The sequence below is a fragment of the Nelumbo nucifera genome, chromosome 2, assembly GCF_055504915.1.
Source record: "Nelumbo nucifera cultivar China Antique chromosome 2, China Antique-T2T, whole genome shotgun sequence".
Taxonomy (NCBI): Eukaryota; Viridiplantae; Streptophyta; class Magnoliopsida; order Proteales; family Nelumbonaceae; genus Nelumbo; species Nelumbo nucifera.
In genome coordinates, this window is record NC_142650.1 from 3125464 (window position 1) to 3197552 (window position 72089).

A 72089-nucleotide genomic window follows, 5' to 3' on the forward strand; every position below is an offset into this window, starting at 1 on the left:
AGAATAATTACAGGCAACTCCAGACGTTATATCCTCATCAAAACTGAGGGTTTGTTTGGTTTGTAGTCGAAATTGAAATTGAAATTGGAATGATTCATTTCCCTAGTTTATTTAGTTCAGACAAAAATGAAAAAAAAAATTAAAATTAGTAGAAATGGGATTTCATTCTCAAGGGAGGGGCAGGGAATGATCATTCCCTTAATGGGAGAATGTCATTCTAGCATGAATAAGAATGAGATTCTGATTTCGTCCAATCAAACAGTCCATTCCAATTCTAATTCCAGACCCCTATTTCTGCAAACCAAATAAACCCTGAAAACTGAATGTAAATCTTCCCCTGAGGAGGTTCACTTCGGGGAACATATATTTTGCGACAGGTCATAATGTTGGCACACATATCCCTGCACCTTTATAATCACATCTACCAAGGAGTTAATCTCACAACCCCTGAAATAATACAATCAAATGGAATCTGATTCACACCTCCTCCAGAATAGCACCATTGAGATGGTTTCATGGTTGAAAGTGTTGCAAGCAAATCCATAAATCTGTTCCTTGGGATGCGGAGGAAGCCTCTATTATAGAACCGCATCTGAATCTCCTAAGTGCTTCAATTCCATGGCTAGCTCCAAAGGATTTATAGCCTTGTGATTGTGAGCCAGACCACTATGGAAAAGCTTACCTGTTGTTATGGGTGCCAATTGAATTGGATTTGGTCCAATCTGATTTAGTTCAATGTGAATTCATTACAAATGGACCTAATCCAGTTTAATCCAATGAATATTTTGGATTATTTTGGACCAGTTCAAAGACTATCTAGTCTGTTGAAATTCCTATTAATTTAAATTGGTTTCAATTCAAACCTGATCCATTAATATCTATGTTCTTATCTTCTATCAATGGACCAGATATTGGCCCAATCCAATATAAATTCATTATGAACGGACCATATCCAATCCAATATGTCATATCGGTCCATTCAATCCATCTAAATATGTCCAATCCATCCAAATTGATTTTGATTTGGAGGAAGTCCAATCCAAAACCGATCCATAAACACCCCTACCTTTAGCTTTAAGTTTTCAGGATACCATACCACGAACACCAATGCAAGGTTCATTATCTGCGGTATCGATCAAAAACAGAGGACCTTACTTAAGCTTAATTATTAAGCGCAACCCATCTTCTACAAGAGCATCAACTGAACTCCCACAGTCCCACCCCCAAAATTGATGATGAGTTCTCTTCATTTTCCATAAAGACAGCCACCACAGTTGACTTCATTACTTCCAATTCAGGTTTTGTCTTGCCCAGCATTATCATGAGTTCAGTTACTAGTGCTGCATGCATGCCCCAAACTATCGGTTGTTCCACGACCTCGGAGTTCAACTCCGTCGATGCTCAGAGAAAAAGAGGATCAAAATCCCATTCATTCGGATTGGCCGTGACAACGTCCATGTGACAACCCACAAACGAGAGGATCTTTCCGAGAGCAGTCCCCACTCCCCGGGTACTCGACCATAACGTTACCTCTGCCCTAAAGACCTTAGCATCAAAGGACAAAGGTCCTCCACCAGTGGTGGTACTGGTACCATTAAGGAGTCCATCCAAGACGTGTCTGACTACTCTATCCTCTTCTGGGCTCAGTTCTGAATTTCTGATAGTTTGCTCTGAACGTATTTGGCGTCTCGGATGAGCTTAGAGAAAAGAGAAATAAACGCATCCTTGTCGAGTTGACCCAGTACATCCTTCACAATGGAAGACCCCACTACATTCTGGGCTTTTATTGATAGTAAGCAACTAAGCACCTTTCCTATATACCATCCAGAAACCTCCCAGTTCCCAGTACATTCTGGGCTTTTTTGATAGTAAGCAACTAAACAGCAGAAGTGGTTCCTCAAAATGCTTAGCAGCGGGAAGAATTATAAGAACATAGAAAATCCTACTCAAGAAAAAAGAAAATGACTGAACACCAAGGAACTAGGATTTTATTCCAATCCGATTCAAATTAAATCCAATTAATTCTAATCAAATTAGTTATTTTTCTTCGCTCTAACCCAATGGTAGTCTGGTCTGGTCTATTCCATCAAGCATCAGTCACTTTCACTATCTTTAGATTAATAGGAGATAAGGGCAACTTTTGGGCCCTAATATATAATACTTTTAATAAAATTTAAAAAATAGGTTAATTTTTTAAAAATAATATCAATTAAGTTGAGGGCAAAAACACTGTTTATTTTATTCCTCTTCCAATTTATTCATTAACACCACTGTCCGCCGTCACCAACCTTCGGCAACGCCTCCAGCAGCGTTGCCGGAGAAGACTCGTCAAAGAAACCTCCTTGTACTCCGCTCTCTTTAAATCTCAATAGTGAATACGATTGGAAGTAGTAAGGAGATATCCCTTGTTCATCTCTTCATTTTATTTCCCAAGGTTTCTATATTTTCGGTTTTGTTGTCTGTGTGAAGTGTGAACAAGGAACATGGAGAGAGATATTTCATCAAACTTTGTTGCTAAGCATCTGGCCTTCTTTTGCCTACCGCTTCACTGGACCGGGAAATGAAGATGGTTTCTTCAACCTCAACATCCTAGGGGCGGCGGGTTTCCATTTCCTCACTGCATCTGGCATAAATCAAGAAATTACTCCATTTGATATCGGAATTCCACTAATTTCGGTGTCAGATCCTGTGGCTTTCAGCTTCTTCAATGACTCTCTCGCGCCTCCTCGGAACAAAAATATCATTGATTGTGATGTAGACGGAGATCAACCACCGAAATGCTCTATCAGCTTCATCAACTCGCAGAAGATAATACTCCCCAAACCCGAGCCATTCGATGAGCAACTGATGAATCCCATCGAAATGTGCAGCTTCATATCAGAAAGCTTCGATCAGACTCTACCTCTTTGCGATTGGAGATTTCATCGGTTACCGGAGCTCCATTCTATCGAACAAGCTTCTAAGGATCCGGGAATTTCGACTAGTTCTCATATGCAGCAAAACAAGCTTGCCATCGTCGAATCTTCTCTTTAGGTAAATCTCCAATCGTCGTCATCAACCGACTCTTACACACTGGAAGCTATAGTGAGAAACTTCGCGTTACCGAACCTTAGATTCGTTGCTTGGCTACAGGCGCCAAATCGAAGCCCTCTGTCATCGGTTGTAGTGCACATGAGCACATTGGCTATGCAACAGCAGAAGAAGATCGGCGATAGGACGAGGTGCCTGTAGAAGCTGATGCCATGGGACAAGAAGATGAGCATGGCGACGTTGCTGGAAGAGGCGTACAAGTACATAGAATTCCTGAAGGCGCAACTTAGAGCACTGCAAACCATGCCATGTCAATCGAGCATCGAGTGGGAGGTGCTACTAGGAAATGTTAGTTTGGAGCTTGGTGGGTTGGAGAAACTGAACCAACAACAACTACTGCAGGTGCTAGTGAATTCTCCCGTGGCACAGACCATCCTGTACTCCAAAAGACAATGTGTTTTCTCATGGGAACAGCTGCTTTTGCTAAATAAGATCACTTGAGAACAAAATATTCCAGAACAATAGACCTTATTGTTAGGTTCTTCTTCCTCTTCTTAAGATCCTTAAAGCGGCAGTGTTTGGAAACGAGATGGGCGGAGGTGGCAAAGTTGGGCAGAGGTAGAGGTGGAGGAGGCAGAGGTAGGCAGAGCCATTGCCGAAGGTTGCCGGAGGCGGTGGCGGGCGGCGATAGACTGCAACGCTGATAAATAGATTACAAGAAGGAGAAGATGAACATCATTTTTGTCCTTAATTGATATTATTTTTAAAAAATTAACTTATTTTTTAAATTTTATTATAAATATTACTTTTATTGATATTAGGGCCCAAAAGTTGTCCTTATCTAGCTATTAACCCATTTTTTAATCTTTAAGGCAGTGTTTGGTTTGAAGGAAGATAGGGAAAAGAAGGGAAAGGTAGGAAAACCTTTACAAACCTTGTATAAGCTTCCCTATCTTTTTCTTCTTTTCCTTCAAACCAAACATTGCCTAAAGGTTCTCTATTTCTGCCTTGTAAAGCAATAGATGCCACCTCATTCCATTGCATACTTTGTGTTCTGTAATGGCATTGAAAGCAACCTCCCTTCGGTAAAATCAAGTAATGCAGGAACCAGAAGGCAGATGCTTCCAATTTTCTTACAGTCTGTTTGGTTGCCAAGAAATAGTGGGATGAGAAGGAATGAGATAACAAAGGAAATTTTATTTCTCATTTTGGCATCTTATGTTTGGTTGTTGAGACCAATTATTCTGCAAAATTTGTTTTCCAGTGTTTGATTGTTGAGAAAATTTTGCAAGATACTTGATTTCATTCCCCTTCAACCATTAACAACAGTGGAACATGAACACCCATGGTTGGCTCCTATATTCCCCTTCAATCATTATCAATGATGATGACAAAAGTTTAGCAAGGTTTAAAACTGCATATCATGAAAAAAAAATTACAAACTTGTTAGATCTGCAACGATGAGAACAGAAGTTTAAGCAGATCTACCAACATTTGGCTCTCAAAAGGAAGGCTAAGAAGTCAGGGATGCAAAGAAAAGCACCGAAGTTTTAGAGAAAATACAAAAAAAAAAATTACCGGAGAGAAACCGCACACAATAAGGTCTGAAGCTCGACTTGGAAGATATAAAATAATGAATTTTCAAGGAAAAAATACAAAATGGCTAAAAAACGTGAATCAGAGATGGAGAATAGAGGTCTTAGATTCGTTAAAGGTGAAGAAAACAGTGGTTGGAGATTTGATTGTAAGACCATGTGAATGGAGATGTCGACAGTGGTTGGAGGTGAAAGGAGGTGTCACCTTCGACATTTGTCTCGCAGACTTATCGTTTTCATTTCTCAGCAGGGTTACACCTATCTGGCGAGAACCAGCATCTATAGTTTTGGAATGTAAGTTCTCATCCCATTCCATTGTTTCGACTAAAACAAACGACAGAAAATAGGAATCTTATGCAAATATTCATATTATCTCATCCCGTCACAACAACCAAACATACCATTAGTTGGAAAGTTGCTTAAAAGTTGATCAGTATAAATTTCTTTCCCCGAACATTGGTTTTGGGTTAACGACGAAATTCATTCAATCCGTTTGCAGCAAAGATCCACATAAAACATGGTGCTGCTATAACTTCAAACCACCAATGCCACAGCTCACAAGGGAAGTGAACAATTGAAATTGAAATTGAAATTTGAAAAAATATCAGCAAATTTAAGTAGACCAGCCCTACTGGTTTAGCAATCAGAACATTTGAAATTGAAAAATCAAAAAGCCAAAAATGCATAATGGAGTATTTTCAAAACTAAATATAAAGAAGGGAAGTATATAACTAAGTATGAGGAGGGACGCAAAAAAAGGCTACGCAAAACTGGAAATAATAGTCGACCACCTTAGTCGACTTCCTCGATCTTGGGCCCAGCACCACTTCCACCAGCCGAAGGCCCATCATCGCTCATACCTCCGCCCATGTCACCACCAGCACCCTGGTACATCTTGGCGATGATGGGGTTACAGATGCTCTCAAGCTCCTTCATCTTGTCATCGAATTCGTCGGCCTCGGCGAGCTGGTTGCTGTCCAGCCATTGGATAGCTTGCTCGATGGCATCCTCTATCTTCTTCTTGTCTGCTGCAGCAAGCTTGGAGGCAATCTTCTCGTCCCTCACGGTGTTCCTCATGTTGTATGCATAATTCTCCAACGCGTTCTTCGACTCCACTTTCTTCTTGTGCTCCTCGTCCTCAGACTTGTACTTCTCCGCATCTTGCACCATTTTCTCGATCTCCTCCTTAGACAATCTACCCTTGTCGTTGGTAATAGTGATCTTGTTCTTCTGCCCAGTGGTTTTGTCCTCCGCGGAGACGTTCAAAATACCATTTGCATCAATGTCAAAACACACTGTGATTTGAGGAACACCCCTGGGAGCAGGTGGGATGCCGGAGAGCTCAAACTTACCCAACAAATTGTTGTCCCTGGTTCTCGTTCTCTCTCCCTCATAAACTTGGATCAACACTCCAGGCTGGTTGTCGGAGTAAGTAGAGAACACCTGTTCCTTCTTGGTAGGAATGGTGGTGTTCCTAGGAATCAAAACAGTCATGACACCTCCAGCCGTCTCCAGACCAAGAGATAGAGGAGTAACATCGAGAAGGAGAAGATCCTGAACCTTCTCATTGCCCTCTCCACTCAGGATGGCTGCCTGGACAGCAGCACCATAAGCAACGGCCTCATCTGGATTGATGCTCTTGCATAGCTCCTTCCCGTTAAAAAAGTCCTGCAACAATTGCTGGACCTTAGGAATCCTAGTAGATCCACCAACAAGGACAACATCGTGAACGCTGCTCTTGTCCATCTTAGCATCCCTCAAACACTTCTCAACGGGCTCCATACACTTTCTGAAGAGATCCATGTTGAGCTCCTCAAATCTGGCACGGGTGATTGTAGAGTAGAAGTCGATACCCTCATACAAAGAATCAATCTCAATGGTGGTCTGGGCAGTGGACGAGAGAGTCCTCTTTGCCCTCTCACATGATGTCCTGAGCCTCCTCAGAGCTCTAGGGTTTCCACTGATGTCCTTCTTGTGCTTCCTCTTGAACTCCTGAACGAAGTGGTTCACCATTCGGTTGTCAAAGTCCTCGCCTCCGAGGTGAGTATCTCCTGCAGTGGCTTTCACCTCAAAGATACCCTCTTCAATGGTAAGAAGGGAGACATCGAAGGTTCCACCACCAAGGTCAAAAATGAGGACGTTCTTCTCGCCAACACTGCCAGCTTTCTTGTCAAGACCGTAAGCAATGGCTGCAGCCGTAGGCTCATTGATGATACGCATGACATTGAGACCAGCGATAACGCCGGCATCCTTCGTGGCCTGGCGCTGAGAGTCGTTAAAGTAGGCAGGAACTGTGACAACAGCGTTCTTCACGGTTGATCCAAGGTAGGCCTCGGCAATCTCGCGCATCTTCATGAGGACCATGGATGAGATCTCCTCGGCTGCAAACTGCTTCTCCTCACCCTTATAGGAAACCATAATCATGGGCTTGTCACCAGGGCCAGCAATAACCTTGAAGGGCCACAACTTAATATCGCTCTGAACGGAAGCATCAGAGAATCTCCTTCCAATCAAACGCTTCGCATCTACAACAGGGAATTGAATTTTGAAATAAAAAACAGGAAATTTACATCTATAGAAAACAAGAGAAGTTAACCAATAAATCGGAGTGAAAAGATATCAGGAACACTCTTATCGACTAATTGAGTAACATAACCAAAAATATCAAACTAGAAACCCCTAAAAACATTATAAGCAATAGGATAAGGCCCGTTAAGAAATATACCTTACAAGAGTTAGCAAAAGACATTCACGTCCGAAAACGAAATTTGAGACCTAAGTACCTAACAATTCTGATCTACAAGCAAAATAATACACATAAATTCAAAAGGGCATTCACAGCGGAAAACGAAATTCGAGGCCTAACAATTCAGATCTAAAAGCCAAAAACGTACAAAGAAGTCCAAAAATAGGAATTCTAAATTATCCCATTAAATACATTTCATGTTCAATACATGATAAGCGTAAGTGCGTGCGACGGGATTCTCTGCAAGCAAAAACTCCGCATACACTGCGAAAGCATGAGAATCCAGCCGCACATTAGGAAGATTTCCGGATTAATTTAACACACATGTACAGAAGATATTCCCAATATGCGGCTGGATACTATGTTTGCAGAGTTTTTTTGCATGCAGGAGATCCGGGCTCGAAGTGTCTCCAGTGCTCGACGAAAACAACAACGTGAATCCAAAGTATATAGGGATTAAGGAACAGGTTGAACATTCTCCAATCACGCAAGCAGAGCCTAAAGATATGCATTTTAAGCTGCATAGAGATTGAAAACGTTGCGGCATTTTAGCTCTAGAAAATTAGATATGAGAAAGTTCGGGACCTACCGAATACAGTGTTAATAGGGTTCATGGCCACCTGATTCTTCGCCGCATCTCCGATCAAACGCTCGGTATCGGTAAATGCAACATACGAGGGGGTTGTCCTATTCCCTTGATCGTTGGCAATGATCTCGACACGATCGTGTTGCCAGACCCCGACACATGAGTACGTCGTTCCAAGATCGATTCCGATCGCTGGACCTTCACCTTTTCCGGCCATTTTCCGGGCTTGGGTGGATCAATGAATCACAGAAGAGGGAAAAGAAAAAGGCACAATGGACGAGTGTGAAGCCGAAAGAGATTATGAAAGAATCACTTGTGCTATGGTTTACAAATTGTTTGGAGATACCAAAACTGTACCTTATATACTTCGCGCTTGGTTTACAGAACATTCGAATCATAGCTTTCCAACCGTCCGATCAAAGGCGACGAACGGGTTAAGAAACTTCCATACTTCGGCGGAAAACCTGATATTTCAGTTCCTATAGTTGTTTTGGAGAATTTTCTCTCCCATCGCGGGAAACCACGTGCCACTTTTAATAGTATGTTATGAAACTTCAAAAATTAAATCTAAACCGTCCATCAAGATTTTTAAGAATATCTATTCATTTAGATTCTAATTTTCCGTCAGTTGATTGGGCTGGGCTCGCGGAGACGTAAGGCCGACTATGCATCTGCAAAGCACCATAAACAATAAAAGTCGTCTTCACACAAGTGGGAACATGCGAACCAGAAGAATTTCACACGAAGCTACGATCCCGATAAAAACGCCCCACATAAACATGCGAGACGTTTCCAATTCACGGTTGGACTGTGCTGTAACTTGTAAGACGTTTTTGGGACGCTTTCTGTACGGGTAAATGTGAATTCCGGTTACTATGGCCTGGGTCCACCAACCGCCCAATATTTGTGGATCCAATAAGAACCAGTCCAATTTGAATCCGTATGTTGATGTACTGCGTAGTGGTATCTAATTAATAAATGTTATAATTATTTATTATTTTTTGGATTTTGCAAATAAATAAAATATAAATAAAAAAATATAAACATAACCAAATACATTCCATTTATGTTTATTGAATAAAGGTTTGTATTTTATTTGTTTCTAAAACAGAAAAACACAATAATTGCAGCCTTTTATAACAACTAGATGCTACTTCAGCATAATACTGAATAAATGCCGGCCGTTTGTGGAAGTTTCAAAAAACACAATAACACCTATGTGGCATTATCAAAATAAACATTTAGGAATAAACATAACAAAACCAAACACCCTCATACTAAAACTAGACTAACACAACGAATCCAGTTGGCGATGTTACAAAAACCACTCGGAATCTCCTGTCCACATATTGTTTCCACATCCATCCATTCCCACACAATCCTAAATTCCTAATTCCGTATTGAGAACATCTTAATCAGTTAATTATGGTGGTATTATTTACCAAAAAATACGGTATTCGATTCACACTTCAATTTTTTGGTAAATTACAAAAACCCCTTGTTAGAGGGTCAGTCACAAATAACCCTTGTATTTTTTATTTGTAGCAAAACCCCGTATTTATCACTTATAGAAAAAACCCACTTGAATTTTTAGTTGACGAAGATTGTAAATGCAGTTGACAAAAGGTGTTAAATGATCAAAATATGTTTTCGGTAATTCAAGGGGTGTGAACTGAAATTTTCAAAATCATAAAAAAAAAAAGGAAAAAGGACAAAGGACAAAGCCATTCCCCTTTTATATTCTTTGTCCATTGTCAATTTTTCTCATAAACCCTGACCTACATAAATATAATGCGAGGGAACAATTTGACAACAAGTAACCATGATATCTCCACTACATGTATTTCAAAAAGAAAATGTGACTTGGGAGGTTTAAGCCGTAGTAAACTATTTTACAAATTGAAGAATTAATAATCTATCCATCACATTTAATTATAATTTGTATAATATATTTATAGTGTTTGTGGGGATCCGTGCGATACATGGGATTTATTAAGCGAAAGCTAAATAATAAAAATAGTTATTTATTAAAATACCTTTTATAGTTTTATGGATTTACTAAAATCTATCCTATAGTTAAAATTTTACTAAAACACCACTTATAATTTGCAAGGGAATTAATCAATCTTCCGTTAGATAATAGTGGAAATGACAGTATTGATCTTAATGTTCATTTAAATAAATTAAATCAAAAAATTTAAAAATAAAAACTATCATTTTTGCGATTTATAAGGCACGAACAACCACTCTATTGGTTATATTTGGTTAATTTTATTTTCTGTACAAAAAAAAAAGTTGATAAGGGTATTTTTAGAATAAAAAATTATAGGCCTAATGGCAAAACAAACACTCCTTAATGAAATGTTGATTAAGTAAATAAGTTGTAAAATGTATGAGATGTTTTAATAAAATGAAATCTATAAGGTAGGTTTAAGTAAATATATAAAACTATAAGATGTGTTCTAGTAAATGACCCTAATAGAATCATATAAGAGTATACAATTATTTTATATTTTTTAACTTTTTAAATAATTAATAATAATTCATATTTTATATACTACTTTTAATAAATTTTTTATAATATAAAAATAACATTAATTCAGTTAGGTTTATTCATCAAATTGATGAAATCGACCAACCCGATCAACTTGACCTAAGTTGGTCAGTTCTCTAGTATTTTAGGTCGGCTTTGGTTCAAAAACTTCCCAATTTGACCAAGTTGGGTTAATTTCACTTTGGCCATTTGTAAACTAACAAAATCGAATGACCTAACCATGGATATATATATATATATATTATATTTTGAATATAATTTTAAACATGGAAAAGTGGGAAATTTTCCATATTTCTTAGTCTAAAATGTTTTATATCATAAATCTAATTTTTAAATTTATTTTTTAATAATTGCACTATAATTTTTAAAATTAAATTTATTTTTTAAATTTAAATCTCTTGAACCGACTAACCAAACCAAAAAATCAACCCAAACGATACAACTTGAGTGGGTTAGTTTTTACAAAAGGTCAATCACTTTTAGTTGACCAAGTCAATTTGGTTGGCCAAATAGTCTACAACCGAACCGAACCAGCTCATGAACACTCATAATTTCAGCTAAATTAATAGTCACATCTCTGATAAACAACAATAGTTTAATCTCCAATAATTACTGAAAATTTATAGCAAAAATACACAATTATTAAAAATATATTGATAATGAAAAAATACAATAAGTACTAAAAATATATTAACTTAGTCAATAAATAGTATAATCTCAAATAATAGTTTAATCTCTAATACATATTAATCAATAAATTATAAAACAAATACAATAAATTAAATATCAAATTTAATAATAGTAGTTTAATCTCCAATTATTATTGATATTTTTTCGTTAAATAACAATACAAAATAAATTCATAAATAATCTTTGAAAACACATTTATCACAAAAATATAATAAATAATAAATGAAATACAATAAATATTAATTTTAGTGTATATAATTGTATAATAAATACAGAATAAGAGTTTAAAATTATTATTAATAAATATTTTTTTTGAAAGTTATTTTCTCGATTTATTACTTGATATAAGTGAAATTAGTTATTTACAATATTATGTAAAAATATTAAATTATTATTAATTTCAATATTATATTATAATTATTTTTTTGCTTTAAATAATTTTTTTTTTAAATTTATTACATAATTTCGTTATTTTAAATATCTAAAATCTAGTTATGATAAATATCTAGTTGTTTAAATATTTAAATAATCTATAACATATTTAAAATTTTTTGTTATTTGAATTTTATTTATTTAAAGCTATTACATATTATTAAATATTTGAAAAACATTTAAATTTATGATCTGGAAAAACATAATTTAAATTGTTAGTACATAATTTCGTGTTATATTTTGTAAAAATATAAAGTTATTTATTAGATAATTTTGTTATTTTAACTATTTAAAATATAGTTATGATAAGTATTTAGTTATGTAAATATTTAAATAAACTATAAAATATTTAAATTTGTTGCTATTTGAATTTTATTTATTTAATGCTATTACATATTATTAAATATTTGAAAAACATTTAAATTGATAATCCAAAAAAACATGATTTAAATTGTTAGTACATAATTTCGTGATATATTTTGTAAGAATATAAAATTATTTTTTGTGTTTTTAATAAATATTTTAATATTATTATATAATTTTGTTGGAATATTTAAGTAGTTCTTAAATTTTTAAATCCAAACTTTCCTTAGATAGATATAGATAAAAAGTAGGGGAGAGGATAAATAGGAATTAGAGATAATTTATGAGATACACTATCTACTAAATTAGAGATAGTTTAGGAGATAAATATGAATTAGAGATTGATGTTGCGCAATCTGGCTACTCCTAGCTGGTGGTGGCTTAGCTTCCATTAGACAACAGATGTGGAGAATCTGTGCAGAAAGAATCAGAGAACCCGGGGGTGCTTACTCGGCGAGGTCGCTCCAATGCTTAAGTCAGTATGCGCGAGTTAAGAATAATTAGAGAGCAAGAGATCTAGTAACCAGTAAAATGCGCGTACCTTGGGCCCCGGGAAGGAGGCCTTTATATAATGGAGTCCTCGCTGGCTTTACAAAGCAGTTCCGAGATCTTTGCCATGATAGAATTTATTTCCGTGTTATCTGGAGATAACGTTATCAGTTGATAAGGCTAATCACTTCCGCCCGGATCGAACAGGGAGAAAATGCTTAGCTGTTACGAGGCGTGATCCCTCGGGATTCGGGGACCGATGGAGTGACATTCGGGATTGTATCGAGGGCAGATTGGTATACCCGAGCTGGTTTCTATCTTGAACTGATGTTCCCGAGCTAAGGCTCGTACACCTCGAACTGAACTATGTACTGGTGTCGTGACCTGGTACCGAGGTGCCCTTAGCTCGGGGTGATCTTAGCTTGAAGAATTTTAGTTCAAGGTAGTGGAGTATTACTTTGTAGCGAGCTGGCTATACCGAGTTGTCACCTATGTCGAGTCACGTCCACGCGTCCCCTTATTACGAGGTTGGGCCAAATCACCCTCCATCAGAGATAATTCTGGAGAAAGTGGGAGAGGTAGTTTAGGATAAATTTTAAGAGAAGAGATTATTTAGGTTATTGGGAAAGTGCATCTCATTGATTGTTTCAAAAATGACATGGAATAAAAAATGAGAAAATTTCTTGATCACTTCGTTTGAATATATATAGATGTGTCATATGGTATATATATATAGATAGATATGTTATATTATCATGGTTCAAGCTCCCATTTAATCATGGTTGAATCTTTTGACCCATGAATCTCTCCCTTTTTCTAATCATTATGTACTAGACATAGGATTGGAAAAAGAGGTGTAGTACACAACTATTTATCGAATTCACATATGCTCCTACATAATGCGTCCAAAAAATGCCCCACATGTACATCTCATCGTGCATTGAGAACATCTCCTGTACTTGTCATTGGGATCTGTTCCTAATACAAGATTGGGATGTGCCATGGGACATTTTTGGGGCACATTCTGTAGGGGCATATTTGAACTTGTATTTCTCAAAACAACAATTGGAATGAAGCCATTGAGTGTTTGTTTGATGTGGTGTACTCTCTCTCTCTCTCTCTCTCTCTCTCTCTCTCATATATACATATATATATGGGACCCGTGTGATGCATGTGATATATTAAGCAAAAGCTAAATAATAGAAATAATCATTTACTAAAATACCCCTTATAGTTTCATGGTTTTACTAAAATCTATCCTACAGTTAGGGGTGTTCACGGGTCGGGTTGGGTCGGTTTCATGGGATTTTCCCAACCGACCCGACCTAGTCGGGTTACCAAAGGTGGGAACCGAAACCGACCCACTGATAGGCCAAACTGACCTGGTTGGTTTGAGTCGGGTTGGGTCGGTTTCGGTTTTGCTCCTGTGCAAAGCCGAATAAACTCTGAATTAGTTGAGGACTTGAGTTGAGGGGGGTGGACCAACCAAGTTAAGTTAGAAAATAGAAGATTTTAAGAGAAGACAAAAGTGGAATTAGAAGACTAGTAGGAAACTAGGAATTCTAATTGTAATTGCCTAATGGACCTTCTAGTTCTAGTAGGAATTCTAATTGTAATTGCCTAATCTAGGTAAAAAACTAAAAAAGGACACCTAATTAATTGAATTCTAATTGTAATTGCCTAATCTAGGTAAAAAACTAAAAAAGGACACCTAATTAATTGAATTCTAATTGTAATTGCCTAATCTAGGTAAAAAACTAAAAAAGGACACCTAATTAATTGAATTCTAATTGTAATTGCCTAATTTAGGTAAAAACTAAAAAAGGATACCTAATTAATTGAATTCTAATTGTAATTGCCTAATGGACCTTCTATTTCTAGTAGAAGTCTAGAAGATTAGTAGGAATTAGGAAACTACTCAAACTAGGAAGTAGTAACTACCAAACTAGTAGAAGAAAGACTAGTTCGGTTCGGGAAGGGTTGGTTTCGGTTTTCACATAAGAAAACCGAAACCGACCCGAGATATCGGTTTTTGTATGTGCCCAACCCGAAACCAACCAGTACGAATGAAAACCCGGCCGACTCGGGTTGGGTCGGTCCAGGTTGGTCGGTTTGGTCAGGTTGGGCATTCTAATGAACAGCCCTACCTACAGTTAGCATTTTACTAAAACACCACTTATAATTTGCAATGGATTTAATGAGTCTTCCATTAGATGACAGTGAAAAATGATAGTGTTGACCCTAATGTTCATTTAAAAAAATTTAATCAAAAGAAAATAAAAATAAAAATACCATTTTTGCCTTTAATAAGAGATGGACAATTACTCTATTGGCTATATTTGGTCAATTTTGTTTTTTGCAAGAAAAAAAGTGTTAAGGGTATTTTTAAATAAAAAATATGGCCTAATGGCAAGACAAACACTCCTTAATGAAATGTTGATTAAGTGAATAAGTTGTAAAATATATCGGATGCTTTAGTAAAATGAAAACTATAAGGTAGGTTTAAGTAAATATGTAAAACTATAAGGTGTGTTCTAATAATGATCCTAATAGAAACACATAAGAGTGTATAATTGTTTTATATTTTCAACTTCTTAAATAATTAATAATTATTCATATTCTATATACTACTTTTAATAAATTTTTATAATACAAAAATAACAATAATTAAATTTAGTTAGGTTTATTCATTAAACTGATGAAAACGACCAACCCGATCAACTCGACCTGAGTTTGTCGGTATATATATATATGATGTAGGGTGATTTGGCCCGACCTAGTAATAGGGGGACACGTGGACACGACCAAACTAGTAGGGTGACAGCTCAGTTCGACACACCAAATCTGTAACAGATCGGGCTCGAATAACCGAACCACCTTAGGACGAGTTCACCTCGGTGCACGATCGCATCAGGACCACCTCGATCCCAAGGCACCTCGGCATTCGTACCAGATCGGATCCAGAGGGCACTAGCTCGGGTAAACTGACCGACCACTGCATGGCAACCCCGAAGATCTCACCACCAGATTCCATGACTCGTGGGATCACGCCTCGTAATAGCTAGCATTATCCCCCCCCTATCCGATTCAGGCGGAAGTTATGAATCTTATCAGTTGGCAGCATTATCCCCAATTAACACGGAAACGGGCCTCATCGTAACGAGGATCCCGGAACTGCCCCGCGAATGTTCCACTATATAAAGGCTCCACCCCCCGGGGGTGAAATGTACGCGTAATCTCTGCTCACTAGCTCTCTTGCATTCTAAACTATCAGCTCGCAACCAAGTACTAACTTAAGCATCGGAGCGACCTCGCCGGGTAAGCAACCCCAGGTTCTCTGATTCGCTTTTTGCATATCTACTAAGCCCGTCATCTACTGGAAGCCAAATCACCTCCAGCTGGGAGCAGCCAAATTGCGCAACATCATTTGGCGTCGTCAGTGGGAAATGGTACAAGAAACCTTTTTCCTCGAAAAGCATCCATGGAATCCTCCAGTAACGCCGGATAGAATGGTGAAATGAACGTCTCCGCGGGGAAACCTCAGGTCCCAGCCGTGTGTATCGGACAGTTCACTGTGCCTCTCTCTGCAGATGGGATTCCAACATTGAACATACCTCGGGTCATAGCACCAGTGAATGCCCCACTCCCTCCTACGGTGGGTGCAACCTTTGTTGAACCCTCTGTAATCCCCCCTGCAGTCGGGCATAATCAGCTTGATGATCCGGTACACTGCATGCGGACTATTCAGGTTCAAATGCAACAAGTCCAGCAATTCCAGCAGTACCAGCAGCAGGTCCTGCACCACTTCTACCAGCAGCAATATCAGCAACAGTTCCCTCCACGCAGAATCAACAACCGGTTCCACCTTGGAATCCGGCCCCACAGCAAAGCAGATCCCGCCATCAGAACACGCCCCCTCCTCGCTGAGGACAGACTTCCCAGGTTCCACATCCCCTTGGGAGCCAAGTCTCGTCTCGCAGCAAGAGGGACAAACAGATTACTCCTCATGCTTCGGAGAACGTCAACAGATCGGCAGACACTTAGCCCGCCAAGGCCGTTTCACCTAGGTCGTCGCATCAAGAAGGTTCGTTCGTGGGGAATTGGTTCGGGGTTCTGGCCGTGGACTCCACCCGATCACACTTAAGTTAGTAGCACAAATGCAGAAAAGAAGCAGTAGAAGCGGCGTCGTAAGGCATGCCGAGCTATAGTTCCAAGCCAGCTCGTTGGACCAGGTCAGCCCGAACAGCCTAAAGGTAAAGAGGAGGTGAGCTCTGGAACCACGAAGACCGCTCCCCTCCTCTCCATGCCATCTCCTTTGTCCTCCGAGCTCCTGGCCACCCCGATGTCGAAGGACTTCAAAGTACCTCCGCTGGATAAATATGATGGGTCATTCAACCCAAATGATCATGTAGACTCCTTCCAGTCCCAGATGCACCTAGCTGGGGCTGATGAATCTTGCATGTGTGTTGCCTTTTCTACGACCTTCAAAGGAGTAGCTCACACGTGGTACAGGAACCTTGCATCCGGGACGATCAAGAGTTGGGCGCATTTTGTGCAGATGTTCACCTCGCACTTCATCACCATCAAGAAGTGCTCGAGGTCACAGGAAAGCCTCCTTAGCATAGTCTAGAGGGAAGGAGAGTCGATTCGAAGCTACATCAAACACTTCAGCGACACTTGTCTACAAATTCCTGACCTGGATCCCACTGTAAGACTCACGGCAGCGAAGAGAGGTATCACTCACAAGGAGTTCAAGTGGCACATGGTAGCCAACAATCCCAAAGATATCACCGAGTTTCTTAAGCTCGTTGATCAGTTCATCGGGATAGAAGAGGAGATGAACCAGAAAAGTGAGAATCCAGCGGAGAAGAGGAAACGAAAAGGTGACACCTCGAACAACGGGGACAACAAGTGAAGAAAGAGCAAGTCACCAACTAGGGGAGGGAACAAGTCAGATCAACGTTCCCGAACTCCTCCGATTGAAAGGACAAACTACACGCCCCTCAACGCAAAGCGGAGAGAGATTCTCATGGCGATCAAAGATGCCTCTTATGTGAAGTGGCCACCCCGGTCGAGGGGAGATCCCAACACAAGAAACAAAAATGTATACTTTCATTTCCATAGAGATCACGGTCATAGTACCGAAAATTGTAGAAACCTCCGCGACGAGATTGAAGAACTCATCCGTCGCGGATACTTGAAAAATTTTGTAGAAAAAGATAATAAAAATCAGACAGATCGGTAGGGGGAGCAAAGGAGAGATGCTCCTGAGTTCAGTAACAAACAAAGTGAACAGCCGTAGAGATAGCTGCCCAATGAGTGACCAATTCGCGGGGTAATCCATATGATTACTGGCGGGTCTATTGTTGCAGGCTGCACCTCGGCAGTGGGGAAGACCTTGGTTCGCAAACTAGAACGAGAAGAATAGAATCCTCCAAAGCGACCAAGGCTCGAAGATCCCATATTCTTCACAGAAGACGACGCGCGCGGGATTCAATACCTTCATGATGACGCGCTAGTCATAAAGATGAGGATCAACGACTTTGAAGTTAAGTGCATCCTAGTGGATTCAGGGAGCTCGGCTGACATCTTGTTCAAGGACGCCTTCGACAAGTTGCAACTCCAAGAAAGCGACATCAAGCCCACAAGTACTCCTCTAGTAGGCTTCAGCGGAGAAGAAGTCAGGCCCCTAGGGCGGATTTCAGTACCTGTGGAGGTCGGCACGTGGCCTAACATCGCGAGATTTGAGCACACTTTCCTAGTGGTCGTGACTCCCTCCCCGTACAATGCCATTGTAGGTCGGCCCATCACCCATGCACTTCGCGCAGTGGTGTCCATCTACTATTTGGCTATGAAGTTCCCCATGGACTTCGGAGTCGGGGTAGCGCGAGGCGACCAGCTCGAGTCTCGCAAATGCTACGTCGCCGCCCTCAAAGGGAAAGCCAAGGTAGCGGATGACCTCGAGCTAGAGCGATCGTACATCGATGAGCGAGCTACACCGACAGAAGAGACAATACACGTCCCTGTTTCAACAGAAGATCCAACTAGAACTCTCCAGATCGGTGCATCGGCCGAGGAACCTCTCCATTCTTAGCTGGTAAGTTTTTTAATTAAAAATTTAGATATATTTGGATGGTCTGTGGCAGAGATGCCTGGTATTGATGCAAAGATAATAACTCATAAGTTAAATACTGATCCTGTAGTCATGCCTGTTAGATAGAAGAAACGCAACCTTGCCCCAGAGAGCTGGAGGATAGTCGACGAGGAGGTCGGGAAGCTCCTCGCAGCCAATTTCATTAGGGAGATCCATTACCCAAGCTAGGTAGCTAACCCCGTTATGGTAAAAAAGGCCAACGGTAAATGGCGCATGTGCGTCGATTATACTGACCTGAATCAGGCTTGCCTAAAGAATTGTTTCCCACTCCCTAAGATCGACCGTCTAATGAACGCAACCTTAGGGCATGAGTTGCTGAGTTTCCTGGATGCGTACTCAGGATATAACCAGATCAAGATGGACCCTGCCGACGAGGAAAAAATGGCTTTCATAACCGAACTAGGATTGTACTGTTACAAGGTCATGCCCTTTGGACTAAAAAATGTCGAGGCGACCTTCCTAAGACTTGTAAACAGAATCTTTGAGCCGTTGATCGGCAATAAGGTTGAGTGTTATATAGACGACATGGTCATCAAAACCCGATTTTCAAATTGTTTAATAAATGAATTGCATTGTGTTTTTGAAATTTTGCACAAATATAATATGAAGTTAAACCTTAACAAGTGTGTCTTCGGTGTCACCTTGGGTAAATTCCTGGATTACATAGTTAACTGACATGGCATTGAAGCGAACCCTGAAAAAATAAAGGTCATCCTAGATATGAGGCCACCTCGTAAATTGAAGGAGGTTCAGAGGCTGAACGGTCGTATAGCCGCTCTGAGCTGCTTCATGTCCAAGTTGACAGGTCACTGCCTGTCTTTTCTCAAGGCAATTAAAAAAAGTAAGGATTTTGAATGGACCGAAGAATGCTAGTTCGCCTTCAACGAGCTGAAAAATTACTTAGCTAGCATCCCAGTTCTGACTCGACCCGAGGAGGGAGATGTTTTGAAGTTGTACCTCTCCGCGAGTGATGAGGTGGTCAGCTCGGTACTGATAAAAGAAGTAGATTGGGTTCAACGACCCATCTACTATGTCAGCAAAGTTTTGCAGGATGCAGGAACAAGGTACCCAGAGATCGAGAAATTGGCATACGCACTGGTTATAGTAGCTCGGAAGCTTCATCCGTACTTCCAAGCCCACACCGTCGTCGTCTCGCCAACAAACCCTTGAGGCAAATCTTACTAAAGCCCGAGGTGTCTGGCAGACTGACAAAGTGGGCCATCGAACTCAGCGAGTATGACATCCAGTATGAACCTCGGACGATGATTAAGGCCCAAGCCTTGGCTGACTTCGTTGTAGAATGCACCTTCAGCACCGCAGTCCCTGAATTGATTGAGCTCGAGCACAAAAAGGAAGCTTCAACCAGTGTGGCACCAGTCTCGGTTAGAGTAAAGCCAACCTGGGATGAGGAGCCCTGAATCCTCCATGTAGACGGCTCATCTAATCAGCAAGGAAGCAGAGACAACATCATTTTGTACGGGCCAAGCGGGGTGAAGCTGGAGTACGCACTTCGGTTCGAGTTCGTAGCATCCAATAACGAAGAGGAGTACAAATTACTAATATCTGGGCTCTCTCTGGCAAACGAAGTACAAGCGAATAACGTCGTCATCTGCAGCAACTCCCAGCTCGTGGTCAACCAGGTCACCGACGATTACGAAGCTCGCGACCCCACCATGGCTGCTTATCTAGCCAAGGTCAGGGAAGTTCTATGCAGCTTCCAGTCATACTTCATCAAGCAGATTCCAAGGTCCGAGAACGCTGAGGCCGATGCCTTGTCCCGGTTAGCCAACACGAGTAGCAACACCATGAGGACCGTGTATATAGAGAACCTACCTCGGCCCAGCATTCTCGGGGAGGGGGGGCAGAAGAGGTCACTCCTGTTGCACAAGCAGAGTCGAGCTGGATTGACCTACTCGTGAGCTACCTGCTTCACGGGACCCTCCCTACAGATCACAATGCAGCCATAAGGGTAGAGCACTAGGCAGCCAAATACATTATGGTAAACAAACGGCTGTACCGAATATCCTACACACTCCCCAACTTGCGCTGCTTGCAACCCTCAAAGGTCAAGCTCGTTCTCGCGACACTCATGAAGGCCTGTGTGGCGGACACTTGGGGGGGGGAGCCCTCGCCCAGAAAGTGCTACGACAGGGGTACTACTGGCCCACGATGAAGGCAGACACACTCGAGCTTGTCAAGAAGTGCGATAAATGCCAAATGCACGCCAACATCCACCACCAACCTACTGCCGACCTGAAGTACCTCACTAGCCCATGGCCCTTCGCATAGTGTGGGATCGACATTCTTGGACCATTCCTGCCAGTGACAGGACAGAGGAGATTCCTGGTGGTAGTAGTGGATTATTTCACGAAGTGGGTGGAGGCGGAACCCTAGCAATAATCACAGCTTGAAGCGTACAAAACTTCTTTTGGAGGAATATAGTATGCCGCTTCGGGCTACCTCGGGTGCTTATCTTTGACAACGGTAAACAATTCGAATACATCAAGTTTCAGAACTGGTGTGCCAAGATGGGGATACAGAAGAATTTCACTTCGGTGGCACACCCTCAAGCAAACGGGCAGGCGGAAGTCATGAACAGAGCTATAACTCGTGGACTAAAATCCCGTTTAGCCCGAGCTAAAGGACTATGGGTAGACGAGCTACCTAGTGTATTATGGGTCTATCGAACTACTGTGAAGACTACAAGCGGTAATCTCAACCAAGATCGAGGTGCCTACATTACGCCTGGAGGCATATGACGAAGAGGCAAACGATGATGAGCTCCATACCAACCTCGACCCGGTGGAAGAAGTACGGGACCTCGCATATATCCGGACTGCAGCCTACCAGCAAAGAGTGGTTCGATACTATAACACCCGGGTCAAGAAGCGGCACTTCCGTGTCAGAGACCTGGTCCTTCGGAAAGTTATGGTGCCTGAGCTCGATGTCAGTAAGCTGGGACCGAATTGGGAAGGTCCCTACCGAGTAAAGCGGGTACTCGGGGAAGGTACGTACGAGCTCGAAACCTTAGAAGGAAAACAGGTACCTCGAGCGTGGAACATCAGCAATTTATGGCGATACTACCTGTGATCGTCAAACTGGAAAGCAGACTACGAGTCACTCCCAGAAGTCCAAGGACTAAAAGTGTCGAGCTGATAAAAGACCTCGGCATCATATAAGTCCTAGTCGCCTCTTCGCCTTGGGCTAATTAGTCCCAGTCGCCTCTTCGGCATGGGCGATCAAGTCCTAGTCGCCTCTTCGGCATGGGCATATATGTCCCAGTCACCTCCTCGGCATGGGCATATAAGTCCTAGTCGCCTCTTCGGCATAGGCAAAGTACTTCTAATGCCTTAAGGTGTAGACAACTCAGGTGTGAAACCTACGATGTCTAGTCTACTTTGGCATATATCAACAGGTTGGGCCCGTTAGGGACAACCGACATTCAAGTGAGCAGCCCGAGCGTGGATAGGTCGGGTATATACCCTGCAATGTCGCTCACCTCGGCATACATTACGTAAAGTGCCCCTACTAATAGTTCAAGTAGATAGTTTGGGGTAACAAACACTTAGATAAATTTTTACTTTGGTTATCCTTACTTGTTGTCCAGCTCAGTAGCTCGACAATTCGGGTAACCTATACACTTGTTGCCCAGATCAGGAGTCATTTACACTTAGAATATTTTTGCACAATGATTGCTTTGAAAAGTTTTGTATTTCATTAATGAAAAGAGTGTAGGTACAAAGATTTCATTGTAACCCGAGCTCGGTGGCCTCGGGGCGTACATCCAAAACACAGAAAGAAGAAAAATCCAGAATCACTCATGAGGATTGTCAGTCGGGTCGGTCTCCATGTGCTCTTCCACGTCCTCTTGACCTGAAGGGCCCGTCTCTTCGACTTCGTCATTGCTTTCCTCCTCTGATGAGCTGGGCTCTTCGTTCACCGCCTCTGCCACCTCGGGGGTAAGACCCGACATAGAGACGACTCTGAGATCAAGATCAGGGAACTTCTGTCGCACCAAGTACCTACACAGCTTGAAACCAGAACGATAGGAGCTCGATCCATATTTGACCTAGAGATCGTGGAACTCTGAGGATTCCTTGAAGTGTTTGATAGAGTGGCTTCTTTCTTCAGCAAACGCCTCTTGGATGGCGGTCTCGAAGATCTTAGTCCGCTCCTGGATCGTCACTTTGAGATTCTCGATCTCTCGTTGAAGCTTTGCCTTCTCCTCGGTCAACGTTGAGATTTGCTCCTGTTGCTTCATTTTCCTTGGTCAGTGCAGAGATTAGTTCCTGTTGTTTCTCCTTCCCCTCATTCATGACCAAGATCAGCTCCTGCTAGCTTCGAGCTCCATTCTTGGTCCGAAGTATCTTGCCCCGAGCTATGTCTAGTTCACGATGAAGCTGTTGTGCCCTTTTCTCGGCATCCCGCGCCTGCTTCAGGCGGATCTCGGACTGGCACATTAACGAATGAATGGCAGAGTTCACCTAGCAAATAAAACCGAGGTAAGTACAGTTGAATTTGACAAAGAATAAAATGTAAAGTAAGATACTTGCCACCATGCAATAACCGGCAGCTCGGCTTCCGAGCATGGTTGTAGACATGTCAGCCCACTTCGCGACCTCGTCAGGAAAGACGGCATCCGTGCTCTTGCGCTTTCCAAGCCGAAGAGTCATTATGCTCTCCTTGGAGGACTTGCACCCCGGTGCAGAAGCTCTCTCCGGCCTGTGAGGTTGGACGCTTTCCTGCTCGGGTACAGAAGTGCTCCCCGGTTCGTGAGGCTGAGCACCTTCCTCCTGGTCATCATCCAGGTCCACTATGGGGGGTTGAGGACAGACTTCCTCCTCGGGGAGCTCGGAAGAGATTGGCTCCACGGCAAGGACTTCGGATGGGGCAGGGGCTGAAGGATCAGCCTCCCGAAGAGGCTTCTTCGAAGCCTTCCTCTTCTTCCCTCTCTGAACGCTCTTGAGAAAGTCATTGGCATTAACCTTCGGCATGGTAACTGCAAGAGCAAAAGGTTAGCCGCGAAGTAAAGAGAACCTTAAAGTGAAAAACCAAGGTGGAAACCTACCAGGAGGGCTCAGACCAGCTCGCACAAGCTTCTCCTCGGCCAAGAAATCTTTCATTTCGAGGTTGAGGTCCCTCCACGAGTTGATAACTGCCCTAGTTTCCGCATCTAAGCTCACCCTGGAATCCTTGATAGCCACCCTCCAGTGACTTGGGAAAGACCACCCTTCAGGATTTTGGACAATGAAATATCTCCTCTTCCAGGGCGGAACCTTGTTCGGGCAGCCGAATAGGATTTTGAACCCAGGCCGAGGAGAGATGTAATAGCTTTGTCTGACGTCCCCGCGTAGACAAGCAGAATTTCTCTTGATTGCACAATTACAGCTAAAGGTATCTAGAGACAAAGGACGGTTATACGTGTGGAATAAGGAGATAGTACCAACTATATTCCGGATGGAGTTTGGGTGTAGTTGGTCGATGGTGATGTTAAAAAACTTTACTACCTCTATGATGAAGGGGTGAAACGGGAAACACAGCCCGACCATGAGTTGCTCCTCAAAGACCGCGAGCTCATGGTGATCGTGAGCCCATGGATATTAACCTAAGGGAAGACTAAAGACTAAGCTATCGGGAAGACGATAGCGAGCTACTAAGTACATCAGTCTATCTGGGGTCAAAGTAGAAGGACTGAAGTCGTCTGGATCCTGACCTCGGGAAGAAGACGGGGCCTCCTAGGAAAATCGGCTGCGCGACCCCCGAGAATAAAATCGGTTTAGCGCATTTTTTGACGTCCGCGGAGTTTATAGATCGTGTGACATCCGCGCGTAGGCCAGACGCAACCTAGGTTTTTCCTGGTTGAGCCGGGTGGCCGAACAAGTCCAACCTGTGATTCATCTGGCTAGCTGCCCGGATCTCAGACCAAATCCCCTTGGCTCGTTATGAACTCCTCGCACCGGGTCGAGACCCCTAGCTCGGGGAGTGGGGGGCAATTGATGTACGGTGATTTGGCCCGACCTAGTAATAGGGGGACACGTGGACACGACCTAACTAGCAGGGTGACAGCTCAGTCTGACACACCGTATGCAACCGATCGAGCTCAAATAACCGAACCACCTCGGGACGAGTTCACCTCAGTGCACGATCGCATCAGGACCACCTCAGTCCCAAGGCACCTCGACATTCGTACCAGGTCGGATCCAAGGGGCACTAGCTTGGGTAATACTGACCGACCACTGCATGGCAACCCCGAAGATCTCGCCACCAGATTCCACAACTCACAGGATCACGCCTCGTAACAGCAAGCATTATCCCCCCCCCCCGTCTGATTCGGGCAAAAGTGATGAATCTTATCAGTTGGCAGCGTTATCCCCAATTAACACGGAAATGGACCTCATCATAACGAGGATCTCGGAACTGCCCCGCGAAACCTGTGAAGGCTCCACTATATAAAGGCTCCACCCCCCGGGGGTGAAAGGCACGCATAATCTCTACTCATTAGCTCTCTTGCATTCTAAGCTATCAGCTCGCAACCAAGTACTAACTTAAGCATCGGAGCGACCTTGCCGGTTAAGCAACCCCGGGTTCTTTGATTCGCGTTTTGCAGATCAACTGGGTCCGTCGTCTACTGGAAGCCAAATCACCTCCAGCTGGGAGCAGCCGGATTGCGCAACATCAATATATATATATATATATATATTATTTTAAATATGGAAAAATGGGAAATTTCTCATACTTCTTAAATCTAAAATGTTTTATATCATAAATCTATTTTTTAGTAATTGCACTATAATTTTATAATTAAATTTAATCTTTAAGTTTAAGTCAATCAGTTTCAGACTTTCAGTTAGCCAACTCCCAAACCTGACCATGTTAATTTGGTTGGCCAAATAGCATATGACCGAACCGAGCAAGCTCATGAACAATCATAATTTCAACTAAATTAATAGTTTCGTATCTGATAAATAACAATAGTTTAATCTCCAATAATTCTTGAAAATTTATAGCAGAAATACACAATTATTGAAAATATATTGGTAATGAAAAAATACAATAACTACTAAAAATATATTAACTTAGTCAATAAATAGTATAATCTCCAATAATTATTGAAAGTTTTCTATTAAATAACAAAACAAAATAAATTTATACATAATCATTGAACATACATTTATCACAAAAATAATAAATAATTACTGAAATACAATAAATATTAATTTTAGTATATATAATTATATAATAAATACAGATTAAGAGTTTAAAATTATTATTAATAAATATTATTTGTTTGAAAGTTATTTTCTCGAATTACTACTTGATATAAGTGAAATTGGTTATTTATAATATTATATAAAAATATTAAATTATTATTAATTTCAATATTATGTTATAGTTATTTCTCTACTTTTCAGTTTTTTTAAATTTATTACATAATTTTATTAACATAACTATTTAAAATATAGTTATGTTAAATATTTTGTTATTTAACGTATTTTTAAATACTTAAATAATATGTAAAATATTCAAAATATAAATATTAATTATTTATTGAATTTCATTATCCATAAAATCATAATTTATACTATTATTACATAATTTCATTATTAGTTTTCTAATATATTAAATTATTATTAATTTCAATATTATGTTATAATTATTTTTCTAATTTAAAGAAATTTATTACATTATTTCATTATTTTAACTATTTAAAATGTAGTTATTATAAATATTTAAATAGCCTACTTTGATTTTAGTTTAGGCTCAAGTTTTTTGACTAAAGCCCATCTTAAAGTTCAAAAATTCAAACCCAACACGTGCAAAAACTTTGATTTAATTAGGCTTAAATTGGGTACACCCAACTTTTACCACCTAACTTTATTGCGTAGAATTGCTTTAACAAAGCCCATGTATCGCATAAGTCCTTGCTAATAAGTTTTTATGTTAAAAGGAAGCTCAACCCTTTTGTCGCTGCCCTGGCTTTTGAGAGTCCATCGTGGAAGCAATTGTGGAGGATAAATAATTTACCTACACGCATCCACCTCTTTAGATGGATATGTATCTAGACATATTTTAGCTAATATATATATATATAATGTGTACGTAAGAAGGCCTAAGGATGAGGGAAATGAAATCTAACAGTATTTTTTGCCTTTTTCATTGAAATTACAAGAATACCACTCTCTCTCCTACCAACTCTCTCTCTCTCTCTTTCTTACAAATTACAAGAATGCCACTCTCTCTCCAATCGAGGGAGACCTCAGCTTGACATCTTGGTTGCTAGGGGATCTTCAATCAAAAATAGTTGAGCTTGAGCCGAGCCGAGCTCAAACTTCTGAGCTCAAGCTCAAGTCTTTAACTCACATCGAGCTCAAGCTAGACGACACCTCGACCACTGAGGGAGACCTTGGCTTGACACCTCGGTCACTAAGAGAGATCTCGGCTCAGCACATCGACAACTGAGGGAGACCTCAACTCAGCACCTTGTCAACTAAGGGAGACCTTAGCTCGATGCCTTGCCTACTAGAGAAACCTCATATCGACACTTCAACAACTGAGGGAGACATTGATTTGGCACCTCGGTAATCGAGGGAGACCTCAACTCAGCACCTAAGCTACTTGAGAAACCTGCAATCAAAGGTAGCCAAGCTCGAACTTCCGAGCTTTTGACTCGAGCATAACTTGAGCTCGAGCTCATGCCTCTAATTCAAATAGAGCTCGAGCTTAATAATTTATGAGCGAGCCCCTACAACGCAGGGCCCCCTCCGCTAGTATATATATTAAAGGAAGGCACAAACCCCACCATTCAAACACGTGGCTTACATGTTATTTTCTGAGAAATTGTTATTAAAGCCCACAACCCACTAACACCGTTCGAACAAGTGGACTTTTCATTTTCTAGAAAATTTGACACGTGGCAATTTCTGAGAAATTTCTACTAAAGCCCACAACCCACTACCACCATTTTCAACCCATTCCTAGAAAAATGTAGAAAATGCAAAAGTGGTTATCCACAACCTTCTACGTACCATAATAAAATAAAACTGTCCATATTCTAATAATTATTGAAAAACTATTTTGAAATAAATATTTATTGAAATTTTAATAATTATTGAAATGATTAATAAATATAAACTTAACATTATTAATTCCATAATGTAAATTTAACATTACTTATTCCCCTACGGGATCATTCACTAGTAAAGAAATCAAAGGAATAAAGACAACATTTGCGCATTTTGTGCCAACGGGGAGGAGACCTTTGCGATGGTTGGAGGCTTGGGTCCAAATTAATGATATGTTTGAAGGAAGACAAAAATTGATTAGAGGTGCAAATTAGGCAAGCCGAAGCCCAGCTTGAATTAACTAAGGTTGGAATTTTATATGGGCTAGGCTTAGATTTTTGGTTCCTGGGTTGGGTTTGGGCTCAAGAATTTATGCTTATATATAGACTTGGACCTTGTGGTTGGTTCGAGCTTGAACCTTAGGCCCAAATCTTAGAATTGGGCCTAGGTTGACCATAAATACAATTCAACCCGCCTAACTTGCACCCTTATAATTGATGGTCATGTATGAGAGGGTTTGTATTCTAAAAATCCAATCTGCAATTTTAAGGAGGGTACATGTTGAGAGGTTTGAGAAGCTGCCTAGAGTTTAAAATTTACAAAACTCGCATGGACTCATCCACTGCTATCCCTAGAGGTGTAAATCGGCTCGTGCCGCCCGCAACCTGACACTAATTTGGACCAGTTTTGCACGGTCTGACATGATAGTCTGTGGGTCATGCCAAGCATGACACGATCATGTAGGCCGTGTTGGGCTTGGGGTTTTAGGTCCGTAGGCTGGGCTAACATGGCATGACCGAGCGGGCCGTGGCCCAGCCAGGCATGGTCTATATATATTTTTATTATATAAATTATAATTATATAATAATATATAGTATATAAAATTTTATTATACTAATTATTTAATTATTGTATATATCAAAATTCATATAAAATTAAAAATTTATTTATTTTTAAATAAATAGCTTTGATCCGATCCACAACCCAACCCGTGGCATGGCATAGGCCCGCACGGGCTTAGGTCGTAGACCATATCGGGTTGAACAGGCAATTTGCACAGGCCAGTCACACCCGACACCGCCCGTTTTACATCTCTCTAGCTATCCCGACGGATGAAATAAGTCCAAATTTAAATTTACTTTGCTTAATCGAGATTGAAATGGGTCTCATCCATCGTTTTTGAATTATATTCAAAATCAAGCTTAGATTGGAAACAATCACATATCAAGTAATATGGATAAGTTCAATTAAAAATGATTAAATCTATTATATACTAAGCTGGGAAGGGCCTGGGCGATGTGGCCTTTCCTTCACGCAGGATTGGGTATCCACACGTGATTTTTTTTCGCGTGCGAAAAATCCACACGTGAAGTTTTTCGTCACGTGAAATCTCTTCTCCAGCTCTCATCCATTGCTACTTCCTCAGCGATCTTCTAGAATGAATTATTTCTCTTATTCTCTCTCGTCCTCCTCCCTCTGTTTTATCAGTCACCGCCGTTGCAACTCTGGGCAGCGGCGGTTTCTCCGTCCGCCCGCGCTCTCCCTCTCTTTTGTTCCTTCCCCTTTTTCGTTCTCTACTCCTTCGTCTTCTCGCGTCCCCTCCCTGTCATCGCCGCCAGTGGTCGACTGGACTGATTTCCCCATCTCTTCCAACGAACTGAAGAGTCGACCGAACACCGTTCATCGTTCCTAACATCTGACACTCGACATAGTGACGGAAACAGCAATGAATAAAATGACCCATCCCTTCTGTATATTGTTAATTGATTTCCCCAACAAGAACAGAGGATCTAGCAGCAACGCCGACCTGTTTTTCCTTCCTGCTTTTGGTGATTTCTCACCATTTTTGGATTTCCTCATCATTCTGCATCATTCGTACTGGTGTGTTTCACATTTTTGGATTTCCCCGACTGCTCATCGATTCTACGTTCTCCATATTCTTCACCGGCTGAGCAAAGTCACAAAATAATATCCATCATCCCAGCTGTCCCTCTTCTCAGCTTGGGAAAAACTTGCATCCAAGGAATCGTTTCTTCTCACCATGCTCCCGGTTACAATTCGTGGAGATCATTTCTGTTCCAGCTAGCAGTATCCGACTATAGCAGACTGAAGCTCCTCTGCTCCAGTAATTGTGTTCAGGCCAACATTCAGCCCAGGTAAGCCTTATTTCTCGCTATGTTTTCTCTTTTTTTTTTTAATCCTTTTTTCTTTCTTTCTTTGTGTTTTGCTATGGGATGACGAGGATCTGTAGAAGTTACCAGAGACGGTGATGAAACTCTGAAGAGCTGTTCTCTGTAAATTCCCTGGCCAATAACGAATGTAAAAGGGAGAAGGATTGAAATACGCCCTTGTTTATATGTTATTATCGTTCTTTTTTTTTTCTTTATTTAGATATCCCTTCATGCTTCAAATTCTTCAGGTTCCTATTATTCGCCGTTAATTATTTACTCCTTGTTTTGGGTCAATCGAAGTCTTGCAGTATTTTCATTAGGGAATGGTGTGATTAAACATTGCATTTTCCTATTGTGTTTGCCTTATCAACTGTTTGATTCGAATACAATACCTTTAATACTTCAAATTAACTGGGTTTGTCGATTCAAAGATTATTTCGGCTGAGTCTCCCAGAACCGTAATGGATAATAATAACAAAAAAAAAGAGAAAAATAATAATGAAAAGAAAAAGAGAATGAGAGAATGAAGAATGGTGATGAGCATATGATACCAGAACAAACTCTGTTTGTAGATTATGAGAGGGAAGAGTGATTGGCCGAGAGGATGTGATTAACTCAATCTAAAGAATAAAAAAAAGGACAAGGAATAAGTAATATAATAAAAAATTGGGAATGTGGAATCGATAGACTGATTTAATAGACTCGGACATGTCATGGGAGACTTAGGGGAGATAAATGGCGGAAAGAGAAAAGTAATAAAAAAAACATACAAATAAAAAAGGAGAGAAAAACAATAAGTAAAAAATGTAAAAATAAAAAAAATAGAAAGTAAAAAAACAAAATAATAATAATAATAATATGTAAAAATTAAAGATGAAATGAAATGGGGTTCCATAAGAAAATAGCACAAATAATTGTTTAAATAAATTTAAAAAAATAAAAACACAAAAAATAAAAATATAAAATATAAAATATAATATGTAAATATATAAAATGAATAAAAATTTTTCATTCTGAAATATTTTGGGAAGAGTCCGGCTTCAACTAGGGCAAAGCCTGTTCTAACAGACTTTATAGCCTTACCTTGGGAATATCTCCGTACTTAAATTATTTATTTCATGAGAAATTGAGAGATATTACTAAGGCTGTGTTTGGAAGATGTGTAAAATGTAATCAGTGTAAAAATACACTGATGATGTTTTACACTGAACCTTAAATATATATGACCGTTATATTTTGAAATCGATGTCAAAAGTTGTTTAAGTTTTATATTGATATAATCGATATAAAACTTTAAATGTGATGAGGTTTTACATCTATCATCGATGTAAAACTACACTCCACCCAAACGCTCAAAAACTGAACCAAAGTATAGTTTTACATCAATAATAATTACACTTTTTACCAAATGCGTACAAAAACGAATCGTAAATTTTACATCGATTTTTTATTTATATCGCATCCAAATACAGCATAATGCAAGGTTAGAAGGGGCTGCTCGAACGGTGTTGCACTACAGAAGTTGAATTCGATTGGTGACAAAGAAATCAATGTTTATCATCCTCAACCAGTTTTGTCAGATTTAGATCCGAATCATTTATCAGACCATCATAATATATAAAAGCCCGTGCTCAGCACGGATAACTCCGCTAGTATTATATTATTAGCGAAATGAATTAATATTATTTCATTACCAAATTTCCAATCAGAACCGAAAATTAGTTGTGGAATCAGATCATCCTTAATATGGAATTGGATAGGGATGGATCCATATTTCATCAAATAATAGTAAACGGATCGAAAACGGATCACTCTTAACGGATAAATTCGAACGTGAACCGCTTGCAAATCAATTTACCCAAGCGGCCAATATATGATGAGTGTTTTTTTTTTTTTTTTTTCAAGAATAAATTGGTGATTTTTTTTTTCTTTTTAATTTGATTTCGGTCGTTACTTGAAGTAGCGTAGGACCATCGGCCGGTGAAAGACATGGCCACGTAACCTATATTATCACGCCCATTTTAAGATTCTCTCTTACACGGCGACGTAGCATTGTCATCCACCGCCCAAAGTGATGGATGGAAGGTTTTATTTTTATTCCCAGAAATCCCCGAAGAAATTGACTCATAGATTGTGGTTGTCCCAAAAAATACGGATAATACGTGAAAAATTTCTTGCCCCTCATCTCCCTCTCTCCTGCTAGGCTGCTAGTGCTGGTCTGCTAGGTAGACGGCCCGCGTCTTCCGTCTCCACTCTCCCTCCATCTTCCTCATGATAATCTGAATTCAGCTGCAGAGGCCTCGAAAATATTAAGACCATGGCGAAAACCCTAATCTCGTCTCCCATTCTCACCACTTCCCTTCCCTCCCTATCTCGCCATGGCATCCACAGGTTTCCTCGACGGAGATTCGGATATACCAGTGTGAAATTCAGCTTACATGAAGTCCCTCCCCTTCACTCCTTCGATTCTTCCATCGATTTTCATGGAATCGTTAGCCGAGCTGAAGGTCTGTTGTACACGCTCGCTGACGCCGCTGTTGCTGTGAATTCTGGTTCTGATGGCGCAGCAGCCGGTACGACTGATGCCGCGGTTCAGAAGAGTGGCGGGTGGTTCGGGTTCATCTCAGAAGCCATGGAATTTGTTTTGAAGGTAGGTTTTCTTTAAAGAATTGAGGAATATGTATACTTCTGCTCCCTTTTCCTTTTGATGTTTAATTCGAAGAAAGTAAGTGCTCTCGTTTAGTTATTAGCTTCGTTAGTGATGATGCGAAATCCGGCCACTCCAAGCGAGTCTTCTAGCTGGCGACGGGCAAGAGATATCTGCGAGAAGGACGAAGGGACCCGGGGTTGAACACCCGACGGTGACTCTCCGATGCTTAAGTTAATGCTTAAGTTAGAACTCGGTAACGAACTGACAAAGAGAATGAGTACGCAAGATGAGAGCTAGAGAGTGAGTGGTGAATATGGGATACCTTTTGCCTCTGAGGGGTCGGAGTGCTGGCGTCTGACAGTTCGGTGGGGTTGATCCCAATCCCTGCAGTGGCAATCCGCTATCATGTGTACCTCGGAGTGGGCCGTTACTGTCAGGGCCGAGAGCAGCGGACTACAGCGACCGTTGCATGGTAAGTCCCGCTGGCACGAAGCCGCCAGGTGGGAGACAGGGGCGCAGCCTTCGGAATTGGCAGGCGCTGTGCCGTCATACAAGGGACGCGGGAGCAGTGTGGCAGGTACGACTTTGTCAGATGAGAAACTTCCTGTAGAACGTCGAGTCCCGTAGCGAGCTACCCTGTGACGAGCTACCCTGTGACGAGCTACCGGTGGCATGCCAAGGTGATTCTGCTTGAGGCGAGCTGCTTGTAAGTGCTACAAGGTGGCGAGCTCGAGCTGAAAGTAATGTCAGGTGTCAGGTGTCATAATGTCATTGGAGGGCCAAATCCGCCCTCATCATTTGCCCCCCACTCTCGAGCTGAAAGTAACTCGGCGAAGGAAGTAGATTTTTCTTTTTGACCCGTAATTCGACGAGCTCGTAAGCGCTGATTCAGTTTCTTAGGCTCTGGGAGATGCTTGGAAGCGAGTTGCCTGTGAGGCGCCGAGATCTCTGCCAGTTCGGTACTTTAGCCCTTAGATTCTGGGAGCGACTTGTAGTCCGCTCTCCTTGACTTTGCCCATGCCGACGAGGCGGCTGGGTCTTGTGCACCAGTGGTGCCCATGCCGTAGAGGCGACTGGGTCTTAAGTAGTATTGTTGCCTATGCCGTAGAGGCGGCTGGGTCTTAAGCAGTAATGTGGCCCTTAGGCTTTGGGAGCGACTCGTAGTCCACTCCTGGACTTTGCCCATGCCGAAGAGGCGACTGGGGCTTAAGTGCCCATGCCAAGGAGGCGACTGGGTTTTAAGTGCCCATGCCAAGGAGGCGACTGGGACTTGCTTGCCCATGCCGAAGAGGCGACTGGGTCTTAAGTGCTCATGCCAAGGAGGCGACTGGGACTAGCTCGCCCATGCCGAAGAGGCGACTGGGTCTTAAGTGCCCATGCCAAGGAGGCAACTGGGAATAGCTCACCCATGCCAAAGAGGCGATTGGGTCTTAAGTGCCCATGCCAAGGAGGCGACTGGGACTAGCTCGCCCATGCCGAAGAGGTGACTGGGTCTTAAGTGCCCATGCCGAAGAGGTGACTGGGTCTTAAGTGCCCATGCCAAGGAGGCGACTGGGACTAGCTCACCCATGCCGAAGAGGTGACTGGGTCTTAAGTGCCCATGCCAAGGAGGCGACTGGGATTTATGCGGTGCCGAGGTCTTTGTCGTCGTCTCTCCTCCTCTTCTCTGCTGGAGCTCCGGCTTTTTGATTCATTTCCTCTTCAGTCTCGATGAATTGGTCAGCGAGCTTGAGGAATGCGGTGATGTCCTTGGGCTTGTTCACCATTATGTGCCACTTGAACTCCCGGTGAGTGACTCCCCTCTTTGCTGCGGCGAGTCTCACAGCGGGGTCTAGGTCCGGGATCAGGAGGCAGCTGTTGTTGAAACGCTTGATGTAGCTCCGGATGGACTCTCCCTCTTTTTGGACTATGCTAAGAAGGCTTTCCTGCGACCTCAGACACTTCTTGCTAGTAACGAAGTGCGAGGTGAATGCTTGTACGAACTGCGCCCAGCTTTGGATTGGTCCGGATGGGAGGTTCCTATACCACGTGCGCGCTACTCCTCTGAAGGTCGTGGAGAAGGCAACGCACATGTAGGCTTCACTGGCCCCGGCGAGGTGCATCTGGGACTGGAAGCAGTCCACATGGTCATTTGGGTCAAACGACCCGCCGTACTTGTCTAGAGGGGGTACCTTGAAGTCCTTTGGCATGGGAGCTGCTAGGAGATCGGGGGAGAGGGGAGATGGCACCGAGAGGAGAGGGGCGGTCTTCGCGACTCCCGAGCTTGCCCCCGTCTTACCTTCGGGTTGTTCGGGTCGGCTGGGCTTCGCGAGCTGCTTAGGGATTAGTGCACGACGGGCTTTGGGACGCCGCCTCTACTGCCTTTTGGCTGAGTCCACGCTAGTGCTGGTTGTTTCGGTGCTGCCGGGTCGGGCCTTGGCCTGGTGAGAGTCTGACTGAAACTGGCTTTCGCGAGCTGAAGGACTTTGCCCAGAGTTTGTCGCCAGGACTTTGAACCGATTGCCCGTCAACGAGGCTTCCGGTTGCATGTGCTGGGACGAACCGACCTTGGTGGGGCGGGCGCTCCCCGACCTGCCTTGTTGCCGCGAGGCGGCGGGGGCTGTTGGTCCTCTCCTGCTGTGGGACGAGGCCTGGGAGGTCTCCCCCCCGCGGGGAGGTCGGCTACTTCGGTGGCGATCGAACGGCTGCTGGTTCAGCGGTGTTATGGGGCACCGCGGTTGGGCTGGCTGCTGGCTCTGTTGCAGCGCTGGGAACTGCTGCTGGTAGAAGTGACACAAGACTTGTTGTTGGTAATGCTGAAGTTGCTGGACTTGCTGCATTTGGGCTTGCATGACTCGTACACACTGCACTAAGTCACCAAGCTGGTTCTGCCCCACTGCGGGGGAGACCACGGCGGGTTCAGCAAAGGTGGTGTTCACCGCAGAAGGGAGTGGGGAGTTCACAGCTTCGGCGACCTGGGGTAGGTCCAGCATGGGAACTCCGAAGGTGTTGAGGGGTACAGCGACCGTTGCATGGTACGATCCGCTATCAGGGCCGAGAGCAGGCGGGCTACAGCGACCGTTGCATGGTACGATCCTGCCAGCCGGGAGACAACCTGTAGGCACGACGTCGCTAGGTGGGAGACAGGGGCGCAACCTTCTGAATTGGTAGGCGCTGCGCCATCAGACGAGGGACGCGGGAGCAGTCTGGCAGGTATGGCTTTGTCAGATGAGAAACTTCCCGTAGAACGCCGAGCCGTCCCGTAGCGAGCTACCCTGTGATGAGCTACTGGTGGCATGCCGAGGTGATTTTGCCTGAGGCGAGCTGCCTGGTGGCGAGCTCGAGCTGTCTAGTTGTCAAGAGACTGCACTTAGTTGGCATGAGGTGCCAGGTGTCATAATGTCATTGGAGGGCCAAATCCGTCCTCATCAGTTACCATTATATCAAAAGGAACCAGAATTCAGATGGGACGTCCTCCCTTTTCCTTTTGTTGTGTTTGAGTTTGAGTTATTTGTAGGCTAAGTATAATTGTTTGAGACAGAAATATATATGGCTATAATAGTAAAGATACTTTACTATTTCAGCTGTTCGGAGTTTTTGAACTTAATCCCTCACGCTGTAAAGATGCTATTGCATGTCCGTTAGATTTCTAGTTTGAAATACGTGTTTGTCATTACGTCATACTTTTATCTGCTATAGCGGTTTATCCAGATGTGGATGCGGAGTTAAAGAGTCCATGTTGGCATGGGACTTGTATGCCCAAGCCAAAACAACATGCAAAAAAAAGAAGATATGTGACTATAGAAATATAATTACTCCATTTTCCTATGCGACATCCTTAGCGGGCACTAAGACATGGTACAAACTACGTTGGAAACAGGGTATATAGTATACGGTATTAAGGCTGCATTTGGCATTCCTTATTTTAAGGACTTATCTCCTTTTTACAATTAAAAACTCAGTGTTGATAGGGACATTTTAACTGTAAAAAGGAGATAAGTCCTTAAAATAAGGAATGCCAAATGTAGCTTATGAGACACTGACTTCACCAGCTTAGCAAGCTGGCATGGGCTAAAGATCAAAATCTTGACCATTGCAAGAAAATTAACTAAGAATTGGGAGGACACCCCACTGAATTATAATAGAACATGGATGCTGTGCGCCAGAAGTAGAGTATTTAACATCTGATGGTCCATGTAAGAATTTTGTTGGAATAGCAAAGAATTGGAATTTTTATTGGACGATATGATATAAGTCATTAGTATAATCACAATTTACATGTATTGATAAATTAGTGTTGTAACTTGTGCATTTTCTCACATTATTATCAATCCTAAGGCCATTGGATGACTTATTTCCAGCATAGCAATTTCTGGCATCAATTACTAGCATGTGTCTGTCACTCAGTCTAATGGACCATCTTTGTTGTATATTTACCTTTTGAGGCAAGTGCTGGGAAAAAATACAAGTGTACTTCTTAGTTATTAGTTGGGAACCAACTTTCTTTCTGAAGTGAAAGTTCAGGTTTGGATTCATCCTAGTTATTAATTGCATATGTAGATTCCCCTGGATTGTAATCTTCCTATATTTGCTTTTGTTAAGTTGCTAACTTTTATAGAGTTTACTATATTTGGTCACTTCATGCACGTTGAAAGAAAAGAATGAACATTTTAATTCTTATGTGATATGGATATTTGTGGATGTGCTTACAGTTTGCCCATCCATGGGCTTTTAGTGTTGGCATCTTCATCTTTGTAATAAGATACAAAGAAGATTTAATGAATTAGACAGAAGGGTAATTGGAAGTTATGTTATAATAATAGCAATTAATAGTGCATCCCAATCTTGTAATATTATATGTTTTGTTAAAGTTGTTGTTAATTTCATGTTTATGTTTTAGCAAATTAGAACTATTTAAGAAAGACCAAGAGAGTGCACATGGATGATTGTTGTATTTATTGGTTATAGGTGCTGAAGGATGGACTTACAGCTGTACATGTTCCTTATGCATATGGATTTGCAATCATATTGCTCACTGTTCTTGTTAAAGTGGCTACACTCCCTTTAACGAAAAAGCAGGTGTGGTTCCTCTCTCACTGCTATAATTATTTAAATAAAGTACTCATTTCTAATAACTATATATCTAGGATTGGTTATTGATAAAAAAACTATGCATCTAGGATTTATTATTTGTATGTAGCTTGCATAATCAAAAGTATGGGCTGCATACTGTACTCAATTAAACATTGGGCATCACAAGATGAGGTGTTAGGTGAGATTTTGAGAATAACTGGGGGTTACATCAAGTTGAAAAGGATGGATGAGTGGAAAAATTGAAGGACCCTAGGAGTAAAAATTGGGAGTGCTTCTCCAATGGGTTTTTTGTGCTTTTCATGTCGGAGATGCCAAAAGTAAGTAAAAAAATATTTGGCATAAAAGCTCAAATGGGCTTTTTGCATAAAAAACCTGTTTGAAAAAGCAGAAAAAAAATCCATTCGACTTTTTATGTTTGCAAGAAGCTATTTTGAACAAAAAGCTGGTTAGCATACAAACATTAAACTAGTGCTTTTACACAGAGCCCATTTCAAAAAATGGCTTTTTCAAAAGCCCGTTTAGGCCAAAAATGAGTTGAGCACTCATAATTTTACAATGGATATGACACTGAATAGAATGGATTGGCAAAACAGGATTCATGTAGCCGACCCCATATAGTCAAGACAAAGGCTTAGATGATGATGACATCAAGTTGAAAAGAATGTTGTTTATAGAAGTAGAGTTGGGTTTTATGTGCTTCTGGGGTGCTATGCTATAAGTCATTTTACCTAGACCTATTCATGGGCCGGGCCAGGCCAGGCTTTCACTTGTCACTAATGAAAATATACTAGGCCCGAGCCCGAGCCCGGCCCGACCAACGGGCCTATAACTTGGGCCCGAGCCCGGCCCTGGTAAAAAGCCCAAAACCCGAGCCCGAAGCCCGAAGCCCGACCTAATTGAAAAAAAAAACAATTTTCCCAATTCAAATTAGAATTAAAAATTTCGATAGTATTTTTTTTTTCTATTTAAATGAACAATGGGCCTACAAGATGGTATTTTTCCCTTTCTTTTATATTTTAAAACATAATTTTACATTCTTAAATCAAAAAATTTATTCAAATGGACATAATCACATAACTAATTTTAAGTTTAATATTAGGTCGGGCCGGGTCGGGCTATTTTGACAAAACCCAAGCCCGGCTCAAATTTATTGCGGGCCGGGTTTTTTGGCCCGAATTTAAGCCCGCGGGCCTATAAGCATGTTCAAGCCCGTTCGGAGGTCGGGCCGGGCCGCGCCGGCCCGTCGGGCCACCCGGCCCATGAACAGGTCTAATTTTACCTATTCATGTTGATCAAAGAAATAGAAGAGTATTTGAGAACAGATCTTGCTCTAGAGACAAATTAACACTAAGGTGTGGCAAAATGATTATGGATTGGGTTCTAATCCTTCCAGAATTTGAAGGAGTTTCTAGGGAAGACCTTGGTGCTGGTTTTTGGAGCCTCCTTGAATTAATCTAGTTTTTCTCTTGTTTCTGTAGTAAAGGTCTTTCCAGCTTTGTAGAAGTTCCCTGTAGTGTCAGAATACAATGGGTGAGCAGGTTGGCTAATTCATTGGCTGATGTCTTAGCCAAACAAGGGGCTTCTAGGGCCTTCCTTTATAGGGCTGAGTTGTAATTCTAGTTTTGAGTTGTTTTAGCTCAAGGGTGTGGCTGCATCTCATGCTCCCCTAGGGAAGCTTGTAACAGTTTTGTTCTTTTGCTAATAAAATTTGTCACTTATAAAAAAATGGTATTTTCAGCTTTTTTGTAGCTTTGATTTTGATCTTTTGGTGATCTTTTGTCTCTTGATGTACTTTTGCTCTTTTTATTAATAAATTTTTCTTTTTTATTTATTACCAAAAAAATATTATATGACAGGAGCAGTAATTGTTATGCTTTGGGTTCTCAACAACTAAGATGTTCATATTGATCTAAGTAGAACTTATCTCAAGAATAAGATCAGTTGAAGTGGGGATGTTGAAATAGATGGTTTAGAAGACTAGGAAAGATATTTGCCACGAAAAAAGAAGAAATGTAAAGGCTAGGAAAGATAAAGTCAGAAAAATTAATGCATTGAGGAGAATCCAGAAATAGAAATTTCAGTGACAGAGAGTGAAAGCTGATTGCAATAGAATGATGGCAGAAGTGGTTTGGTGAGTTTGAAGGCTCTAAATATGAAGGGAATCGAGAAAAGGATGTAGAAAAGATTTGGAGAAGCAAAATTGGATAAAAGACTTATTTCTCTATAGGTTAGAATGTAATGGAATCCTCTTGCCAGGCCTAAGTGGGATTGGTTATGAAGATGATGATGATGAAAAGTCTCTATAATTTATTATAACAACTTTTTCTTCTTTTTTCTTTCTTTATTTTTTTAAACAAATATACTTTCTTATGATTGTTTTTCTTTATTTTTTTGGTAGGTTGAATCGACATTGGCAATGCAAAACCTTCAGCCAAAGATTAAGGCCATTCAACAAAGATATGCTGGCAATCAGGTGAAGTACATTTTCTGTTGTATACATGGTGCGAGGTCATGAATCTAAGCTTGGCCAAACAACATGTCCTGCATGCTCACTATTTGAAAGAGGAAACTGCCTCTAGAGCAGAAGAAAATACCACTAGCATTTCAATTTGGTTTCTGAAAGTGGGCATTGCATGGTTTGTGGAGGCATTTTGTTCGAAATAAATATCTCATTAAACATGTTGAGAGATTTCCGAAGAATTTTGGGAATTCGTTAGATTCATAGTTCTCCTTGTAGATAGTAGGGATATTATTTGGTCTTATTGTTTATGTTACCAATTTGGGGTATTATTGTTTTTTATGTACCTTTTAACATTAAAGTATATATGTGAATAGAGGGAGGGACCTTTAACAATTATAATACCAATTTGAGGTATTTTTGTTTTTTACGTTACCTTTCAAAATTGAGGCTTGAACCTTTGGGCTTGATTCGAGGCAGGGACTTTCTTATGCTCTCTCTCTCTCTCTCTTGGATTTTTTTTTTTTGAAATTCTGTTCCAAACCTTTATTTTAAAAATCTTCTTTTTCTTTTGAAAACCTTTTTGATTTTTAAACCTTGTTGTCCTTTTGATAAGAGGGATTTAAAAATACTTATCTAAAAAAACGTATTAACACTTTTATAAAAAGAAAACCTTTTATTTCCTCAAAAAACTTTTATTGAAGGCTTCTCTCTCTCTCTCTGCCAACATATTAAGGGGAGAGAACTAAGATGGTGGAACATCAGTGTTTTCGATCTGTTGTTGACGTGGATGGTTTGACTGTTCAACTTGTCACTCAAAATAGAAACCAGGTTTGTTTAACCCCAGAACTGTTAAACTTAACATTACCATTGGATCATTCAACCCATTTGCTGGCCGATGGTTCAATTGTTACAACTCCTCTACTACCTTTGTTTAAAACATCATTTTAAAATAAGTGAAAAGTCTTAACAAATTAAAAATAAAAAAGATTGGAGCATGTGAGAAAACACTTACTATGAGAGGAGAGAAAAAGAAGATAGAAAGACGGAAAGAGAGATTAAGAAAGAGGTGTAGAGGACATAGCAGATCAAAAAGGAAAGAATGAGAGACAAGAGAAGGGGAAGAAAGAGGATAAAGCATAGCGATACACATCATCAACTGGCGATGGGAGTGGCAGCTGCAGCACCTCTCCTTTCATTTATAATACTTGATGATTTAACATAGGATAATACCAATTATAAACATCCTTCAGCGCTGTTTGGTAGTTGTGCTTCTTACTATCTATTATTTTTGGGCATGAATTTTGGTGCCTTAACATTTCTGCCTTCATGCTATTTCCTTTCAGGAAAGAATACAACTTGAGACATCACGTCTCTATAGGCAAGCTGGCGTGAACCCATTAGCAGGTATGTCTACAATTTGTCAATTGACAATCTTTTTCTCTATGTTTATATCTGGGAATTAAATTGAATATATTTAAACAAGTTGCTTCTGAATATTATCTATTTCCTATAGACTTTGATGGCTATGAGCAATTCTTCTTCTCCATTTTATTAACAGTTCATAATATCTATGCATGGTGTTACTGCAGTGCTAATACCTCCCAATAATCTTCTAAGAATTTACTTTTGTTGCTGAACAGGATGCTTCCCAACTTTGGCCACGATACCAGTTTGGATTGGTTTGTATCAAGCTCTTTCAAATGTGGCAAATGAGGTACAAATGGATAATTCTGCAACACTTTTCGAATAGTTTTTTCAACTTATTGCAAAATAGTTCTTGCTGATATTTGTAACTCTTTTTCAAGGGATTATTGACAGAAGGTTTCTTTTGGATTCCCTCTTTGGGGGGCCCAACCACTATTGCTGCTCGACAAAGTGGGTCTGGCATTTCCTGGCTTCTTCCTTTTGTGGTAAGTTGAAAAACAGTTCACTTGATGTATGGAACTGTTTGAGATTAGATGCAAAACAGCAAAACAGCAAACAAGAGAGGAAGAGAAGAGAGAGAGCTGCTGCAATGAGTGTTAGAGAATGAGAGGTTCGAACATTACCTCTCTCTAACACTCTAAACATCTTATTAATAAGTTAATCTTTGACAAATTACAGAGAGGCCCTTGAGTGAGCAGGAAAATACAAAAAACAGAATATTACAGAGTATGGGCCCAGAATAAGGCCCACAACAGAGAGAAACATAACATAACATAAAATGACAGTCTATGGGCCATTCGGCCCATCTTCTCTACACTCCCCCTCAAGCTGAGCATAGATGTTAATCATGCCCAGCTTGCCAGTGTCATGTTGAAGCCTTGCCTTGGAAATGGCCTTGGTGAGAAAATCTGCCAATTGTCCTTCAGAAGTAATGAATGGAAGACACACTTCACTGGAGGAGACTCTTTCACGAATAAAGTGTCTATCAACCTCAATATGTTTGGTTCTATCATGTTGTACCGGGTTGTGAGCAATGTTGATGGCAGCCTGATTATCACAGTACAACATCATGGGTTTGTCATGATCTACCCCAAGTTCTTCCATTAAGGACCTTAGCCACAACAATTCCGAGACTCCATGTGCCATGGCTCTATATTCTGCTTCTGCGGAGGATCGAGCCACAACTGTTTGTTTCTTACTCCTCCAAGAGACAACATTACCAGCCACCAGACTGCAATACCCTGAAGTAGATCTTCTATCATCAATATTTCCAGCCCAATCAGCATCAGTATAGGCTTCAAGTTTCAGATGACCATGTTTGGCAAATAGAAGTCCTTTTCCTGGGGAGCCTTTCAGATAGCACAAAATCCGTTCTGCTGCTGCCATATGGGTATCTCTAGGAGCATGCATGAACTGGCTAATGCAACTGACAGCATACGCAATATCTGGCCTAGTCATGCACAGGTACAAAAACTTCCCAAGAAGTCTCTGGAAGACCCCTTTGTCTTCTAACAAAGTTCCATCCGAAGCTGAAAGTTTGTGACTCATATCAATAGGAGTTGCAGCTGGTATTGCACCCAATTTGCCAGTTTCAGACAACAAATCAAGGACATATTTCCTCTGGGAAATAAGAATCCCATCCCTGGATCTGGCAACTTCTATGCCAAGGAAATATCTCAACTCCCCCAGATCCTTAATCTCAAATTCTGTACGGAGGAAAGACTTAAGGCCCAGAATGCCTGAGGCATCATCACCAGTCACTATAATGTCATCAACATACACAATGAGATACACTGCTAGAGACCCACTTTTCTTCACAAAAAGAGTATGATCTGACTGTGTCTGAACATAGCCGAATTTAACAAGTGCAGCTCTAAATCTCTCAAACCAGGCTCTAGGAGATTGTTTGAGGCCATAAAGAGATTTATTCAGTTTACATACCTTCCCTTGCATATCTTTCCCATACATTCCTGGAGGAAGACACATGTAGACCTCCTCATGTAAGTCACCATTCAGAAATGCATTCTTTACATCTAACTGATAGAGAGGCCAATCAAAGTGAGCTGCCAGAGATAAAAGAACCCTCACAGATGTCATCTTAGCAACAGGGGCAAAAGTTTCCAGATAGTCAATCCCATATGTCTGTGTGTAGCCCTTTGCAACAAGTCTGGCTTTGTACCTCTCAATAGTCCCATCTGCCCTGTATTTAATGGTAAAAACCCACTTGCATCCAACTGGATCCTTCCCTTCAGGCAAATCCACCACCTCCCAAGTACCATTTTCATGTAGAGCATCCATTTCAGCCTGCATGGCATCTCTCCATTCTGGAATCCTAAGAGCTTCTGATACAGACCTAGGAATGGGGTTAGAAGCAACTGAAGAGAGGTAGGCACAATATGAAGGGGAAAGTAGGTCGTAAGAAAGGTGTTTGGAAATGCAGTGTGCAGTACACTTCCGCTTTCCTTTTCTAACAGCAATGGGAACATCAAGATCTGGGAAGGAGGATTCCAAGGGAACTGAAGCAATACCTGTTATCTCATCTGTGATTGGGAGGGTATGAGCCTCATCTGTTGTAAGGGAAACCGCTTGCTCATTCCTGGGTCTCTGCCTTTGATACACTTTGGGATTATGGGTAGGACGAGGAGGTAAAGAGATAGGAGCACTAGGACAAGAAGAATGAAGTGGCTGATCCTCCTTTGATTCATTTTGTGAGGATACAGATTTGTCAAGAGACTGAACTAGGACAGGAAGGGGAAGAGCAAAAACTTGTGACAGACTCTCCCCCTGTTGACAATGTCCTTCCTGAGAGGAACCATAAAAAGGAGAAAGTTCATCAAAGGTAACATCCATAGAGACATGTCTGGTGCCAGTCTTTGGATCAAAACAACAATAACCCTTTTGTGTGGGGGAGTAACCAAGGAAGATGCATTTGTGGGCTTTTGGTTCAAACTTGTGTCTCTGCACACTTGGAATGTGAACATAACAGGTACAACCAAACACACGAGGAGGAATTGGGAAGAGATCCTTATCTGGATGAAGAAGACTGAAGGGGGATTTAAACCCTAAAACCCTGGATGGCATACGGTTTATTAGATAGGTAGCAGTAAGTACAGCATCACCCCAAAATCTTGTGGGAACATGTGAGGCAAATAAAAGGCTCCTTGCAACCTCAACAATATGTCTATTTTTCCTCTCAGCAACTCCATTTTTTTCAGGGGTTCTAACACAGGAGCTTTGGTGAATAACCCCTTGTCAGAGAGATACAAGGAGAAGCTCTTCTCAAAATACTCTTTTGCATTGTCAGATCTGAAAACCTTAATTCTGGTACCAAATTGAGTTAAAACAAGCTCATGAAATTGCCTCACAAGTCTCGGGACTTCGTCTCGGGATTTCATTAAGTATATCCAAGTGAATCTAGAAAAGTCATCAATAAACAGGATAAAGTATTTGTAGCCCCCCATAGAGGGTAAGTGGTAAGGTCCCGACACATCAGAGTGTACAATATAAAAAAGAAAAGAGGATCTTTTATTGCTCACAGGGTAATTTTTTCTACAATGCTTTGACAACTGACATGACTCACAACTGAGACTGGACACACTGACTCCCTTAAACAGTTTGGGAAACAAATGACTTAAAGCAGAAAAAGGTAAATGACCCAACCGACAATGACTCAACATAATTTGACTGACAGACTCTGAAGAAGTAGAACCAAAAGCAACATTCTTGGGATGATCAAAGCATTGGCCAGGGGTGTCAAGCAAGTATATTCCATTCGCTTCATGGCCACTCCCAATCACCTTCCGAGACTTCAGGTCCTGAAACACACAGTGAGAAGGGAAAAAGGTTACACAACAATCCAATGACTTGGTCAAGCTACTTACAGATAACAAGTTGGCATTTAACTTAGGTACATGAAGAGTGGAAGATAAAAGTAAAGAGTCTGTAGGCTTGACAGTTCCCTTGCCAGAAATGGGGGCAAGAGAACCATCAGCTAAGGTGATTTTGTCACGATCAGGAAGCAAATCATATGACACAAACAAAGTGGAAAGGTTGGTCATGTGATCAGAAGCACCTGAGTCAATGATCCAAGGGGTCTTGGGATTACCTGAGGTAGATGCATGGTTAGCAGAAGCCCTTATACCTGAGTGAGCAAATGCAGTTGTGGTTGGACTTCCAGAAGGGTTGGATGATGAAGTTACACCTTCAAGCTGGCTGATCATCCTTCCAAACTTCTCATATTCAGCTTTCATGGCTGCCAATTGTGCACTTGCAGACTCAAACTCTGTATCTGTACTTGTGGCAGTATGTGCACTTCCTGTCTTTCTATTGTCATTCTTCTTCTGGAATCGGATAGGAACAAGACTGGGATGCAATTTCCAGCACTTGTCCTTAGTGTGTTTCGGCTTCTTGCAATATTCACACACCACCTCCTTCTTTCCTGTGCCACTGGGAGCTCCTGTAACCCCTTTGGGTTTGATTCCCATATTTGCAAAATGATCATTGATACTGACCCCTTGAACCTGCACTTTCCTCCTACTTTCCTCACTGCTGACCAAAGCATATGCTTGAGACAATGAAACATCTTCCTTGGACAAGATGTTTTGCTTTGTAATGTCATATTCAGAATTGAGCCCTGTCAAGAACTCAAAGACCCTATTCCTTTCAACCAATTTCCTATATGTTTCAGCATCCTTAGGGGTATCCCATGTCACGGCCTCTATCAAGTCAATTTTTGCCATATAGATTTTAGGGCTGAGAAGTATGCTGCAAGTGACTTCTCCCCCTGTCTTAGAATCTTCACATCACTTCTCAGTTTGTAAGCTCTGGCAACATTCAACTTCTGGGAGTAAGTTTCTGCAACACTATCCCAGATTTCTTTAGCTGAGTTCATCCACAAGTAATGTTGGCTAATCTGTGGCTGCATTGAGTTCACAAGCCACCCAATCACTGTGTAATTCTCCTGCACCCATTTCTCATAAGAGGGATCCTCCTCTGGGGGAGCTTTCTTGCTCCCAAAGATAAACCCCCACTTTCCTCTACTGCAAATATGAATTTTTACGGATTGTGACCAGGCCAAATAATTGGTTCCATCCAATTTAACTGTAGTTACAGCCAACAAGGAATCAGTTGTAGTTCCCAAATTATGTCCATATTCAGCAGTGCTCTTGTTCTCAATTTCTGAGAAGTCCATTATGTAACAGCTTCAATTAAGGTTTCGGCAGGCCTTTAAAAGTGATTTGATTTCAAAGAACTCAGATTGAGTTGAAACAGTAGCAAACACAGCAGCACACAAACTCAGTTCAGAACTGACAGCCGTGAGAACCAAGTTCGGTGGCAGCACTTTCAAAGAGAATAAACCCTGATTCAGCCTTCAAGGAACAATCAGCAGGCCTCCAAACAATATGTATTCTTGGTTCCCAACAGTAATTTTCCAAGGAGAACAAAGAAAACAGTCCACAGTACCTAAGAGGACTTTTTACAAACAATATGTATGCAACAGTCAACACTTCACTGTTAACAAGCAAAAATCACTTCAAGAACACTTTGTCTAGGTCCAAGAAGCAGCTGAACTAAAGTAGAGGCTTGTACCACTTAATTTAGATCAGTTTTTCAGCAGTTTGGAATCCCAATAACAGCCGAACCACACTTCTAGAATAACCCAGAAATCAGTCCAGCAACAGTGGGCCGAATGGAGGTGTGCTTTGAATGCTTTAACAGTCCTCCCAAATAACAAAAATAACTCAGCAAAGAACTGAGAAAACAACTTACAGTATCTCTGGTTTGAACTTCAAACCAGGCTGAACACTTTGCTCTCTGAGCTAGTTTCGAAATCCCTTTTCTCTGATTTCAAATCAGGCTAAAAAACTTGCTCTCTGATTCCTCCTGGTCACCGAACCCTTCTCCAAGTGTATAGAAACTTGGGCACCCTCCAATGACCTCCAAGAACCAGGCGAATGACTGTAAACATTCAGCCCTAGAACCTCCTCATGCAGTTGGCTGAACTAGAACCACATGAGGGACACGCCAAGCAACGACTCGCTCTGATACCAAGTTGAAAAACAGTTCACTTGATGTATGGAACTGTTTGAGATTAGATGCAAAACAGCAAAACAGCAAACAAGAGAGGAAGAGAAGAGAGAGAGCTGCTGCAATGAGTGTTAGAGAATGAGAGGTTCGAACATTACCTCTCTCTAACACTCTAAACATCTTATTAATAAGTTAATCTTTGACAAATTACAGAGAGGCCCTTGAGTGAGCAGGAAAATACAAAAAACAGAATATTACAGAGTATGGGCCCAGAATAAGGCCCACAACAGAGAGAAACATAACATAACATAAAATGACAGTCTATGGGCCATTCGGCCCATCTTCTCTACAAAAAAGGCTTCATGTGTCTAACACCCACAAATATAAGCTATCTATTCTTCTTATATGTTTCTGCTTCTTAATTCTCAATTTCAAACATGATGGGAACCATATCAATGTCCTGCTTATTTAGTCTCTTTGTCACCTTGTGGAAATGAACAACTTTTGCTTCTGTTTTGCTTGGCTTATGTGCTTGTCACTCTTACCTTGGTCATATGTTAGGTCTAATTGGAATAGTCCTTGCACTGACTCGGACAGTCCTAAACCTATAATTAAGAGCTATGAATGGTCAGATTGCTGGGTTTGATTGCTCGATCTTTATGATTTTTGTGTGGCCCACCTCATTTCTGCCTTGATTCATAGTCTGCTTATGATAGTCATATTTGTCAAGGTGTTTCCTAGGCGGCTAGACACCTAGCTTTGGGCATATCACTTTGAATGCCTTGGCTTATAGCAACAAGGCACCCACCTGGGTGACAAAAATTTTAAGGCAGGTGCCTTATCCTAATATATTTACTATGGCAACATCTTACTAATATTGTTGTTAATAAAATCACTTATACTTTGTTTTAACATTTTACCTTTGAAATTTTAAATATGTAAGGGTTTTGAGAAGAAAAAAATGAAAGAGAGAAGAGAAGAGAAGGATAAAAAGTTTTCTTCTTTTATCTTTTTACTCTCTCTCTCTTTCACACACACATTAAATGAAACAGTGGCTCCACCCTTGTTCCTTTTCTCTTTTGCTTACTCCCTATCTGAAAATTTTATCATATAACATTATAGCCTTCTTTAATTGCTATTTTGAAATTTTTATATGAAATTGCTCTATTACATACTTGTTAATAATACTGTTTTTTTTATTAACAATATATTTAAAATACTGTTGTCTTTTAGATGTGATGATTTTCCATGTTATCAGAGGAAACTTAATGCTTTCAATAAAGAGAATTGCTACAAAATTGGTATACAAAATTAGGGAACGTTTTCTATTTTATAAAATTGTTATTGCCTAGGCGCCCACCTAGGTGACTAGGTGCCCCACTGTTGCCCAGAATTGCCTAGATGCCTTGACAGCTGTGGATGCACTAAATAACTAAACTTGTTTTAAAGTTTATGCATGTTGTCTGGATATGGATAACAAGATACATAATTATCCTTCCTACAGGATGGTCATCCACCATTGGGTTGGCATGACACTGCAGCATACCTTGTTTTACCTGTCCTCCTTGTTATTTCTCAATATGTCTCAATGGAGCTCATGAAACCACCTCAGGTGCAGAATCAACTTGTTAAACTCTTTCTAGACTGTTTTTACATTTTGCTTCTTGAACATATAAAAAACACTAACTTTTTTCCCCTTTTCTCAGACTGATGATCCAGCTCAAAAGAACACGCTTCTCGTTTTCAAGTTCCTTCCACTAATGATTGGTTACTTTTCTTTGTCAGTACCATCGGGATTGTCAATTTACTGGTTGGTGTCTAATTAGCAATCACTGTGATTATGCCATACATAAAACATCTACTTATGACTACCTTTGCTAATTTCATTTATCTGTCAACCATTTGCATGATTTTTTTTTTCTTTTCTGGAAATTTGGTTCAATTTACACAAAATAGCTATAAACAATTAATGAGCTTCTCATGTCTTTGCACTTCGATGCAACATATACTTAGAAATAGTAGAAAACTGCTGAATCAAAGAATCTGTAAAGAAAAGAGATATTTCTTGAAGAAGAAGAGAAAGAGAAGAGAAGAAATTGAGAAAGAAAAAGAGAGGAACCAGTCCTGGCCGCCCTCCTCACTAGTATTTATACTTTTAATTAAAAAGGGTACAATGACTAGTATGCCCTTATAGGGCGGCTAACACATAAAACTGCATATATAACTCAAAAGAACCACTCATAAGGGACCTAACAAGAGTGCTGTGGTCCCCACTTCCTATCTAACCAATAAATAAACATAAACAACTACTAAATCTGCTCAAATCTACCCAAAAACCTCAACAGAAATAAAACATGATCAAATGCATTGTGTGGAGATTTGAGACCCATTACTGAATGGGGCACATCCTATGAACTTCCATGGACGATTTATTGGAACATCTCTGCCCAAAGGAAATGTGAAGCTGAACAGTTGAAAATATATTTTAGATTGATATATGCCCTTCTAGATTCAATGACCTGGAATTGTTAAATCTTGCATTGTTATCTCACTGATGCCTGCCCTGTGCCACCATGTGTCTATGGGGAATATTATACTTGGACGGTTGGACCAAGATATTGGCTTGTTTTGGCCGTATATCATTGACACACCAGCATGATGCTTAAGAAACTTTTCAATTTTGCCTAGAACTTTGTGTTTGAGTTTATTGTTATTGTCATTATTTTTTTGGGATAATGGATGTTCTTGTATTACTTAGCCATTATGCTGCTTATTAATATTTGGGATTGGACAGGTTCACAAACAATGTTCTCAGCACAGCACAACAAGTATGGTTACGGAAATTGGGTGGTGCAAAGCCTGTTGTGAATGAGAATGCAAGTGGAATAATTAGTGCAGGACGTGCAAAGCGCTCAACTTCTGATCCAGTACAGACTGGTGATAGGTTGGCCATATTCTTCTTGTGTATTTTACTTAATTTTCACCTGGTTTACTAACTGCCGTAATTATAAAACTAACAAATAAAAATTTAACAAATAGAAGATTTAGGCAATCGAAGGAAGAAGAGAGGAAGAAAAAACTAAGCAAGGCTCTGCTAGTTGAAGAGGTTCAGACTATGGCTTCATCGGAGTCTGATGATGCCTCAGATGAAAAAACAATGAAGGATAAGGTATATTCCAAGATGTACTATTTACATGATTTTGGCATGAGTCAAATTTGGTGTTACTATCATGCACAAAAGAGTTATTCTTCATTGTCTATTACTGTCTGCATTAGAAAAGTACCTGAGAGAAGTTGTCTCCACGGCTGCTGTAAACATAACTGACATACAGCCATGCAGTTGGGATCTGTCTTTCCTACAATCCTGTAAAGTGTATTTGTTATGCTTATCTGATTTGGTACATAGTTGTATTGCAGATCTCCTTTTGTGGGATCCATCAAACAGAAGGTTCCAAGCTCCCATTAGCCTCATTTTCCATTACTAAGTGCAAGGCCAACCACTCCTGTCTAGTTGATGCATCTCAACCTTGGGGTGGCCCTTCATGAAGTCAATCATCTATCTACATGTCATCTTTCTTGTCAGATTTATCCTAGTTTCATTTTGTTTTTCATCCTTCAGGGCCTTTAGTTTGCACAAGATTATCATCACTGTAGTGTGGCACATGACAGCTACTTCTCTCTTTCTCCTCCCCCTCCCCCTATTTTCTTGTATTGTTCCTTCCACTTTTACACTCAATTAACTGATTATGCCAACATACCCATGCCTAGCTGCACTCAAATCTATGAATGTTGTCTGTTGATTGCAAATATTTGATCCACAAAATATGCTTGTATTTTTTGGTTTCCTAAAGATTTTTTTTTATTATCTGGTTGATGTGCATCATTTGTACAGTACTCTTGGAAAAATCTCCACCTTAGGCATCCAGTTCATGTCCTTTTTTTTTACTTTTTAATTTTCCCTAGTATGAACACCATGCATCTTGTGAACTTTAATTCTCACAACGAAAGGGAATTAATTACTCTCCAATAGGGGAATCAAGATATGTTTCCATCATTGGATATTCATGACCTCATTCACTTGGCAAGAGTGATGGCAATCAGAAAGTGGGCTCCACCATCTCTACTAAATTCTGTTCTGCATCATTCACGTAGTACCAATAATCTCCACCTTAGGCATACAATTTATGTTTGATTTTTTACTTTTTAAACATTTTTCCTAGCATTAGCGGAATGCATCTTGTGAACTTTAAATCTTACAACGAATGGGAACCAATTACTCTCTAATGGGGATCAAGAAATGTTTCCATCATGGCATATTCATAACCTGATTCATTTGGCAAAAAGTGGTGGCAATAAGGTGCTCCACTGCCTCTGCTAAATTCTGTTCTGTAGGTTATGGTTGTAAATCATGCCACTGTTTACAACTAGTCTGACAATGACATGGCTGCTAGATTCTACCTCTTAATTTATGTCTAAGACAGTCGATAAGTAATAACAAAGAGCTGAGTTGAACTCATGATTTGTGCAGAAAAACAATAACTGAGCTTTTGCTATGACATTGTTATAATTATTCATGGTAATAAAATTTGATCAACTGCATTACTATGATTTCTTGGAATTCTGGAAGGTGCAATGTTTATTGATCTTTGCTTTATTCAAGACTTTGCTCTGAATCTTGTGAACTAACTAGCAGGATGATAAGGTTTTGGAAGAGGCATATGCTTCTAGTGGTAGCAAACAGCTTCCAGGTTATTCAGGGCCAAGGAAGAGCAAGCGATCAAAGCGGAAGCGTGCTGTATAAGTGTCATGTATATCATTCATTGCGGTGTAGTTTTCTGGTGAGTCCTGTATATCTCAATTGACTGTATCTAAATTAATATATAGCAGCCATTTTTATCTTGGCTTATTCATTTTAGTGCAAACCACAAACCAGGAAATTCAACTAGAAATCCCATTCCCAGTTTCAAAAGAAGGGGAGAAGAGTAGAAGAAACCTTATTATTCATGGTATCAGAATAGATTTTTGATCTCGGAGCATTTGTTGCATTCTGCTCCAATAATTCTGGAATTCTTATAGATTTTAGTTTCCTAAAGGATAAGGATGTTTTGTTTGGAGGCCTGTCATGCAAGCAATCTGGGTTGGTGGACTCTATAGATGGCCCCACTTTAGAGTCATCCATTTGTTCTTGTCTGCTCACCCCATACTATATATTGGACTTTTCCAGTGACTATGGTGGCCATCTGAATCTTTCAATTTTAAATGAAAGCAAAAAGAAAGAAAGAAATAAAGAGGGCAGAAATAGCAGTCCCTTGCGCTGGAACTTGGTGGGTGAAGAAGGGTGATCAAGCCGGTTTAACATGGAACCCCTTCATCCTGCTACCTCATCTGTTTTGTAAGAAAATATATCAAAATGACGCTTGAATGTCCTTGATAGTGTAGCGTCCTTCCCAATACCAAAAGCCATGATCAGATAACAATGACTAATGTAGCATGAAGTTATGCCAAGGCTTCCAGCATGTTTGCTAAACAGAGAACATAGTTATGTGATTGTGTCAGGGTAAGAGAGATACTAGCGAAGTTTCTTATGCTCTCCTTCCTGTGGAAAAACTGGGAAAAAGAACGAAGTTTCATTTCATGTTGTATTTGATATGGTAGTAGAAACTTAAGCAATACTGTTCATTTAGAACTGCTGAAGTTTTTATAGTGGTGCAATGGTCCAATAATTATGTTAATATTAAGATAGAGAAATTGTTGAAATGGCTCGTCAATCAAAATGTTTTGACAAAAAAAATTAAAATTAGAAAGTGTGATATGCTTGAATATTCTTTGCAAAACTTAAGAAAGGAAGAATATATTAATTGTCCATTGAGATCTCTCAAGTCTCAACCACCTTTGTGCATTTTTTTTGGTATTTTCGTGCAAGAAGTTGACTATTCTTTTTTTTTCTTCCCCTTCAGAACTTTTATGTTTTAATTATATTACCAGCGATTTGTACATGCGAACCATGGCTGCTTAGTTTGACACCAAAAGAATGTTGCTAGAAGTTACAGGTAGAAACAGGAAGTTTATCATTTGAGGATTTACTGAATTTGAACGTTCAAATTAAACTAGAAAATGATCTTCCTGTATGGGGCGGGGCCACTGTTCTGACCACCCTTTTTTTTTTTGAGAAAGGGTAAAGTAACTTTATTAAAACTGATCAAGAGATTACAACTGCAGCCCCACAAAAGGAGCCGAACACACCAGAACAAAGCTGAGCAAACTTCTAGATCTCATCTGAGCTCCCAGAACCGAGGTCTGGAGACCTTTAGCAGCTGCAACCCAAGAGACCAGTTTGCCAAAAGTGAGAGATTAAACAGTCTGAATCTTTAGCTTTAATGCTTTATTATAGAAGATCCTTCTATTTCTTTCAGACCAGATGGTACTAATCACTGCTGCAGGAATGGCACTCCAAAACACTTTTAGCCAGCTTGGATAAACCTTGTAGATCCCAAATCCATAGCAGATCCATAACAGAATTAGGCATGACCCAATTAAGATCCAAGGCAGAGAAAATGCCCTCAAATAAGAAACAAAGCAATGAATGAACAGGTGGCTGCTATCCTCTTCAGCTTGACCACACAACACACACAGCGGATCCTGAATCTGTAATCCTCTTCTTATCACTCTTTTTGGTAAGGCACCTATCTAGACCCGCTGCCCAGGCCAAGGCATTTACTTTGGAAGGGGCTATTGAGTTCCAAATAGTAGCCGCCGGAACAACCAACTGATTACTTAAAATCCTATCAAAAGATTTGACAGAAAACAGCCCATCAACACTGCAATTCCAGCTCCATAGTGTCCTCATCCAATAGGTCTAGGGATTGCCTTGACAACAGCTCCAACAGCTCTGAGACTAGATCAATTTTCCGGTTTTGAAAGGGTCTTCTGAACTCTGAAGGCCTCCAGGAGAATGTGTCATCTCTAACTTCATAACAGTCAGCCACTAAACTATTCTGGTTCTTAGCAATTTGGAACAGCCGGTGAAATAGCTCCGCTAAAGGCCTGTTACTACATCAGTTGTCCTTTCAGAAATTCAGCCTTCGATATTACCCACATTTGGAGTCAAACCTCTGCTTAGAAGCGGTAAAGCTTCCATGACTTTCTTCCACAGAGAAGTGAGAGAACATCCCAGAGAAAACAATTGGGTAGAAGTTACCCAATCACCACTATCAGTCTCATATTTAGCCGCAATTAGCTTCCTTCACCAAATTGTCTTTTTCTTTTTCAAATCTCCGGATCCACTTTCCCAAGAGAGAAACGTTAAATAACTTTATAGTTTTCCAACCCCAAGGTCTCATTTTCCTTGGGAGTACAAACTTGGTTCCAATTTACTAGATGTATCTTTTTTTTTCCTCCCACCCTTTCCAAAGGAAGTCACTCTGTAACTTTTCAATTCTGTGAGCTACTTTAGCCAGGATTGGAAACAAAGAAAGGGAAATAGGAGGGAAGATCGGACAGGGAGCTCTATAGAAATATATGTATACCGGTCAGTTCGGTTAACTGTCGGTTTTCTATATTGGTTAACCGAAATTGAACTGGTATCTTCAGTTTTTTAAAAACACCGAACTGAAACCAAACTGACCGGTTCGGTTAACTGATTTTTCGATTCGGTTTCGGTCAGTTTGCTTTATTGTTTTTTTTTTTGCTCAGCCATGGGGCTACACAGTTGGGGGAAGCCCATTCCACAATAGATGTCAACAGGTCGGGTTCAGCACAGGTGTGACTCAATCCTAATCCGCACTGACCTGGTTTGAAAAAACATGATTTTTGATAGGGCTGTTCATAAGTCGGGTTGGGTTGGTTTGACTCAACCCATGAAGGGTTGGTTTGGGTCGATTTGGTTTGTTTGGCATTGTTTGTGAACAACCCTAAATGTTGTGTAAATTTTCCTACTCAAAAAAGGAAAACAATCTTAAAGACAAAAGTAATTCCCATTTAACTAATGTTTTATTGTTCTTTAATGTTAAAAATAAGTAACTAACTAAAAAGAAGAAACTAGGATAGGGATTATTTAGTTAGAAAAAGACTAGGAAATCAAAAACTAACTTGGTTCAGTTTCGGTTTTTATACATAAAAATCGAAACCGAATCGAATTATTGGTTTATCCCTCTTCACAACCCTAAACCAACCGGTGGTGAAGAAAAACTGATCAAATCGGGTTGGGTTGGGCCGGTTTGGCATTATTTGTGACAACCCTAATTTTTGAACCTAACTCGACCCTATAGGGTTTAACCTGATTCCAACCCGACTTGACCCATATAATTTTAAATGTATTAAATGTATTTTTTAACACATTTTGAAAACCTAAAATACATTAATTTAAATAAGAAAATTGTTGTATAGATTCTAAGGTGTTTTTTTTCATTTAAAAAAAGAAGAAAATCAAAATCAACATATACTTAAATTCTAAACTTTAAGCCTATAAAGTTTGAAGTCAAAAAAATTGCAAGAATACTTGGCATTTATGCAAAGAATCAAAACCCGAACTCGGTGGGGGTGGGTCAGCCAAAACCCTAACCCAACCCTAAACCAAATATACTTGACCCTAACCTGACCCTATAGGGTCAGGTCAAACCGAGTTTACCATTTAACCCTAGCCATTGACATCCCTTTTCCACTCCCTCAACCCACCCTCCCCAACCCTGGTAGCATTTTTTGTTTGTTGGGTTAAAATTAAAACTTTTATTGGAGTTATGGAAACCATGTTAAAAAAATGAGTTTAGTCATGGTTTTTAAAAATGACCCGGAGACTGAACCAGTCAAGGGTTTGGTTAGTGGGTTGAACGGTTTGACCGTTCTGTAGAGAGGTTGATTCACAACTTTACAACTGTGCTCATACCCAGCTTAGTGGAACTTGAGTAATGCTGTTGATCATGGTTTTTAAAACCATATTGGACCGGAAAAAGTGGTCAGGTGATCAATTTCGTTTCACCCCAAAACTGTTATTTTGCCCAAAACCATTGATTTGGTCAGTAAATTGCTGGTTTAGGCGATCAAATCATTTGAACCATCCAACGATTTAACCGTTTTTTTAAATTTTTTATTTCTTATTTTTTGTCAAAATGGGTTGTCTGTTCGATTCAAATGGTCGGACCGTTCGGCCTGAGAACTGAACCCCTGACCAATTCGTTTTTAAAAACCTTGCTGCTGACTAAAAAGGAGTCTGGATCTCCTACCAACAAAAGTTACAAAACACATTCCAACCCCCATTATCAACATGATCCAACAATGCACATCTCATTCATAGCGGGTCTCACTTTTATGGTGGGTCCACATGGTTCTTCGTTCAATGTATCAATTAGCGTGAAATTCAAGGGTTGATATTCACTATTCTCACTTTGATAGAGGCCTAGAGGGAACACCTCTAACGAATTACAACAATCTGTCCTGCTAAACAAAGCTAGAAAAACGATTATTAACATCCAACGATCCATCAATCTTAATAAGACCAGGAATCCAAGGATCAACCCTTTCAATCTTATACCAATATGATTTCACACCACATCTCATATATATGGCGGATCCCACTTTTATGGTGAGTCTCAGTCTCATGGTAAGTGTGTGGTGTTAAATCAAGTTGGTAGAGGGTTGGAATGTGTTTTATGGCAGAATATCCCAACTTGTGCAAATGCCAATCACCATAGATCAATTGTTGAATGCATTACTTTCTTTTCTTTTACTCTCCTTTTATTTTTTTTTTCTTTATTGTTTGGACGGGAGAGGAATTTGTGGGTTGTTTAGCTAGGAAGCAGCATCAGCGTCAATTGAAGCCGATTTCAACTATTCAACATGTCTTTTATCTCCTTTATTACTACATCAAGACCATGTGCCAATTAACTTCTCCAGCTATCATCCATTTCTTGATTTTGGTATTGGTTCTTGCCACATGCTCGGCAAGTGGTTAAGGCATCAATTGTATTTATAAATACTCTCTTGTACCAATAAGAAATAATAACAAAGTTTCTTTCTCATCACAAGTTGCGTTGAGCTTTACACTTACTCATCACAACCCTCTCTCATCGCATCTCTATAATTTTGTTATGGTATCAGAGCCATCAGTCTAATCCACCGTTGCATCTTGGTCTCTCCAATAACGCCAATGACTCTGTTATTCTTCATATCACAAGAAGATGGCTATTAGAAGTTATGCGTGTAGAAATGCGGACATCGAAGAGCAATGATGGATGCTACATCTCTATACTATCTTGGCACCTCTGACAATCCTGTCATGGTGTTGGTCACCACTCTACGGAACACTGACAGTTATCAGACTTGGAAAAGAGCCATGACGGATGCTCTTTAGGCAAAAAATAAGATTGGTTTTGTTGATGGCACAATCTTGAAGTCAGATCAAACAAAACCAAAGAATTACATGACAGCGTTGCTTACATGGATGATTTTCGTGCAATCTAGTTAGATATTGAAGAGAGATTCTCATAGGGAAATGACCCCTACATCTTTCATTTAAAACAGCAATTAGCTATGCTCTTTGGGCAAAAAATAAGATCGGTTTTGTTAATGGCACAATCTTGAAGCTAGATCAAACAAAACCAACAAAGCTTTTTGCCTGGAAGAAATGTAATTCAATGGTCATATCCTGGATTTACAATGCCTTGACTAGAGAATTACATGGCAACGTTGCTTACATGGATGATTCTCGCGCAATTTGGTTAGATCTCGAAGAGAGATTCTCATAGGGAAATACTCTATTTCAATGTATTACACAAAGATGAAGGCGATCTAGGATGAACTCTCAACTTATATTCCAGCGCTAGTCTGTACTTGCTGCACCTGTGGTGTGATGAAAGATTTGATAGCAGAATGCGAAAATGACCGCATCTACCAATTTCTCATGGGTCTTAATGACCGGTTCAGTACTGTTCACTCCAACATTCTTGGAATGGAGCCACTTCCATCTGTGAACAAGGCTTATGCGAGAAACATCCGTAGGTTATTGGGTAACGGAGACCAACGATTGAAGCAACAACTTTCCATGTAACTGATCAGGCCAAAGGTGGTTCCAAGAACGCCAAAGATCGACCAAAGCTCCATTGTGATCATTGCAAAAAGACAGGACACTGCAAAGATCGCTGCTACGAACTTGTTGGTTATCCTCCTGGTTGGGATGCAAAGGGAAGATCTGGCATGAACCCACCACCTATCAACAAGCCAACCAACATACATGTTGGTGTAATGCTATGGTAGTTGAACTTGCCACTCTTGAAGCTACTAAAACTTGGTCTCTAACAGATCTTCCTCCTAGAAAAAAGCCTATTGGCTGTAAATGGGTCTACAAAATTAAGACCAATCCTGATGGTGGTATAGAGCACTACAAAGCATGCCTTGTAGCCAAGGGCTATACCCAAACTGACGATGTGGCACTGAAACCTATGCACCTGTTGCTAAACTCGTCACTGTCAATTGTTTATTAGCATTAACAGCTTCACGGGATTGGCATTTGCATCAGATGGATGTAAATAATGTTTTCTTTCATGGCACTCTACATCAAAAAGTATATATGCAGCCCCCTTTAGGCCTTCTTCCTCTAGGTGACAACCGTATTTGTAAACTGAAAAAGTCAATATATGGACTGAAGCAAGCATCCAAAATTGGTTTGAAACTCTAACTCATGCACTTAAGCAAAGAGGGTTTTCTCAATCTCCTACAGATTATACTTTCTTCATGCTTCAAAAAATTGGAGGCACTTTGATTGTGTTAGCTTATGTGGATGATTTAATCATAGTTGGGGATGATCCGGTTAGTATTGACTCACTTAAAAAGTTGGGTAAATTTCTTAAACTACCCTTATGGTTTAGCTAATTGACTAAGTATACCCTTACTGTTTGACTATTGTCTAACGGTACCTCTACTGTTTCTGACAATTGACTAACTCTACCCTTGCCATTAACATCTATTAATATTCCATCAAAATAAATTCACACGTGACTGAATAATTTTTTTAAATCCACTTTTACCCTTATTGTCTTCTTCCTTTCAGTAGTGGCAAAACCGAGTTGGTCCTTAACCAGTGGTGACGACAAACCCCTCCACATCCAGCCCCTTCATTCTCTCTCCCCTTGGGCGCTGCTTGTCTCACCACGCTGAAATGACCCTAGCCCATTGCAATCACCGCCGCTTGTCTCACCGCCATCTACACATACTTCATTGGCATGTGGGTATATGGCATGGTGTGGAAGAGCAGCAATGGTGGAATCTTCCGATTGGAGATGAGGACAGTGGTGGCAATTTAGGGGGTGAGCGCATCCATGGAAAGCCTCTGAATGTTGATCACATTGCCTCTTGACATGAGCCTATAGGTTTTGGATGTAGGGGAGAACAATGATATGCAACAACAAAATCCACGGGGATTTCTAGTAAGGGAGGTTCCAAGCGGAGGAAGAGAGGGAATAGTGTACCCAACTCGGTTGAGGTTGATCTCGGTGACTCGGCTGATGCCGGTGACTATGCGATCGCATCTAAACCCACAAGTAAACCACTCACCATTTCTCTATCGAGAAAGTTGTTTCTTTGTTCTTCGTTGGTTCTGGCATGGGCAAAATCTGGCGCCTTCGCCGTGCACCGTAAGTCTACTTTTGGCAACTCACACATCTCCTCTACTCCTTTAGCAAGCCTAGATCCCAAAAGGAACCCAAATCTGAGTATCTCTCAAATTCGGCAAGCCCAGATCCCATAAGGAACCCATATCTGAGAAGTACTCAGATTTAAGATCTGGTTGTCATCTGTTGTTTTGATGTAGGTACTCTTCAACACAAGTATGCTCCAGTGAGGAAGTTGTTACCGCCGCTGATTCGAGTTGCAGCGGCGATGGCGAAAATGGGAGAAAGAAAAGGAAAAAGAAGAAGAGGAAGAACGAGGGAGAAAGGAAGTTGCTACCGCCACTGGTTCGAGTTGCAGCGGCGGTGGCGGAACAGGGGAGAAAGAAAAAGAAGAAGAGGAAGGAGGGAGAAAGGAAGTTGCTACTAGGGGTGTAAACAGTATTTGAGTATCCAATTTCGAATTCGATATCCGATGTAAATGAATCGAATTTGGATTATTCGAATAATTTAATGGTCAAATTTGAATTAAGTTTTAATACCAATTAACTTATCAAATCGAATTCGAATATAGGTTGATTCGATTTGATAAATATTTGAGTTTGATTAAATATAAATATAATATATATTATAATATAAAATACATATAAATATATTGTAATATAAGATTTTGTGTCTTATACATTTAATACTCTTATACCTTTTCAAAAAATTGACAAAAACCAATAAATGTACAACAGTCAATTTGATTTTTTATATTATTTTTTTTCATCAAGACATGCATAGCCCCTTTGTCTTCATTGAGCCTCTCCCCACAGCTCTTTCACTTTTACAAACTCTTCTTCTCCCCTTCTCCCCACAACCCATTTGTCTTAATCGAAACATGCATAACTCCTTTTCATGGTCGTGTTTCTCCCCATCTCCGTCTCATCTCCCTCCCCCCTGGTCATGGTTGTGTTATCATAACTTGCAATCAGAGATTCAGAGGTAGAAGAAAAAAAGGAAAGAGCATCGGATTTCGTCGAAGACAAATGAGCTTCATGGCGTTCTTCACTTCTTCTAACTTCTTCCATTCAAATCTCAGCTTTCTCTGTTACTTCTTTATATATCTTTTTTATTTTTAGATTTTTTAGGTGTTTTTTGCTATTATTTTCTTCTTATTCTAGTCTTTTGAGGCATTTTCTTTTTTGCTCACAGGCCAAAGGGGTTTCTTCTTGTGTAATCTAATTTCTAGATTTAGGTTTTTTAAAATTTATAGAATCAGTCGAATTCGAATCGATTCGAATATTCGATAATTTATTCAAAATCGAATTCTGTTGGAATTTCTGAATATTTGACGGATTTTGAATCGAATTCGAATTAGTTATTTTGTAATCGGAATCGAATTCGAACATGGCCTGATTCGATTCGAATTCGCTCCGTTTACAGACCTAGTTGCAACCGCCGCTTCAACTCGAACTAGCGGCGGTGGCGAAACAAGGGAGAAAGAAAAAGTAAAGAAAAAAGAAAAAGAAAAAGAGGAAGAGGAAGAGGAAGGAGGGAGAAAGGAAGTTGATACCCGGTTCGAGTTGCACGGTGGCAGTGGTGGTTGCGTATCTCGGAACAACAGCAGCAGTATAAGGAAACCCTAATCTTTGAATTTCATTAAGGGTAAAATAGGCATTTTAGCCCTTCTATAAATGTTTTAACGGTGATGGCAATTTTTTGAAACAATAGGGGTAGCATTAGACAATAATCAAACACTAGGGTTATACTTAGTCAATTAGCTAAACCATAAGGGTAGTTTAAGAAATTTATTCTAAAAAGTATCTCAATCATTGCTTTCCCATCAAAGACTTAGGTTCAGTCCAATATTTTCTGGGCATTGAGATTTCTCAGTCTCTGACATCTTCCTGAACCAGCGTAAGTACATGCTCAACATTCTGAAAGAGATGGGCATGCTCGGATGTCGTCCAAGCTCTTTTCTTGTGGAGCAACAACACCATCTTGGCCTAGATTCTAGCCCTCCCATACCACACCTAAATCAGTATGGACACTTAATTGGGCATCTAATATACCTCACCATCACTAGACCGGAAATCACCTATGTAGTGCATATCTTCAATCAATTTATAAGCAATCCATTACAACGACACTTGGATGATGCTATACATGTTCTACGGTATCTCAAGTCTTTACCTTAGCATGGGGTGTTTTTTTCTTCTAAACACCCCATGCTCAGTTGTTGCATGGGGTTGCTTTTATTTGGACGAGAGGAGGAATTGTGTTTGTATGGCCGGGAAAAAAGTCCAATTACATGATTGGGTTACTTACAATTTATTTGAGCTTGGTTCGTTAAATATTCAAATTCAATTTAAAGATAATAGCATTTTTTTATGGAAAAGATAATAGAATTCAAGATGAATTAGCTCAATATTCGGTTTGAATGGTTCATAATCCTAATCAAGCTTATAATAAAATAGATATTTTTTAATATATTTTTACATATAACATAAATGAATATTATTTTTTTATACTAGTTTATTTATATTACAAACACATTAATTTATAATCTAGTTACATAATATATTTTGTTTTAAAAAAATTTAGCTTGAGTAGCTAACATGTATGACTTAGTCAAGTTCGAATAAAAAACTTGAATAAAGTTTTGAGTTGAACTTGAATAGCCCAATACTTGACTCGCTGGATTACATCTGTAATTGACAAAATAAATCGATTTGATGGGATAACCCTGCAAATCCAAGCATATAAGATTTGAACTCATGTTGTTGCTTATAAACCTTTCCCGATCTCTCAAGTTTTTTACTTAGTTTTATGCCCATCCTTTTAAATTGATGCTTTGAACTATGATATGTGATGGAGTGCAATCCGGATTAAATCTTCCTTCATCAATATGTAATAGGACAAAATAACTATTTGTGCCATTTAATAAAAAAAAAACATTTTTTTATCATTTAAGCCCATATTTAGAATTCAAGTTATGAGGTTCAACAGAAAAAAATATTAATTAAAGACGAGGATAATTTGTTTTATACAATATATTAATTTTACATCTTTGTGTTATTGTGTTGTTCTTCAAATATAAATGTGTATATAATGGACCAAGTGAATACACCGGTGTTCCATAAACATAGATTTCACATGTGGCGGCTTTTGACCCAATCAAAGAGTAGCTTATTTATGGCCCTGAGTGGATGCACTTCTTATTACTATGAGATGAGCTTCATGGCAGCCCGCGCTTTTGCAACATTGAATGAGGGTATGATTGAGAGGACTGAGATCTTGATTGAGCTACTCTCACTGAGCCAGTTTTTATATAAAGTCTGAATTCTGAGTTCAGTTAAAATTTTGAAAAAATATATTTTTTATTTTTATTCGATTAAAAACTATTTTATTTATATTAAAAGATCTCAAAACTTAAAAAAATAATGAAAGATCTCACTATTACTTGAAAAAATAGAAAAATAATAAAGAATATATATTATTATATAAAATATATTTTTATTATATAATATATTATTAAATTGAGTTTAGATCAGACTTTTTTGAGAAAGCCCAGGCCCAATCAAAAAAGTCGAACCCAAACTGTACAGGCCTGAAATTCTATCCAAGCTTAACTTAGATTGGGCCGACCCACCGGACAACCTGGCCCATGAACAAATTTTATAGGGATACAACTTGAATGGGCCCAACCTCGAGTTTTTTACATGGGTTGAGCCTAAGCCAAAAACTTGTATCTAACCTAAATTCAGGCTGGACTTTGATTGAAGCCTTGGGTGGCCCAACCTCACATGGGCCAGATTAACTTTAGGAGAAGCTAAAGTCTACTAGTTGATGATGGTTGTCATTTGTCAAGAAGGGCATGCATTAAGCCCCGTCAAATGGGGAATTGCTTATAAATTCTATAAAACCGTGAGAAAAGCAATTAGATATGGTCCACAGAAAGAAGACGGCCACGAACAAGCAATTCATGATATCCATAAAAAAAAAAAAACACTTGTGCTCTAATTGTCAAAAGAAAAAAAATCAATTTATGTTCATTAGTTGTTTACCTATTCAAGACCTAGTTTACGTGCTGTGATTCTTTATGTGAATAATAGACTACATTTTTTTTTTTTGGGTATTCTGTGCCCTGGCACCACCATTAATAACTTCCCCCTTCACCCCTTTTCCCCCAAAGTGCTGGTTACAGGATTCAATTTCGTGTTAAAACTAGAATAAACCCGCCAATACACCAACCAGCCAGCCCTCAGTTGATAACTACATAATTTTTTATTTTTTATTCTATGTCATTTTTTAAACAATCAATGAGATGCACGTTCTCATCACTTAAATAATCTCTTCTCCTAAAATTTCTCCTAAACTACCTCCCCCACTTTCTCCAAAATTATCTCTAATTCCTATTTATCCTCTCCCCTACTTTTTATCTATATCTATCTACAGAAAGTTTAGATATAATTAAAAATAATTTAATATATTACAAGGTTAATAATGAAATTGTATAATAATAGTATAAATTATGATTTTATGGATAATTAAATTCAATAAATAATTAATATTTTAAATTTTAAATATTTCACATATTATTTGAGTATTTAAATAACAAAATATTTAACATAACTAGATTTTAAATAGTTAAAATAAAGAAATTATGTAATAAATTAAAAAAAATCTAAAAAGTATAAAATGATTATAACATAATATTGAAATTAATAATAATTTAATATTTTTACATAATATTGTAAATAACTAATTTCACCTATATCAACTTGTAATTCGAGAAAATAACTTTCAAAAAATTAATATTTACTATTAATAATTTTAAACTCTTAATATGTATTTATTAAATAATTATATATACTAAAATTAATATTTATTGTATTTCAATAATTATTTATTGTTTTTTTTTGTGATAAATGTATTTTCAATGATTATGTATAAATTTATTTTGTTTTGTTATTTAACAAAAAACTTTCAATAATAATTATAGATTAAACTACTACTATTATTGAATTTTTTAAATTTAATTTACTGTACATATTTTATTTATTTTATTTTTGTTATAACTTATTGATTAGTTAATATTTATTAAAGATTAAACTATTATTTGAGATTATACTACTTATTGACGAAGTTAATATATTTTTAGTACTTATTGTATTTTTGCAATTATTTTATTTTTTCATTATCAATATTGATGAAGGAAGATTTGGCCCGACCTCGCAAATCACGCCACGTGGCAAAAAACAAGTAGCTCGGCGCTTAAAACAGCGTACCGAGGGTACAAACACCAAAGGGAAGAGACCAGCGGTCCGAACTCCCTACAAAGTGCCCGAACTCCCTACTTAGAGCTCGAACTCCTAGCAAAGAGCCCGAACTCCCTGCAAGGTGCCTGAACTCCCTACTTAGTGCTCGAACTCCCTACGAGGAGACCGAACTCTCCCTTTGGCCCCGAGTCGCACAAAGCAGAGACCCGAACTGGCCCGTCCTATGACAGTTCGGGGCCCCCCTTATCCGAACTCAAGACTTCGCCTCACGCACCGCTCCGGGCACTTCGCTTCCAGAGCATTGAACTGGACGAACCACACCGTACCTGACACCGAAGGAGTCCGTATCCAGGGGCGGCGCACCTGACTGACTTGGGATCTGACGCCTGACGGCCGCATTTCAAATGGCCACCTGCCACCGTCACCAGTCACCGCTACCTCCAGTTATAGAGACGGATCCGACAAAAAGAGCAGTGACGGTTCTGCCCCAGCAGAGGCGATGACGCCCGAACTGGCAGAAGCACGAAAATACTCATTCCCGACCTGACAGGAGTCTAGGAGTGAGTGCGCGGGGTGGTTATAAAAGGCTCTCCACCCCCAAAGAGGAGGTATGCAAACTTTGCGCTATCTGGTTTTACCTTGCCTTTGAAGGATTCTAACTTAAGCTTCGGAGCCTTTACACCGGGTTCCCCCCGGATCTTCCTCATCTCCTCCGTTTCAGGTTCTCTACTACTCAGTTCAGAGGCAAGGTCGTTGACCGCTAAGACCGGCCGAATTGCGCATCATCAATTGGCGCCGTCTATGGGAACGCTTCAAAAAAGCCTCCCTCCAAACTCTCATACCCCCTTTTCTTCTTCAAAAAACCCAACACTCATGGCCTCTTTCAGCAACGCCGGACGTGGCACGGAGACAAACACCACCTGGGAACAACTTCAAGTTCCCGTGGTGTGCGTTGGACAGTTCACCATCCCCCTTTCGGTGGATGGAATCCCCAGCTTGAATGCGCCACAAGCAGTGGCACCCATAAACCTTCCTGCCACAAGCATCCCCTTTCCTCCCCCTATTGAGACAACCTTTACTGAACCGACTGCCGTCCCCCTGTCAGCCAGCCAAAACCGATTGGACGACCTGATGCAGTGCATGCGAGCAATGCAAGCCCAAATGCAACAGTTCCAGCAACACCAGCTTCACCAGCACCAAGTGTTGCACAACATCTCCCAGTATCACTATCAACAGCAGTTCCCCCAACTGCCACTGAACCAACCACTACTTCCACCTCGCCACCCTGCTCCGAGACCGGTCAAGCCCTCCCCACAGGATGGACGCCCCCACCAAGGAAAGGCCTCCAGGCCCCAGAACCCCCCTAACAGCCAGGCCTCGTCCCCAGGCCGAAGAGAGAAAAAAATCATCCCCGCCTCGCAGCTCGCAGGCGGGTCGGGAACCTCGCTCGCGAGATCGGCACCTCGACGTTCCAAGCCCGAGTTCCCAGTCACGGAAAACCGATTTGGCGCCCTGGCAGCAGCAAACTACCAGCATTCCGGGCGCATCGAGCTCGGCAACACGGAGGCCAGCAGCGCCAGTACAAGGCCCACTCAACAACGAAGGTGCCGGCGAAGTCGTCGAACCGCCACCCGTGTCCTGTCAGAGCTCAGAGGCAAAGAAGAGACGAGCTCGGACGAGGTAGGAGTTGCCCCGATTCTCTCAGTTCCTTCCCCCCTCGCATCAGAACTCCTGGCGGTCCCCTTGCCCAAAGATTTCGAGCTCCCACCTCTGGACAAGTACGACGGGTCCTTCGACCCCAACAACCATGTTGACACTTTCTAGTTTCAAATGCACCTCGCCAGGGCCAGCGAATCGTGCATGTGCGTGGCCTTCACCACCACCCTCAGGGGGGTAGCCCGCACTTGGTACAGGAACCTGGCCCCCGGGTCGATAAAGTGCTGGGCTCAGTTCGTGCAGGTCTTCACCGCACACTTTGTCACCAGCAAACGGTGCCCCAGAATAGAGGAAAGCATCTTCGGAGTAGTCCAAAGGGAAGGAGAATCCATACGGGGCTACATCAAGCGATTCAATGAAGCATGCTTGCAGATACCGCGGTTGGACCCCGCGGTGCAGCTCGCGGCAGCAAAAAGAGGGGTAACGCACAAAGAATTCAAATGGCACATGGTAGCTAACCAGCCTGCAACCGTGGCCGAATTCCTCAAGCTCGCGGACAAGTTCATGAGGACAGAGGAAGAAATCAACCAACGAACCGAGGGCGGGAACGAGAAAAGAAAGAGGGAAGGTGAGCCCTCCAACCCAGTCGACAAGAAAAACCCGGCCCGAGAGCCGAAGCCGAACCAGTCGTTCCGAGCTCCCCTAGAAGTTTGGACGATTACACGCCGTTGAACACAAGGCAGACTGAGATCTTAATGACGATCAAGGACGCCCCATACGTGAAGTGGCCACCTTGCCTAAAGGGAAATCCGAACGAAAGAAATAAGAATTTGTATTGTAGTTTCCATAGAGACCATGGTCATAGTACCGAGCAGTGTAATAATCTCCGAGACGAGATAGAGGGGCTCATCCGTCACGGATACTTGAGAAACTTTGTACAGCACAACAATAATAACAATAAGGCAGGTCGACAAGGGGAGCACGAAAAGGATGCCCCCAAATCTAGCAGCAGACCTGCCGAACCGTTGCAGCGACAACCTCCGGAAGAGAGGCCAGTTCGGGGAACCATCCATGTAATTGTGGGAGGTTCGGTGGTAGCAGGGTGTACCTCGGCAGCAGCCCGGACTTCAGTTCGCGAAGCGGCCCTCGAGGAATGGAACCCCCCAAAGAGACCAAAAACTGAAGAACCAATCTTCTTCACGGAGGACGACGCGCGAGGGGTCCACTACCCCCACGATGACGCGCTTGTCATTAAACTAAGGATCAGCGACTTCGAGGTCAGACGCGTACTCGTAGATTCGGGCAGCTCGGCGGACATCCTCTTTAAATCAGCATTTGACCAGCTACAGTTACAGAGGAGCGAACTAAAGCCCGCGAACACTCCCCTGGTGGGTTTCAGCGGAGAGGAAGTCAGGCCCCTCGGAAAAATAACAGTACCTGCGGAAGTCGGCACATGGCCTTGTGTGGTCAGACTCAACCATGATTTCCTGGTGGTCGCGACCCCCTCCCCATACAATGCCATAATAGGGCGGCCGATCACGTATATCCTACGGGCAGTGATCTCCAACTACTATTTGGCCATGAAGTTCCCTACGGACTTTGGTGTGGGGGTAGCACAGGGCGACCAGCTCGAGTCCCGCAAGTGTTATGTTGCCGCCCTGAAGGGAAAAACCAAGGCATCCGACGACCTCGAACTGGAGCGGCCTGCGGAGCAAGGCGAGGAATGAGCTTCGCCCACAGAGGAAACAGTCGCAATCCCGACTTCGGCTACGGACCCAGCTCGCACACTCCAGATCGATGCTTCCGTCGAGGAGCCCCTATGAACCGAAGTGGTGAGTTTTTTACTTCAAAATTTAGATATTTTTGCATGGTCTGCGGCCGATATGCCCGGTATTAACCCTGGCCTTATAACTCACAAACTTAACACTGACCCTGTAGTCAGACCCGTTAGACAGAAGAAACACAACTTATTCCCATAACGCTGGAGGGCGGTCGACGAGGTGGTCGAGAAGCTCCTCGCAACAGACTTCATAAGGGAAGTCCATTACTCGAGCTGGGTGGCCAACCCTGTGCTGGTAAAAAAGGCGAACGACAAGTGGCACATGTGCGTCGACTACACCGACCTGAACCGAGCTTGCCCGAAAGATTGCTTCCCCCTCCCTAGAATTGACCGCCTAGTGGACGCAACCTCGGGACATGAGTTTCTAAGCTTCCTGGACGCCTACTCAGGCTACAACCAAATCCGGATGGACCAGTCCGATGAGGAAAAAACCAGCTTCATAACCGAGTTCGGCCTGTACTGTTACAAGGTCATGCCCTTCGGATTAAAAAATGCCGGGGCGACCTTCCAAAGACTTGTAAATAGGCTGTTTCGGCCCCTAATTGGCACGAAGATAGAGTGTTATGTAGACGACATGGTCGTCAAGACACAGTTTTCACAAGAATTAATACAAGACTTAGATTCTGTCTTCCGAATCTTGCGTCAGTTTAGCATGAAATTGAACCCCAACAAATGTGTCTTTGGCATCACCTCGGGCAAATTCCTAGGCTACATTGTCAATCGGCGCGGTATTGAGGCCAACCCGAACAGGATAAAAGCCATCCTAGATATGAGACCACCTCGGAAAGTAAAAGAAGTTCAGAGGCTAAACGGCCGCATAGCCGCTCTGAGCCGCTTCATGTCCAAATCAGTAGACCGCTGCCTACCTTTCTTCAAAGCAATCAAAGGCAAAGGGTTCGAGTGGACCCAAGACTGCTAGCTCGCATTTGACGAGCTAAAAGGTTACCTCGCTAGTGTGCCAACCTTAGCCCGGCCCGAGGAGGGCGAGGTCTTAGAACTGTACCTCTCGGCAAGCGACGAGGTGGTCAGTTCGGTACTAATAAAAGAAATAGACTAGGTCCAGCGACCCATATACTATGTTAGTAAAATTTTGCAGGGAGCAGAGATAAGGTACCCGCAGATAGAAAAACTAGCGTACGCACTGGTGATAGCAGCTCGTAAACTCCGCCCGTACTTCCAAGCTCACACCGTCATCGTCCTGACCGACAAACCTCTGAGACAAGTTTTACTCAAACCCGAGGTTTTCGGTCGACTGGCGAAATGGGCCATCGAACTCAGCGAGTACGACCTCCAGTACAAGCCAAGAACTGCTATTAAGGCCCAAGCTTTGGCAGATTTTATCGCCGAATGCACGTTTAGCCTCGATGCCCATGAGCCGGTCGAGCCCGAGATCCCCAGCTCGGGCGAGCTTGGAGCTCCCGAGCCATCTACGTGAAGTAGCAGCCAGTGTAGCATCTCTCCTGGTTAGACCAAACGTGAACTAGGATGAGGAGCCCTGGATCCTTCACGTAGATGGCTCCTTGAACCAGCAGGGCAGCGGGGTTGGAATAGTGCTACGCGGCCCGAACGGAACAAAGTTGGAATACGCACTACGCTTTGAGTTCACGGCATCCAACAATGAGGTGGAGTACGAGGCACTGATAGCCGGGCTGAACCTAGCGCACAAGGTCGGAGCAAAGCACGTAGTTATCTGCAGCGATTTCCAGCTCGTGGTCAACCAAGTTACAGGAGAGTACGAAGCACGCGAGCTCACTATGATTGCATACTTGGCAAAAGTAAAGGAGGCCCTGCTCAACTTCCAGTCACACTTCATCAAACAAATCCCGAGGTCAGAGAACACTGAGGCCGACACCCTGTCCCAACTAGCCAGCACGAGCCACAATGACATGAGAACCGTGTACATAGAAGACTTACCTCGGCCAGGCATTCTCGGTGGGGCAGAAGAGGTCGCTCCCGTCTCTGAAGCAGAGCCGAGCTGGATCGACCCACTCGCGAGCTTCCTGCTAGACGGAACCCTCCCTGGGGACCGCAATGCAGCCAAGAGGGTGTAGTTGCCTGGCAGCCAAATACGTCATAATAGACGAACGGTTGTACCGACGATCCTACATGCTCCCCTACCTACGATGCTTGCGCCCTGCCGAAGTCGAGCTCGTACTCCGCGACACTCATGAAGGCTTGTGCGGCGGACACCTGGGGGGCAGAGCCCTCGCTCAAAAGGCACTTCGACAAGGATACTACTGGCCAATGATGAAGACAGAGGCCATCAAGCTCGTCAGAAAATGCGACAAGTGTTAGAAGCATGCCAATATCCACCATCAGCCTGCTGCCGACCTCAAGTACCTCACCAGTCCATGGCCCTTCGCCCAATGGGGCATCGACCTTCTGGGGCCATTCCCACCAGCGATAGGCGGGAGAAAATTCGTAGTGGTGGCAGTAGATTAATTCACAAAGTGGATAGAAGTTGAACCTTTGGCAACAGTTATAGCCCGAAGCATACAGAACTTCTTTTGGAAGAACATAGTATGTCGCTTCGGGCTACCTCGGGTACTGATCTCCGACAACGGCAAAAAGTTCGAGGATATCAAGTTCCAAGAATGGTGCCAAAGTATGGGAATTAGTCAGAACTTCACGTCGGTCGCACACCCGCAAGCAAATGGCCAAACAAAAGTAATGAACAGAGCCATCCTCCGCGGACTGAAAGCACGACTAGACCGCGCTAAAGGGTTGTGGGTGGACGAGCTACCAAGTGTTCTATGGGCTCCCCGAACCACGGAAAAAACCGCCACAGGAGAGACCCCCTTTAACCTCGCCTACGGCACCGAGGTGGTAATCCCGGCGGAAATTGAAGTACCTACGCTGCGACTAGAAGCATACGATGAGCAGACAAACGAAGACGAGTTACGCACCAACCTCGACCTACTGGACGAGGTGAGAGACCTCGCGCACATCCGAACTGCGGCCTACCAGCAAAAGGTAGCTCGGTACTATAACGCGCGAGTAAAGAAGAGGAACTTCTGCGTCGGTGACCTGGTTCTCCGTAAGGTCATGGTACCCGAACCCGGCGTTGGAAAACTCAGACCAAATTGGGAAGGACCCTACAGAGTAAAGAAAGCACTCGGGGGGGCATACGAGCTCGAAACCCTAGAGGGAAAACAAGTACCCCGAGCATGGAACATTGTCAACCTAACGCGATACTACCTATAGACCGCCAAGCAAAGTGGA

General features: G+C 41.3%; 2 protein-coding genes and 1 pseudogene across 10 annotated transcripts; 1 reads left to right on the plus strand and 2 right to left on the minus strand.

The window, feature by feature from the left end:
- Positions 1-347: 347 nt before the first annotated feature.
- On the minus strand, positions 348-4941 carry LOC104594971 (acetylornithine deacetylase pseudogene; annotated as a pseudogene).
- Positions 4306-8334, minus strand: LOC104594972 (heat shock cognate 70 kDa protein 2-like). Of its 3 annotated transcripts, XM_088896977.1 has the most exons (3): positions 7961-8334; positions 5417-7150; positions 4306-4444 (listed from the first exon to the last, which is right to left on the minus strand). In XM_088896977.1, exons 1-2 carry the CDS (start codon positions 8172-8174, stop codon positions 5418-5420), a joined length of 1947 nt encoding a protein of 648 aa, XP_088753103.1. In that variant the 5' UTR covers positions 8175-8334; the 3' UTR covers positions 4306-4444; position 5417. The 3 variants fall into 3 exon arrangements, with proteins under 3 accessions (XP_088753103.1, XP_088753102.1, XP_088753104.1); XM_088896976.1 differs by lacking the exon at positions 4306-4444 and having other exon boundaries at positions 5188-7150; positions 7961-8333; XM_088896978.1 differs by lacking the exons at positions 4306-4444; positions 7961-8334 and adding an exon at positions 7351-7428 and having other exon boundaries at positions 5188-7150.
- A 23650-nt stretch (positions 8335-31984) lies between these two features.
- On the plus strand, positions 31985-53920 carry ALB3 (63 kDa inner membrane family protein). 7 transcript variants are annotated; one of them, XR_016082339.1, is made up of 13 exons: positions 31985-32522; positions 37470-37580; positions 39994-40068; positions 41400-41460; positions 41697-41770; positions 41862-41966; positions 49013-49120; positions 49215-49318; positions 50303-50452; positions 50548-50677; positions 52202-52346; positions 53466-53558; positions 53728-53920. XR_016082339.1 is itself a non-coding variant. In XM_010254916.3 (12 exons), the coding sequence occupies exons 1-11, from the start codon at positions 32190-32192 to the stop codon at positions 52307-52309; spliced, it is 1359 nt and encodes a 452-aa protein (XP_010253218.1). In that variant the 5' UTR covers positions 31985-32189; the 3' UTR covers positions 52310-52346; positions 53728-53920. The 7 variants fall into 7 exon arrangements, 6 of the variants coding, with proteins under 6 accessions (XP_010253218.1, XP_088753651.1, XP_010253219.1 ...); XM_010254916.3 differs by lacking the exon at positions 53466-53558; XM_088897525.1 differs by lacking the exon at positions 53466-53558 and having other exon boundaries at positions 50551-50677.
- The last annotated feature ends 18169 nt before the right edge of the window (positions 53921-72089 follow it).

What these genes read in the sequence shown, in the direction of transcription:
- ALB3 (XM_010254916.3), top strand. Translation starts at nt 32,190, where the DNA reads ATGGCGAAAACCCTAATCTCGTCTCCCATTCTCACCACTTCCCTTCCC. An exon ending in AAAGATATGCTGGCAATCAG is followed by an intron (nt 40,069 to 41,399) that starts GTGAAGTACATT and finishes ATTTCCTTTCAG; the next exon opens with GAAAGAATACAACTTGAGAC. An exon ending in AGCTCATGAAACCACCTCAG is followed by an intron (nt 49,121 to 49,214) that starts GTGCAGAATCAA and finishes CCCTTTTCTCAG; the next exon opens with ACTGATGATCCAGCTCAAAA.
- LOC104594972 (XM_088896977.1), bottom strand. Translation starts at nt 8,174, where the DNA reads ATGGCCGGAAAAGGTGAAGGTCCAGCGATCGGAATCGATCTTGGAACG. An exon ending in CCCTATTAACACTGTATTCG is followed by an intron (nt 7,151 to 7,960) that starts GTAGGTCCCGAA and finishes TCCCTGTTGTAG; the next exon opens with ATGCGAAGCGTTTGATTGGA.